This window comes from Amblyomma americanum, chromosome 11 (assembly GCF_052857255.1).
Source record: "Amblyomma americanum isolate KBUSLIRL-KWMA chromosome 11, ASM5285725v1, whole genome shotgun sequence".
In the NCBI taxonomy this organism is placed as follows: Eukaryota; Metazoa; Arthropoda; class Arachnida; order Ixodida; family Ixodidae; genus Amblyomma; species Amblyomma americanum.
Window position 1 is genome coordinate 55328003 of NC_135507.1, and position 71592 is coordinate 55399594.

Genomic DNA, 71592 nt, shown 5'->3' on the forward strand with positions numbered 1-71592 from the left:
TATTCTAATTATATTTCTATTCCAGTTCTGAGTCCATTGTCTCCCACTACCCAGTCTACTCCAGTTGTTTTCTATGCAAAATCTGAGATTGCGGCGAGTCCTCTTACCACTACCGGCGCAATGCGGGAGTGGTTATGCGATATCAGGCCTTTACAAAATGGTCCATAGATAGCCTATAAACTTGTTATAGTCTCTATTGCCTTCATATAGATATTTCTTTTTGTCTGTTCATAGTATATAATCTGTCTGAAGACAAAAGTCATCAAAAAGTGTATGGCCATAGAATTATAGAATGTGTATAGACTGCCCATAGGATTAGTATTGCCTACAGACTTTTCTCTAGCATTTGTCCATTAACAGTCTATAGACATTATAGACAAAAGTCTGAGGAGAGTCTATAGCATTTGTTCATAAACAGTCTATAGACATTATAGACAGAAGTAAATGGTCAGTCTATTGACTGTGTAAAGAAATTTTGGTAAGGGATAGCTCTGCATTGGAAGGTGGCCGTTTCAAACGCAGCCTTTGAGAACCATGTTGTTCTTCCTGAGCTGTGCGAGAAGGAATGGATCCAGGAAGCTTCAATTTCGCACACATCGTTCTTTGGGAGGCTATATATTCTGAGCGGGGGTCTGCTCCTCATCCTCATCCATCGACCCACGTCTTGCGCCTCTCCCCTGCAGGAGGACAGTTGACAGGTGGAGGGTGGAGAGAGGGAAGTCCCTTTAAGGTGGATGCTTCACGTAGACACTGCTGGCAAGTTTTTCGCCTTCATGGTTCATTTAATGCTACCACATTAAAAGAAATTGGAGAGGACACTTAAGCTTCGCATTAATGGTATCACGCGATAGCGGAGTGTGTTAGGCTTTCCATTCTCAGCACTTTGACACCTTTGAACGCATTTTTCTTTTTTTTTCAGTTGTTTCAGTTAAATAATTGATCAGTCACACACCCTAAATTGTATTAATTAGCATCGTCAAGCATTGGCTTATAATTCTGAGAATGTTGACATATTTGAACACCACTTCTTACATTTTATTCTTTTCTTTAATGTACCAGTTCTTCAATTAAACTCAGTTATTTCATGAACTCCTCATCGCCTATCCCACACCAGTTAATCGTCGATCACTAGAACCTCAAATCGGCATGATAGGATTTTTTACGCAGCACCGATTATAAAACGCCGGGTAGAATTCCTACCGCGAGCTAGGCTCGATCTTAGTACGTTTATGCTGCGCGAAACATTGTGCGGAAAACGCTTGGCATGGTAAGATTTGTTTTTCGCAGCCCCAATTATTTAGGGGCCGAATACGACGGCGGCTTTTCGACCGAACGAGATGTATACTCAATCCCCTAAAAACGTTTGGCACTGACCGTAACAAAGCTGCATGAGAGCTGCGAGATATGGTGCAGTAAAGGGCCCGGAGATAATTTAGACCACCGGTGGCTAATTAATATTTACAAGCTATTCTTTAACTTGCATTTACATTTCAGACTACGCGGGTATTTTCACATTTCGTGTCCACTGGAGATGATGCGGCCTCTGTGTTGGAAGAGTGATCAAGCAGGAAAGTGCTGTAGTGGACCACGCTTAACTTATTGCCGATGCGTTGCAGTGATTACAGAAAGCTTTTATTCCACAGTAAACTTAGATTTTTTTCAAGAACGGTAACTTTTTGTAGCAAGGCAGGCTGAATTTCGGACTAATAGAGTAGGTGTAGGAATCAAGACGTTGGGCTCTGAGCATATGCCATGTACGTGCGCAATGATTTGATTCCCGGGATTTCCGAGTAGCATGAGAAAAGTTGCAGATATTGGAAACTTTGCAGATGGCATCTGCGTGGGCGGCCAATTTTCCATGAGGATGTCATCATGGCTAGAAAGTATGTGACAGGCATCCACGTCTTGCTCGGGACCAGGCTCGCGGCAATACAGTGCGGTAATCGAAAGTTTTAGCATAATGTTTTTGTTGGTTTCCACATGAGATGACGGAGGCTGTCTGATGTGAAACATGTAAATTGGATGTTGGAAGCCCGAGCAAGTGGCGATAAGCAGATTAGACTTACGCGCGGGATTCCACCACGTTTCTTAAATCTACACATACATGGCTGCCACTGGGGCTTGGGTGAAAGCTCCTGGTGAAGCTCCTGGTTACTATATGCTGCTACCTGGAGCCCTGGGTAGCGCATGCGCAGTAGGCTCTGGCTCGGTTTTTTTTCATTAAAGGGTAAGAATTGCATGGCATTTTTCACGGCTTCGTGTCATTACGATCTTGTCATCGTGACAACGTTCAGCATCAAAAAATCTCGCAGAGGAAATAATGAGGTGCATGTGGGCTAATTTATTAGAGCCAAAAATGTCCCGAAAGTGGTCGCGGCCGGGGCAAAAGTGGCGCGAAATTCGAAAACACAGCAAGTGGACGGAGCTAATGCGTGCCGCCAAATCTGAAAAAACCGGAAGTGAAGACGGAGCGAAGCATGGCGCCAGATTTGGAAACGAAGCGTGGAACCAAGTTAATAAAATCAAAATGTGCAATGATAGAATCTAATTTAGGCAAAGAGTGGGAAAGAGGGGCGATGAGGCGTCAATGCTTATGAATTCCTCCAATGCGGGTGCTGCAGTGATCTCATAATCTTGTTTACCTGTTATAAATTGGTCTCAAAATTCTCCGTTTTCAGTTCTGCACTTTTAACCTTATTCCACCTATCTGGTTTTGAGCCACCAATCGTTCAGTCACTTTCTCGCAACTTGCAATGTCCTCTGCTGTCAGCAGAAATGCACTGGCAGGTGGTGCTGGTGGCGGCAGCGGGCGCGAATGAAGCGTGTCTCGGGTGTGCGCGGCGCAGGTGAAGGAGTGGGAGATCAATCAGATCGTGGCCTCGCTGCAAGCGCTCTTCCCGGGCGTGCAGCACAAGCTGGCTTTCGTGGTGGTGACGAAGCACATCTCCACGCGTTTCTTTCGCCGGGCCGTGAGCACGTGATGACCAACCCGCTGCCGGGCACCATGGTCGACAGCGAGGTGACGCACCCCGAGCGGTACGACTTCTTCCTGGTTTCGCAGAGCGTGCGCCAGGGCACCGTGGCCCCGACCCTCTACAATGTCATCTATGACACGACGGGCCTCAAGCCGGACCACATGCAGCGCCTGGCCTACAAGCTGACCCACCTGTATTTCAACTGGCCGGGCACCATCCGCGTGCCGGCCCCGTGCCAGTACGCCCACAAGCTGGCCTTCCTCGCCGGCCAATCGATGCACGCGGAGCACAACCCGCGCCTGTCCTCTACCCTGTATTACCTCTAAACTGCTGGCGTTCGGTGTTTGCCGACGTTCGCTGCTGTGAGGAAGGTGGGAAGGGAGGTTTGCGCCCTCTGCTTTCTTCTGCACTCCTGCGCACAGCATCTAAGGAGTACGGAAAGGGGCTAAGCAGGTGTGTGTGATGACCACCGCATGTCGCCATTGCTGTTCATGAACCAAGCGCCGGCAGAAGCAGGGAGGGCCTTTGTGCCTTTGTGCCTTTGTCCTTTAGTGCCTTTGTCCCGCCTCTGTTGCACTGTTCACCCACCATGAATTTTTGCCTGTAAATGCTGTCAGTTGCTTTACTTTCAAAAGTTCTTGAAGCAACTTTTTGTTTGTTGTGTGGTCATTCTGTATTGGTTTGCTTTGAATTTGTATTGAAAGTTTTTGTGTGTAAATGTTGTCAGTTGGTTGGTTTGCTTCCAAAAGTTGTGCAAGGAGCTTTTTTGTTTTTGTGTTGTCTTGACAAGTTGGTTTGCTTTGATTTTGTACTGAAACTTTTTGTACGTGAATGTTGTTCTATGGTCTGCTTTTAAAAGTTGTTGAAGCAATCTTTTTGGTTCTGTTGTGTTTACATGATGGTTTGCTTTAAATTTGTATTGAAACTTATAGTATGTAAATGTTGTCACAAAAACTTCAATGAAACTGATTTGGTCGGGGAAATTGTGCCGTTACCATTTGGTAAAAAAGCCCCCTGAATCCTGCGAGGTTCCTTCATGAGAAGTTGATGACCAACCCCATTCCTCTGCTTGCTGCTTTGCTTGGTCTCATAGTTGAAGGGACCATTTGGAACACTCATGCGCTCAAGAGGGGTTAACTTCTTGTGTGAGGGTAAACAGGCAGAGGGCAGGGGAAGCTAGGTCTTCAAAACGGAAGAATGGTGCTACACCAAGCAGTGTAAGGATCTGAAATTGAAGTTTTTTCCATGTAGCATCTGGGCATGGAATTATTATCCGGCATAGACTTATGTTGTCTTTAGATATTTTGATTTGAATTGCGACTGCAAACACTTTATGAAAAACAGTAGTACTGGTCTGGCTAGGATAGTCGCGTAATTTCTGTATAGTATGCTCAGGAAAGCCCCCCGAGTGCTTCCAGGTTTCTACATGTGGAATGTTATGACATTTCCCCGATCTTTTACCTTAACATCATAGTTTACGATATGGGTTTCAACGCTCATGCCTGAAAAGGGCTAAGTATGTCAGTAGGAGCAGGCAGATGGCAATGGAAGCTCTACTATGTAGCATAGGGATCTTTAAATTCTTGGCTTAGGGGCCTTTTCTGAGCATGAATTATCGGAATTAGAAACTAAGCAACCAACTTGAGTCGCACGCATTTTATGCGAACTAAAATTCTCAAATTATAAAGGGCATAAAAATGCTAATTGCTTCAGAAAGAAGGGTGTTAACTGGAATTGGGATATGCCAAAAGTGCAGTTATGTGATTTATACAAGGTGTGCATTATTTCATTGAACGATGTATAGCGTAACGTTTCATATTTCTCCGATGTTTCAACAAGCTTGGCAGTTAACCGAGTTTGTGTTATATCGGATGCGGTGTGTAGCTTGGGAGGTCAGGTGTGTAGCTTCCACTTTCTCAGTCAAAGCATTGAAGGTTGTTTAAATGGTATCGAGATGTTGGGCTTCATGTCTGTGAAGTGCTTCTTGCATAATGCTATTTTCTTATTTGGGATATCATACATATGTAGCAGTTGCCTAGCTTGAAATTACTTTTGTGCACTTCTGGTGATTTGGACAAACAGATTCTTTTGGATATAATTTGCAGTGTGTTCAATAAAATTCATACTAAGATTCCCGCTTGAACACTTGCGGTTCATTGACGTAGCATTTGTATGGACAAGTACTCAGGCTTCATGGCTGCTGTCTATGCAAACATTGCGTGGCTGGGTTCTTCGCTTCGTGTTGTGTAGTGTTACGGTATTGCATGATACTTGTAGCTCTGGTGGTTAATGAGATAGGAAAGTGAAGTGTTCAAAAGCTGCGTGAAACTTACGCACGCAGAAGTTTTCATTTGTTCGTACCAAAATTTGGAACACCAAGAAAGATGCATGACCGCTTGTGTTAGCTGCCCTGCGTGTTTTTCATGCCGGGTCGGTATTCTAGGTCAAAACTCCAAATCTTCAGGGAGGCGAAACGAGAAAGACTCCCATGCGTTAAATATACCCAGGTGGTCGAAATTATTCAGGAGGCCTTCACTAAGGCACCTCTACCTTTCTTCTGTCTCTTCCTCTTTTATCCCTTCCCTTAAAGCGCGGTTCAGGTGCCCACCGTGGTAGGTGCGACAGTTACGACGTCATTTGCTTTCCTCAAAAACAAATTTTCATTTTCGATACCTAAAGCCTGCTTCACATAGCGCGATTGTCAACGCAGCGCAGTGTATATGAGCCGTTTTGCGACACCAATTCGCGTAGCTGTCGTCGCAGACCCACTGCGACTGGCTTCCAAGAAGTTCGGCGCATTGCCGCACAGTCGGTGCGATCATTCTGAATACCCCAGTCGTCAGATTGGGTGCCTTGAGGCGCCCTACGGCCAACTTGGTTCCGACGGTGTGCCGCCTGGCAGGAAACGAAGCTGTGGAAGCCGGGTTTTTGGAAAATAAAAGTGCGTGATAGCTGAATTTAAACAATCCTGCAAATTTAGACAACAAATTACACGTAGTTTGGTGGTTTAGTATTGCTAAGTACGAAACATTGTGGGAAGCATTGGGAACATTAGCATACGGAACATTGGGAAAGCATGGTTCTTTGCAGGTGGGCCCCACCGTCACGTACCTGAAAGCACGTTTGAGGTTTCCACTGACCTATGGAGCCAGTTATGCGCGTCTTGAGCTTTTTCACCATCTTGCCAATTTACCATTTATAAAATACCGCGTTTACGCAGCAATGTCTACGCCAACCCGCATGGTCCATGTGCTGTGTTCCTGCTACAACACTGTCCACGCTATCGCATGCCGCGCACATATGTCACTATCGCAACATTAGCTTGACATTAGAATTGACGAAGATTATGATGTGAAATGCTCAGCCCGAGACTGTGCTGCAAGGCTCTCTCTCCCTCTGTCTCTGTTTGCGTGCGTGTGTGTGCGTGTGTGTGCGTGCACGCATCCGCGCGTGCGCGTGTGTGTGCGCGTGCGTGCGGACATGCGTGCGTGTGTGCGCTTGTGTGTGTGTTGATCACATGCGTGTGTTATCGCGCCTCAACTTTTTATTTAGGCGCGATCGGGTGCGGTGATAGTACGGTGCTTTCGTGCACTGCACCAGCTGCGCCGATCTTTTCGCGCCCTTGAGAGTTCGAATCGCAGTGGGGCAATGTTTATTTCATTTATTTATGGTTTGCCCAAGGTCAAGCTTTACACAATACCGGTCAGCCAGTTTGACGTCGTGAACTAGTGATTTCGCACTCAAATTCCGTTATCTGACGAGGGTCATCAAGAGCAAAATCTTCGTTGTCCTAAGGGCCGTAGGTCGCGAGGAGCTCTTTTCGATGACACAGCTTGCCGGCGCAGTTTTCATGCTTGTCGGTCTTTATTCGTAAAGACCTGCAGCAGGCGCTCACGCAACCCGAACTGCTTCAACCGAAATCGCCACAGGCCATGGTATATCCGCCGCGGCGACTGACTGGATAGGGCGCTCGTCTACAGAGCCGGAGAACACGAATTCGAACCACCGCGGCAGCTGCGTTCCGATGGAGGTGAAACGCGAAAGGCGCCCGTGTGCTGTGCGATGCTAATGCTCCTTAAAGATCCCCAGGTGGTCGAAATTATTCCGGAGCCTTCCATTACGGCACCTGTTTATTCCTTTCTTCTCTTTATCCCTCCTTTATCCCTTTCCTTAAGGCACGGCTGGTTGCCCACCAAAATATGACGTCGTTGCTGCGTCATTTCCATTCTTCAAAAGCAATTTTAAATTTTCAATGGCATACGCCGCAGCCGTTTGTCGTGTCGGCCCATTCAAAAGCGGTGTCTGGCACACTGCCGATCCTCGGCCTCTGTGCTGCCATTGCTGAGGGGCTGTTCACGAGTACCACAACTGCCTTTACCGACGAATGGCTCCGCTAGGGTATAGTCCCAACGCGCCACGAGCGCTGCGCGGTCAGCTGCCGCATCCGTTAGCATATAACTATTCCCGGTCGCCTTTCCCGCGTACTTTCTTATATACAGCGGTCTGAAGCGAAGATGGCCTAGACATCGTAGGGAAAACCAGAAGCGGCAACATTTTGGGAGTGGCTGTTCCACTGCAACCAGAAGAAATTAATGCCGATTAGCTGAGCTAATCCAGGATATACAAAGCGAAAGATGGCGTTCCCTCTGTTCATTGGCGTTGACAAGGCTCTAGACGGCGATGGCTCTGAGCAAACTAAGGGCGCATAACTGGCTCCCTGAATATACGGACGCCTCATTATTGCTTTGATACATGTGGCGGTGGTGAGAGAGAGATGTGTCCTGAATGCATTAACGCTCACAGCGTTGTGGCTGACATGCGGCACTGCAGCAATAGCTGGGCCGCAGCGTTCGTTTGGTGATCAATCTCTCGCGATCGACCATCAACTGCATGCACCTCCCAGGGTGGCAGGGACGGCGCGCTGCCTATCCAGTGTGCGGAAAGCAGTCAGAGCAGACTTTTGCAGTTGGACACCAACGCCAAGTACAAGAAAGCGAGATTGAGGTCTCCACTGAACCACGGAGCTGGTTGTGCGCCTTTCCTTTCGCGAAAATGAACGGCCTTTGCAAAGTTAATGCCAATAAACTCTATGAACGCCGTCAGCTCAGTTGTTTTTTGGTTTTTGAGGAAAGGAAATGGCACAGTAACCGTCTTACATATCTCGGTAAACACCTGAACCGCGAATTACAGGAAGGGATAAAGGAGGGAGAGCAAGAAGAAAGAAAAACTGAAATAGAAAGTCAGATTTTGACGAAAAGCGCGGCGCTGCGCAGCGGCCGTACACCTGTGGCTCGGTGCTACTAGTGGCGCATGAGCAGTAGTGTCTAGGTAGCGAGATAATTATAATTATTTTTGGGGGAAAGGAGATGGCGCAGTATGTCTCATATCGGCGGACACCTGAACCGCGCCGGAAGGGAAGGGATATAGGAGGGACTGAAAGAAGGAAGAAAGAGGTGCCGTAGTGGAGGGCTGTGGATTAATTTCGACCACCTGGGGTTCTGTAACGTGCACCGATATCGCACAGCACATGGGTGCCTTAGCGTTTTGCCTCCATAAAAACGCAGCCGCCGCGGTCGGATTCGATTGCCCCCCCAAATGACTTATATATATAATCTGGCGTTATCAACAGGTTGCTTTCCCAAATTAATGCAGATCTCCAGAGTGATTGTACTTTTCAAGAGTGGCGATAAAAACGATATGTCCAACTATCGACCGATTTCTATTCTGCCGATTTTTTCTAAGGGCCTAGAAAGAGTAATTCATAAAAGACTCATGAACTTTTGCAATAAACTTAACCTCATTAATCCGTCACAGCATGGTTTCCGCCCAAACAGGTCTACTGAAACAGCCTTACTAATGCAAAAAGAGATAATCCTGGAGGCACTTGAAAATAGGGAGATGTGCATAGGTGTTTTTGTGGATTTCTCGAAGGCTTTTGATCGTCTAAACCATCAAATACTACTCAACAAGCTAGAAAAATATGGAATCCGTGGTACTGCAGCTTGTCTACTAAAGTCCTACCTACAGCATCGATATCAATGTGTAACAATAGATCAGCATGTTTCAACTCTTCAACCTATAACCACTGGAGTTCCACAAGGAAGCATTTTAGGACCGCTACTGTTTATTGTATACATAAACGACATAACAAATATCAGTAACCTTCCAAAATATGTTCTGTATGCAGACGATACCAGTCTCTTATTTAGTGGCAATAATATTCCATTGCTCATTTCAAACACAAACAGTGTGTTAGAAAAGTTGAAATCGTGGAGCGCAGCAAATTCCTTGATAATAAATAGTAAAAAAACAAAAGCGGTACTTTTTCATTAGCGGCAGAGTGCCGTTACATCAGATCTTAGGCTAAAAATAGACAACTCTATTATAGAGGTGGTTGACACAGTAAAAACACTAGGAATTTTCTTTAACAAGAACATGAGCTGGGACCCTCACATTAGCTTCTCTTTAACCAATTTATCAAAGTGCGTCCGAATTCTCGCGAAATTTCGCTCCTATCTACCCGTATCGATTAAATTAATAATATACAACACATTATTCATGTCGTATGTTAACTACTGTTTCCTTGTCTGAGGCTCTACTACTCAATCTAACCTGCACAAGATATACATGCTGCAAAAGAAAGCAGTACGTTATATAGCAAATGTTGACTACCTCGCACATACCGAAGAACTGTTTAAGAGATTCAAAATCTTACCCGCTCATAAGCTATGCGAATTTTTCTTAGCCATAAGATATAAAAAATCCATTTCTCACGGTGACAATTTCTTGACAACATTGTCATCCCTCGAAACAAACTCAACGCCATACTCGTTTCGAAAACACGAACGTTGGACCATTCCCTTTTGCCGTACAGAACATGGTCGACAGATGATGCGTCATGCAGTTCCAAGGTTACTAAACAAATTCATCTTTGAACGTTTTTCTCTTGAAACATCTAGTACACAAACTCTAAGAAATCATTTTTTGTAAACCACTGTATTCCCTTTGTGTGAAAAGTGTGACACGAATGACTTTTGCATCTATGTTAACACCAATGTATTGCGTATTAATGAACATGTACCAAGAGTTTATATCGATTGTTCTGAAATTCCTGTATTATATTCTGTTAGGTAGCGTGTGTGGATTTTGTACTTTAAAAAAAAAAATTTTTTGCCCTTGCTGTACGCCATGTAGGGGGGCTCGGGCTCCCGCAAGCGAAAATCGTTCGCTTTTTGCCTGAGCCTGCCCACATCATAATGATGTAAATAAAACTGACTTGACTTGACTTGACTTGACCCGGGAACTAGGGAGCGAGAGAGAGAGTGAAATATCCGCGGCAAGGCGCGCGTTGTGACGTCACGTGCCTCCTCGGAGCACAGCCACAGTCGCATGTTCGCGGCAAGTAAATCTTTCGCTTGAAGATTTATTTGGGAGAAGGAAATGGCGCAGTATCGGTCACGTCTTGACGGACACCTGAATCGCGCCTTGAGGGGAGAGATAGAGGAACAGAGAGAATGAAGGAAGAAAGAGGTGCCGCAGTGGACAGCTCCGGATTAATTTCGAATAATGAACCGGCTTGGCAATCGCCAAGTAGCAGCCGTACGAGTAGCGCAATAGTCTCCCTCGCTATGTGGGTCTGCTCTGTCCGAGCAAGTCTGGCATGACCGTTGTAACGGCTGCAGACACCGGTGCCGAGTACTCTGTTCCAAGTAGGCCATTCGCTACAACTCGAAAATGGTAACGCCTTGTACGGGCCCTCAGATTTCGGCTGACGTTGGTCACTCGATCACTCCGACTTGCACAAGCAGGTCTAAGGTAACGGTTCGAGAAGAGACGTGCCAGGGAACACTCGCAGTACTCGACCAGTGTTCCCCCGACGTCAACCTTGGCATAGATTTCTTAACAGAAAATGTCGCAGTTATTGATTCTCAGTCCTTGTCAGTAACCTCCCCGCGAGACGAGGAAGGCGTCGTTCAGCCGTTCGCCTCATCAAGCCTGTCACTTTGTGGCCTTGCATCCTTTGTGGTATTTCTCCAGAACCATATAACAGTGACTATACGTCTCTTCGAAACTTGTCTTATAATGGTTTGCACAGGTAGAATATTCCGTAATATCACGCGAAATTTTGCCTCTGAGATGACAGCCGCTACAGTGGATCAGCGATATACGTTCCAGGTGACGAAAATATCATCGCTGACATGACATCTGCTTTTCCTGCTCCAAGTTATTCCGTATCGTTAGAATCCGGCACTTTGTTGTCAGGTAATAACCGAATTCTATTATCGAATACATTTATCGGTCTAAATCGTAGTCAATGATTTCTGCTCCCAGTTCCAAGTCATATTATATCAACTTAAAAGTAAAGTTACACAGCGCTAAAAAATACACGCGCAAATAGACAGTAGACAGGACGGCCGCTAAACTCCAATCGACGGAGATTAGATTAGTTGCTGAAAGACAGGAGTTACGTGTTATCGTCGCCGAATGATAGCACCAACTGTAGCATTTGCAACTAACGTGTTGAAATGGCCGCATTTTAACCAGTTGATCACTCGCAAGTGCCGGCGGATCTTATGAATCCGTCGACAGTCCCGCATTCGTTAAACGAAGCAGGAGAATTCAAGCACGTAGGCAGAAAAAAGCATGAGCGTTCGCAAACTCTGCTATAAGCCAGTCTGTTCGGAGGTTACTTTTCTCCGTGCTTGACGAAACCTATGAAACGCAGGGCCGCTGGTTCGTAGTTCACTACAGAGCCCTGGTCACATTGGCGACGGTCGGTGTAGCAAATAGCATTGGACTCCCACAGAGCCAGTTTGTATCGGTTTTTGAATACTCCTTTTCACGCGAAGATTATTGTCACTTAGATGTTAGCGAGAATGTACTCGAGGTATACATTTTACACGGTACGCTTTCAACTAAATATGGCCGATTGTTTCCACGTAACTTTTCTCAAAGCGAATCTAGACGGCACGTGTGCGGAAGAGTATGTTACTAAAGACTAAAATAACGTGCAGATGCCGTTCCTGCTCATATTGCGGACGATCCTGCGCTGGAACGCGACGAAGAATTCCGGCATGCTCCTGACAGCGACGTTGCAGGCCTGTCTGGAGCTGAAGCGTCCGTAGCTGCCCCCGTGTTGTCGGTGTCCCGACGGCGACTGTGAGCAGACCGTGAGGCAGGCCCTTCGGAAAAATGTCCGGAGCATGGAGGTCTTCTCCCCCGACTTTAGCGCCGATGTCGACCAAGTGCGGTACGCTTCAAGGGTGGCGCGGAGCCCCAAGGCGAAGCTCAAGGCGTCCACCACGTCCGACGCGTGCTTGGCGTCACCCGCCTGCTTGTGGCACTCGGTCGCCGTCTCCAATAGCGAGGTGACGGCGCGCTCTTCCTCTTCAGTCCTCGTCTTGGACGAGAGGAAGGCGTGCACTATTCTGGTGGCCATGAAGAAGCCCAGAGAGGCGTAGTTGAAGAACTTGTCCGCCTCCCCGTACACCATGGGCGGGAGCAGGAAGTAGGGGGACAGGCACATCTCTTGGCTCACGTCGGCGAGCAGCTTGCCATCCACGCAAGTGTAGAGCAGTTTTTCGGGCACCAGAAAGTGCGCATGCCACATGCTCTCCTGGTACAGATTAGGCGTGGCTGGAAACGCTTTGTAGGTGCTCTCCAGACGGCTCATGTTGAGGTACGGTCCCGAGAAGACGCTTTTGTAAGAGTACGAGCGCAGGCTCTGGCTGACCAGAATCCGCGCCGAGGCCTCGACACGCCGGTTGAGAGACACCCGCTTGACGAGCTGAAGCGTGACCAGGGTCATCATCTCCCTGATGGCGATCACGGTGCGCTGCGGAGCCAGCGTAGATATTTCGAAAGAGCGCCGAGCAGCGGACAGTTCCTTTGCGTTGAGCCGCAGCAGACACGTCTCACTCGCGACATCCGGCCGGCCGTCTACCTTCACGTTGAGGTCGTACACGGCTGAGACGGCATTCACGACGTGCGCGAACAGGTACACCGAGCGGGCCGTGTCGTCAGCGAGGGCGAACAGCTGCAGGCTTGTCTTCAGCAGCTTGGGAGCGTCCAAGGCCACCATCGAGTCATTGGTGACGTTCAAGCGAGCGTGTCTCTCCACGGCTTGCAGCCAGATCTCAGTGTCGCCGAGTCCGAGGTGGGGCAGGGCAGTCTTGGCGTCACCGAGGAGCCTGGACTCGTTGCGGTCGCGGCTGCTGTATGCTTCCAGGATCTTCCGGTGGAGTTCCTGCGTTCGGTTCGTGATTCCTTGTGGATCGCCTTCCAGAGAACGGTTCACCAGGACGACCACCGTCTCAAGCAGTGTGGACAACCTCGACGGACTGATCAGCTTGTCGTCTTCGAGCGGAGACACGACGAAGCTGTACATCAGCTCGTTCATGACCACCCTGATGACCACTGAGACGGCGAATCGTGCGCTCATGGCGACCAGCACGTCGACCAGTTCGTGGGGACTTCTCTTGGCGATGGGCGTATTCCAGCGGAGGCCGGTGGTCTCCGAGAAGCGCTCGACGAAATAGGCAATGTCATGGCGACTCTCCATGTCCTGCGAGCGAGAGAGTTTCAGAGTGAGGAGTTGCACTGCGAACGCGTTTGGTCTGCAACTGCCGTGAGAGCGGCATGAAACCAGTATGCTCGGAACAGCACGTATAGGGCGCAGTGCTGCCTTATAGATTGTAGAAATAGTAAGTTCTGTGTAGACCATAAGAATGCTCTGCATAGTATTAGTCAGAAAGCACTAAAACCCTCACATAAGCCAAGAATCTTGTCACCGTACGTACGTATAGGTGCCCGCAAAATTTTTTGGAACACGATAATTTCAATTAAGTATAATTACTGGGCAGCCTAAGAATATGCAGCCATGAATTTACGGGTGTGCATTGATGTTCCCAGCGTGATCTGCACAACGCATTCCTTATTTCCTGGCTGCGCTTCTAGTCAGCAAGGAAATTGACGTTATTCTTAATTTCGGCGTTCCGAAAACTTTTGTGGGCATATGCCCGTTCGTTTGATCTTGTGCCGTTGCCTAGAAAGAGGAGTTACTAGCCAAGCTTCGGTAAGTTCGGAGGAGCGTCACGCCAGCTGCGCGCGAGATGTTTTTCGGGAAGAGGAATATTGGTCGCACAATCACTAGGGTGGCTTTGCGCCGCCGCGGTGGCTGAGTGGTTATGGCGCTCGGCTGCTGGCCCGAAAGACGCGGGTTCGACCTCGGCCGCGGCGGTCCAATTTTAATGGAGGCGAAATTCTAGATGCCCGTGTACTGTGCGATGTCAGTGCACGTTAAAGAACCACAGGTGGACGAAATTTCCGGAGCCCTTCACTAGGGCGTCACTCACAACCTGAGCCGCCAAAGCACGTGAAACCCCCTAAACCGAACTATAGCTTACCATGTAGCAGGAGCGGTAGTAAGTGGCCAGCTTCTCAAACGTCGCGTAGGCCTTTGTGCACCCCCGTGGGTAGGAGGTGAGGGCGTCGCGCAGGGCACGGTGCCCCTCGGCCGTCAGCGCCGCTTAGAAGGACGGCGCGGCGCCCCATCGGCCGCACACGTGCTCGTAGAAGTCGTCGCACGGCGACAACCGTGGCTCGGACACCCTGTCCAGGAACGCCTTGGCCTCCTGCGCTTCGATGAGACGCCCCTTATGACTAAGAAATCGACGGAAGTGCAAAAGATTCACGGGGACACCTAAACAGAAAAGAGTAAAAAGCGGGCATGTTCTCCTTTAGCGCACTGCCGTTTACACACTCTGCAAAGAAAGAAGTAAAAGGGGAGAATGATGTCCTCTAGCACACTGCCTTTTTATAAAAGGGAGCTTACCCACATTTTACTCCCAAACCGGCATATTCTTGTTCAGAGTTCACAATATGTGTCGACAGTGTGATAGCGCTAGAGTTTGCTGATGCTTTCACCGAAGGTGACTTCATTTCCGACCTGGCGATGTCATGTCCGGTCAGATGAGGTTACCACGCACTCGGGGGAATGGAAATTATCCAATGTGGTCACGTCACGTCGTTCCAGCCAATCGGCGAATTCTCTGACCAACGACACATTTTTCCCCCAGTCAGGCTTCTAATAATCTCGAATTATTAGCCCAAGTACTGGCATGCGGAGGCAATCACCGTCTCAGCCGCGCCCACAGCAGGGCAAAGGACTCTAACCATGACCTCAAATTCCGCCTGATTACGGCCTCTGCAGGACAAAGGCATTTCCCGTATCTCTCCAAATAACCCTGTCCTGTTCGAGCTGCGGCCACCCTATCCCCGCAAACTTCTTAATATCAACCGCCCACCTAACTTTCTGCCACCCAAATTAACCAACACTAAACGAACGTACGATGGGGATAGACGCATAGTTTCACAGGAAAGGTAATCATAGAAGAGGCAAACCGCGCCCTGCAAGCTGTCTCATTTGCGTGTCTTAACAAATAAAGATAAAAGTAGAAACGTCGAACGTGGCATCAACCACAAGAATATGCATGTGTTATGCAAAACGGGCGCAGTGTCTCAGGCTTCCGTTTACTTGCCTTCTGGTTTATGTAGGCCACACGGTACCTTGTAATAACAAGGTCAACGAGAACATGAGAAGTCTTCGGAATCGAATTCCGAGAAACGTCGACCAGAACGCTGCGAATATTGTGATAGCGATTGCTTACCGCTTGTCGGGTTGACAAAGTTCGTCGGCTATGCAAAAGACCAAACGGCACGGGACATCCTTGAAGCCTCCAAGATATCCGAACACAGTCCGTACAAGTGTGTCAGCGGGATTTCGTTTCATGTATTCTATAAGGAGTTCAAATTTCTCGGTTGCACGAGATGATTGTGTTGGCGCTATGAACGGTGACGAGTATTTACTGCGCATGCGCACCGTTGGTCGCAAAAAGGTCTAAACACGAAGAGGGAAGGCACAAGTGCTTGTAGTGTCTTCTTGTGGTGTCTTCCCTCTTGTCTTTGTGTTTCGACCTTTTCACGCTTTTCTCCATCATGATCTTTCACCAACTAGCCCAAACGACAGTCTGAACATTTTAGCGCTGGCAGACGACAGACGAAGGGAAGACGAGACACACAGTGCTACCGCTCTTTGACGGTAGGATGACAGCACTGTTCCAGAAATCTCGTATCGACAGTCTACGCTCGTCCCACATACGTTTAGTGTCTACATCATCTCGCGTGCAGCTTTTGTTTCAAATAACGAATATTATCGTAGCCCTGAACGAGCCGTAATAGGGAAAGCTCACCTCGCAGGCTAGGCATTTGCGCGGAGGCGCACTGATGACGTCAGGCTCAGCGAATAGCCAGGCACCAAGAGAGGCGAGCGCTCTGATGAACACCAGGGCGACAGCCTGGTTGAGCGCCAGGCTCAGGGGTAGCACGTCGTTCGGCTGTCGGTGCTTGGGCTTCTGGTCCCCGCTGAGGATCTCTCCCGAGAAGCTTCAGTGCACAGCCGGTGGAAAGAAAATGTGTTCATGGAAGAACGCCTTCATGACCACGACGACGATTACATCACTGATGTAGCACGCTGCACTCAAACCGGCTCCCTGCCCTTACTTTCGCGTTTCGATGGAGGCGAAACGCTAAGGCGCCCGTGTGCTGTGCGTTGTCAGTGCACGTTAAAGATCACCAGGTGGTCGAAATTATTCCGGAGCCGTCCACTTCTTCTTCTTCTTCTTCACCCCAGGTATATGGCACATACCCACGCGGGGGGATTGGCCAAGGTGTAGTTGAATAAGCAAAGAAGTTTCCATGCAAGATGATGACAAAAATGTAGCACCAATCGTGAATTTTGAAAAATCAATGAATAAAAACAAGAGAACAATATTGACAGTTAAATAACAGACAGCATTTTGGTGAAAAAGAAGAGCTCGTAGAACTTTAAAAGAATTAGCACATCAAACTACTAGTTACGGCACCTCTTTCTTCCTTTTTCTTTCACTCCTTCCTTTATCCCTTTTCTTACAGCGTGGTTCAGGTGTCCGCCGAAATGTGAGACAGATACTGTGTAATTTCCTTTCCCCCAGAACCCATTTATTATTATTACAGTCCCCACATCATCATCATCTCCTGCCCAAATTCATCAACTAGGCCTTTCCTACATGCCCCGCCGCGGTGGCTCAGTGGTTAGGGCGCTCGACTACTGATCCGGAGTTCCCGGGTTCGAACCCGACCGCGGCGGCTGCGTTTTTATGGAGGAAAAACGCCAAGGCGCCCGTGTGCTGTGCGATGTCAGTGCACGTTAAAGATCCCTAGGTGGTCGAAATTATTCCGGAGCCCTCCACTACGGCACCTATTCTCCCATTCTTTCACTCCCTCCTTTATCGCTTCCCTTACAGCGCGGTTCAGGTGTCCAAAGATATATGAGACAGATACTGCGCCATTTCCTTTAAACAAAAACCAATTATTATTATTATTATTATTATTATTATTATTCCTACATTAGGCGTCTCCTACATATCTCCAATTAACATGTGCTGTGCCAGGTATCGCTGCTCTGGCTCCGTAAGCTTACTAGTCTCATCCGTCCAAATTATTCTTTACCACTATCACTTTGCTGCCCTTGTCTCACCTTGGAACGCACTCCATCCATTGTCCATCAGCGGCCATCGGTTCTCTGGCGTCTGGATTACAAGTCTATACTATGGCCATTTCTTGTTTTTTTTTAAATCTTAGCTGGATATCACAAAGTCTTGTATGTTCTCCTACCTATTCTGCGCTCTTCCTATCTCTTAACGTTATACCTACCATTCTTCTTCGCATAGCTCATTGCGCCGTCCTAAATTTAAATACAAGCTTTTATTTTCCCCTCGAAGTTTTTGCCTCTTACGAGTGGACTGGAAAAATACAACAGCTTTATGCTTATACTAGCAGACTGCTAGTCATGGCCTCTTGTTTAAATACACCCTTTTCAGTACCTATACAGCGCCTTAATTTGGAGATTGTTGTGAGCAGATATGGGTATAAACAAAAAAGTACACCATTCGAAAACCGCAAAAACACCATCAATTCATATGGTTTTAAGATTTACACAGCTGCAAAATACAGCGAGAAAACCAAAAATTGTAGATAACAGCTGTGTCAGCAACTAGGCCATCTAGAATTCAGACTAAACTTAGCACTACTATGACAAAAGTATCCCCGATAAAAAGGAATAACCTTGCAGGTGCTGCGGAAACAATATCAGCATGCAGGCAAGTTATTCCTCTCTTTTATGGCGCAGGGAAAATGCCTAAAGTTCACCTTCACAACACTGCTTTTGGAAAGGAGGTCAAAGCGCAGTTTCCACTGGAGACATAGCAAGACGTCGGCTGCACAACCTTACCACATATTGAGTCCCCCGAGTACGGCGCCATTCCCTCCTGTCGTATTTCCTACGCATCTTATAATCCTGACGCTAAAAAACAACTTGTCACTATCCACAGCAAATCATTTTCAACGATTCTTCACAATATGTTCTGCGAAGATTCTTTGTCACTCTCCTAGACCAAAGCTATTGCACACGCATCTTAAACTCTATCAGAAAGACGTGTTTTACCCCACCTTCTACCCGGAAAAATGCCCGAGCTGCCAACAGCGACACCGACCAACACTCTACCATTCGTTTTTGGCCTGCGCGACATCACTCATAACCCTCCCCATCGCTCCTCTTGGGAAGATGCCCTGTCCAGCACGGAGCTGACGCACCAGTGCCGGCTCATCGAGCACGCCGAGAAGATAGCGCAGGCCAGCGGGGCTATGGAGTGAGAGCCCTCCTTTTAATGACTGCTCTGACCAGCACGAACCCGCAAAACCAGAGACATCTGCTCTAGCGGGCCTGCGGGATCGCGCCCGCACATGGAGCCCTGGACCGATTGCTCAACTCAAGTTTTTCCTCATCTTCCTCCTAGACATAAGGAAATTAAATATTTTTTCTTTTGATAGGCTAACAACAACAACAAATATTGTTTTGCATGACACGCCATGGCAAACACGCATAGTGCGTAAGGGTAGAAAAGGGCTAACTGGCATAGAAAGGACACACGCAAACACACACGACGTTCCCTTACGATGAAATACCAACTAGCCCCCATAGTAGCTCTTGTGACGTATCCTACGCCCATGAAGTTTTCCCTTCGGGAACTCACGGGCTCAGTTCACCCTCCGACAGGACGTCCAAGTCTTGCTTCATACATTCCTGGTGTGTGCCGGATCCCTGGAGGTATCACCGTGGGGATTAGGCTTTCCACTGTTCAGCACAGGTAGCCCCGAAACAATGGCGACCGATGGCGTTCCATTGCGCTTTCAGCTGCGCAAACCATAAAAGGAAAGACGCTGAGTAATGATGATTGTGGCTTAGCGCGTGACACTTCTTTCTTCTTATGGTCCTTATGGCCACATGCGAGAACGATTCCCGTATCACAAGGCGAGATATGCGAAGGGAAAGAGAGAAAGTGAAAGCAGCTTATAAAAAAAAGATTGCACTCAGCGTGCTAAATCCGCTGCCATGTAACTCGGCGCTTTGCACGGGGTTTACAGACAGAAAAGCGGTTTTAGAGGAGCACCGGAAATAGCCTTAAAAGGTTTTTGTAAAACATGCTGTCAGATAATATTCATCAAACAATAGTTAAAGTAATGTACCAAATACTGAATGAGAAATAAAGATTAATCGGAACATGCACTTGCAGCCTCCGGTTGAACTCGGTGCCAGATTAAATCACGATCTCACAATACGTCCTTGCTTCGCACGCACTAGCATCTTTCGCTGTTGCTTTTTTCCTGATGTGATGCAGCTGTGGAATCAACTGCCTCTTTATGTTGTACGTAGGAGCCGATAGCAGCCTTTTAAGCAAGTTTTGACAAATATTTTAATCAACGCTACCCTGTTGTTGCCTGCGTGCCGTATTCTAATATATGTGTTCATTTCTTTCTGAGTTTTGCATAATTATTTCGAGCGTAACACCATTTGAATGTTGCACTTGGATTGCTTTAACTCGAAGTGCTCGTCGTTATTTCTAGTGTTTGAAGTTTTGATATGTATCAGTGTTTTGTTCGAATCATTTGTATTCCCTCAATCTCGTGGCGCTGAAATGAAGGTTAACAGCATGAATAAATAAATAAATAAATAATAGATTACAAAGTAGGATTCAAAATTAGAGATCTCCCCTGGTGGCCGAGATTATTCCGGAGCCCTCCACTACAGCACCTCTTTCTTCCATTCTTCTTTCACTCTCTCCTTTAACCCTTCCCTTACGGCGACTGACTGATGTTTCTGAGATGAAGAAGGAAAAGGAAAGAGCCCGGGCCTGCCTACTGGCTCAAGCCGAGCCACGCTCGCTGCCACGTGCTGAAAGTAGGATAGGAGCAAAGGATAGGTTAGGAAAGGAAGTAAAGGAAAGTATAGGAGAGCAAAGAGCGAAAGAAAAGACGCGCCGCGCTAATATGCCCGCGCTGATCCCGGAGGCAGTGGAATACCGGACCGACCCGTGCCAGAGTGCTTCAAGCCAAGCACACCGCCATTATCCAAAAATAAGTTCAATATCTTAGGTCCAAGGACCCGCTGCAGATATTAAATCAGGTACCAGGTGTGAAGTTTTGATACGTATTAGTGTTAGAAAAAATAATTGGTTTTTTGGGGAAAGGAAATGGCGCAGTATCTGTCTCATATATCGTTGGACACCTGAACCGCGCCGTAAGGGAAGGGACAAGGGAAGGAGTGAAAGAAGAAGGGAAGAAGGAGGTGCCGTAGTGGAGGGCTCCGGAATAATTTCGACCACCTGGGGATCTTTAACGTGCACTGACCTGGCACAGCACACGGGCGCCTTAGCGTTTTTCCCCCATAAAAACGCAGCCGTCGCGTTCGGGTTCGAACCCGGGAACTCCGGATCAGTAGTCGAGCGCCCTAACCACTGAGCCACCGCGGCGGGTTCGTACGTATTAGTGTTTTGTTAGAATAATTTGTATTCCCTCACTCTCGTGGCCCTGAAATGAGGATTAACACTACGAATAAATAAATAAATAATAGACGCATGATCAGTACCTTACGGCGCGGTTCAGGTGTCCAATGATATATGAGATAGATACTGCGCCCCCCCCCCCCCCCTAAAAAAACAGTTATAAATATGCAAGGCCCCGCAGACTCGGAAACGAAATGTCACTGCTGGAGAGTGTAGTACACTGCCTATTCTATTTACTCTGCAGATTTTATTTCTGGGAAAGGCAAAAAAAGAGCAGAATTCTTTGGTTAGCCGTGACTGGACTGCTCTGTTTAGAATGCCACTCAGCAGGAAAATGATACCGCATCGCGTTAACGACTACTTGGTCCGATTTCTAAAACATGCGCTGAAGTAACTACAACAGCGCCCCGCTTGGTGGCGGGCCGTGATTATTAATACTTGTACCTGGGAACCTGAACAGATGGCTCTACTATCCCACGCAATATGATGTTTGCTGTAACTTTGCCGGGAATGTGTTTAACGGTGCAGCCAACTTTCCTACCGTTGTCTAATGTGGTAAGTCACAAGGAAAAGCGAACTTGTTGGTGGTTTGAATGAGACTGAGAGAAGACAAACCACTCGCGAAATGCGTGGCCTCTTACGATGTACCAGGCTGCGTTTGACGTGGGGGCTTCGCCGTGAGTCAACACCGCACGCTGAATGTTGAGGTTGACCTCACGTCTCCAACTGTAAAGCGAAAGCGTTACTACTCCCGTCCGTAGCTTGTTCGGTGTCTGTTTCATATAGACTGAACCCAGGAGAAATAGCAGAAGCGATAAACGCCAATTTTCAATTTTTCGGGAGCGTCGAGAGCGAAGGAAAGGCGCATAACTAGCCCCCGGTACAGTGGACACCTCAGTTGTGCTTTAAGCTAAGTGGCGGTAGTGACAACTATGCGCTGCAAGCATTGGCATAGGCAACTCTACGGCAGAAACGCTGCTTTGAATGTATACGCCACCCGCCGCGGTGGTTTAGCTGTAAAGGCACCCGTCTGCTGTCCCGGTGGAGCCGGGTTTGAACCCGACCAGGGCGAGCATTGCGACGGAGGCGAAACACAAAAGGCGCCTGTATAAAGTGCACTGAAATATCACAATACAAGGCCGCCTTTGCGTTTCGCCCCCATCGAAATAATAATAATAATAATAATAATAATAATAATAATAATAATAATAATAATAATAATAATAATAATAATAATAATAATAATAATAATATTTGGACGGCGGCGGAAAAAAATTTGATATAATAATTGGTCTTTGGGGAAAGGAAATGGACTCGCCGCGTTGGCTCATTGGTTAGAGCGCTCGACTACTGATCCGGAGCACCCGGGTTCGAACCCGACCGCGGAGGCTGCGTTTCTATGGAGGCGAAACGCTAAGGCGCCCGTCTGCTGTGCGATGTGAGTGCTCGCTAAAGATCCCCAGGTGGTTGAAATTATACCGGAGCCCTCAACTACGGGACCTCTCTCTTCCTTTCTTCTTTCACTCCCTCCTTTATCCCTTCCCTTACGGCACGGTTCAGGTGTCCAACGATATATGAGACAGATACTGCGCCATTTCCTTCCCCCAAAACCAATTATTATTATTATTATTATTATTATTATTATTAGGAAATGACACAGTATGTGCCCCATAGGCAGATACTGTGCCATTTCCTTTCCCCAAAACCAATTATTATTATTATTAAAGGAAATGGCGCAGTGACTGTCCCTGATATCGTTGGACACCTCAACCGTGCCGTAAAGGCAGGTATAAAAGAGGGAGTGAAAGAAGAAAGGAAAAAAGAGGTGCCAGAATGAAGGATCCCGGAACAATTTCGCCCACCTGGGGATATTTACCGTGCACTGACATCGTACAGCACACGGGCGTCTTAGCTTTCTCCCTCCATAAAAACGCAGCCGCCGCGGTCGGGTTCGAACCTGGGAACTTCAGATGAGCAGCCGAGCGCGCTAACCACTGAGCCACGGGGCGGGTAAAAAAAGAGCCCCAGGTGGTCTAAATTTCCGGAGTCCACTGCGGCGTTCTGTGCGCGTTTTAATTCCTCCAACATGAACTAATCACGCGCACAATTTCGACACATTTCTTATTGTGTAAATAGTTTGTACATATGACTTCTCCCCCTATCCTCTCTTCCTGTCCCCTCACCTCTTTCACTTCATTTCTTCATTCTGCCTGCTATCCTTTATTTCCGCTGCCCCAGCTCAGGTGCTTCAGTATCGATGGCAGATGCCGGGGCTAGCAAAAATCTTTTCCTTCCTTTTTGCTATTATTTTAATAAAAACTACTAGCACCACCACCACCACTGCGGCGTCCCTCATAGCCCGAGTCACTTCGGGACGTTAAACCCCAGTAAGCTAACCAAACCTTAAAAGCATGCATGCGCTAACAGCGAGTCGATATCTTCTTTGTGAAGCTTTGGCCGTCGCTAGTTGGATGATGCTAAATTTAGGTATTTTGGGAAACCAGGTGGTTAATAAAAAACGGACGTTGCGGCGTACTAGGTTAAGTTTAAGAAATACAATATTTCTTCGGAGAAAATGATATAAACTCCTTAAAGCGCTCCGCTTAGCATATCGGGAAATTGCGGATTATATCGCCCCACAGAATAGGGGTGAGCTTGAAACGAAATAATGAAGGGCATAGCACATTCCTGGAATGCGCTTAGTTGACGCTGTTCGCGGGCTGTCAGAGCCTTTCAGCCAAGGCACATTTGCTTGCTGGATTTCGCTGCTTCGTTACAAAAATGGTCTATAGACAGTCTTCTATAGACTTCTTGTAGACTCTCTATATATACATCTTGTCTTCCTTAGATATTTTATGTCTATTCGAAGTCTTTAGACGGTCTATAGAAAAAAGTCTACTAAATGTGTATGGCCATAAATCTATAGATTGTATATAGGATTTGTATTGCCTAGGCAATGTTCTCCTGGGTTTGTCTGTAGAGAATTTATTGACTTTATAGACAGAAGTCTATAGACAACCTAAAAAAAAATTTTGCAAGGGCTGGACGTCCTGCCGGCACCTTGGTCCTATTTAGTTTGTTATTTCAGCTTGGCAGCTTCCTCGGTCTCCTTGGCTCCCGTAGGAACTGCAAAAGTCGGCTGGTCCGCCGGTTCTCTGTTAACTGGAGAATTATGTTCGCTGCCCTCGTCCCATCTGCGCTTTACGTGGGCGCGTTCTGGCTGCTTAATAACGGGATAGTGTTAAACGCCCGTTCCCCTGAAAATCCGGTGTAGGCGTTGTCGGAATCGGCGTTGTGAGCGAAAAATGGAGACGGCCATTCAGGCCTTAGCAAATCAATTCGCCAACCTCACTACCCGTCTAGACGAATTTGCTCGCCAAATTGACGACTGATTTTGGAGCAAGAGTCTCGCCACGCGACAGGCTGTGCTGCCGTGTGGCCTAAAAAGAAAGCCCGGCTCCGCACCGTCTCCAACTCCTACACTGCAAACGAAAGCTTCAGTGATGGCGAGACCACGCACTAGCCTAACCATCTGGCAGTGGAACTGTCGAGGCTTTGGTTCCAAGCGGGGGCTGCTTCACCAGTTCCTAGCTCGGGCAGACGGCCCCGACGTGCTCGCGCTGCAAGAGCCCTCCAATCCTCTCACCCTACCCAGCTACGTGCCCATCAACCCCTTTTCTCCTGCTCCCCCTAGGGTTGCATTTCTTGTACGCCGTGCGCTCACTACTATCTCCCACCTCTTAGACGTCCCCGAAATAGATCATCTCCTCATCGAACTCGTGCCGCAGGGAACTCGTGCCGTGCCCATAGATATTTTATGTCTATTCAGTCTTTAGACTGTCTATAGAAAAGTTTAGTAAATGTGCATGGCCATAAATCTATAGATTTTATATAGGATTTGTATTGCCTAGAAAATGTTCTGGGTTTGTCTGTAGAGAATTTATTGATTTTACAAACAGAAGTCTATAGAAAGTCTAAAAATTTTTTTATAAGGGCTGGACGTCTTGCCGGCATCTTGGCCGTATTTAGTTCCTGTTTTTCCAGCTTGTCAGCTTCCTCTGTCTCCTTGGCTCCCGTAGGAAGCTGGTTCTCTGCTAATTGGAGGATTCCATTTGCTGGCTTTTTTCTCATTTGCGCTATACGTGGGCGCGTTCTGCCGCTTAATAACGCGATAGGGTTAAAGGCCCGCTCCCCTAAAAATCCGGTGTTGGCGTTGCCCGCACCGGCGTTATGAGCGAAAAATGACGGGAATGGATAAGGCAAATGGTCTTCAGAGAGAAACCTAGGAGGCAGGTGGGCCACCTAGCTAACGTGACCTTGCGGCGTCATCGCAACCTGCCCACCGGCAAATGATCAAGCTGCCCACAGTGGCAGGTGGCAGTTAAATTTAATGATTGATCGCTCGGTAAGAGCAACCACGGACGCGCAAGGCCCACAGTTGGAAGCACCTGCCATCCCAGGGCAGTGGCATATCGCTGAAGCGCGCGGCCACGACCTCAACCGGTTGTTCCTGCTTATGCAACACATGGCACCGTCTTCCCTCAGCCGCCGGCCACCCCTACACTGCCACTGACTACACTGCCACCCCTACACTGCCACTGCCGAATAAATACCAGGGCCCCCATGGCGTAGTTCAGCAGACATCTCCAGTTAATTATCTCGTCGAGCCCCTCACGCCATCGCCTGATCATCGCCGCCGCGGCCGTGATAATTGTCCACTTCGGCCTCCTGGCCAGTGCCAGTGCCAGTGCCGACCAGTGCCAGTGCCTGGCCAGTGCCGACGAAAGAGACAAAGCAGACGGAAGACGAAACTGACAGAGTACAGTTTGGCGCTCACGAACGCTAGACTACTGAGCTGCGATGTGCTAACAAAGATTGTTGCCGTCCACATTTCTTGTTTTATTTGCATCTTTACACTATATAGATACCCATATTATATACTGCATATATTAAAACTGTACATCTGGAGCGTTAACCAACTTTTGTCTCGTGTTTCCGTCTCCGCTGGAATGTTGTGTACTATATTCGATATTGCCAAATCATGCCGAGTTACGATTCGTCCTTTTTTCGATGCATTGCAACAGCGAACGTTGTTTCATACATTTAAAGCAGGCTTACGCAAAAGTACCTTTGGATTAATTCATGGTTGTGTCCAACCAGTCGGTAAGATATTCCATAACCATTTCGTCACTTCGCAGTTCACTTCTGCAGATAGCCACTTCAAGCAACCTTCAAACATTCCGCCACATTTCCAAAAATATATCTAATAGGGACCCATAACAGATATTCTACGGGGTGAGATTCCTCAAACTTTTCAACGATTACCTTAATAAAAACCTTGCATGATCATGGTATGTTTGCTGATGCAAGCTGTACTACTCCGGTATCGAGAAATTCTTTTGTTAGCTTGTCGCGTTATCTGTGGTATAAGAAATCATCATGAAGTCCTTTATTCGATGTAGGGTATATTCAGCGCTCGGCGCTAGTTCCCGCTCCTTAATGAACGTGACGAGTTGCAGTGAATTTTTCAACAAAAATAAATACTGATGATGGTGACTGTCAGCGCCAAAACCCTGAGCATCATTACGGACGGAATGGTGTTCGTACCATCATGCTAGTCGGTATTGTTTTACAGTCCGCCTTTTTCATGTTCCTGTGCTGCCACCTCGCGTACAGCGCTGGAAGCTCATTGGAAGGGTACTGTGCGCCCAACCCGGCCGGAGTGAGTGCCGCTGCAAAGTACGTTTTGTAGGAATCTGTCAGCGATGGCGTGTCCTGGGCAGCACCTTTTGCCTGGTGGATTTCTAGGATTGACTGGTGGCGGTGTGTGAAGTCCGAGGCAGGCTGCTGAGCCCACCGAAGAGCAAATTCCTCAGCATCTCCGATCATGCGGCATGCGATGCGATCGCCAGCTGAGCAAGGGCCGCCGCTTCAGAGATGTAGGCTACATTCGGAACATAATGTTCAATGAAATATCCCCGATCAGTGAGAATGGCATTTTCCACTGTATATGCCTGCCATCCATAAAAGGTGGACACTACATCGTGCACGCCGTAGCACAGAAAACGACTGGGGACAACAGTCTTCACAATCCCGCCGCGGTGGCTGATTGGTTATGGCGCTCGGCTGCTGGCCCGAAAGACGCGGGTTCGATCCCGGCCGCGGCGGCAGAATTTCGATGGAGGCAAAATTCTTGAGGCCCGTGTACTGTGCGATGTCAGTGCACGTTAAAGAACCCCAGTTGGTCGAAATTTCCAGAGCCCTTCATTACGGCGTCCCTCTTAGCCTGAGTCGCTTTGGGACGTTAAACCCCACTAAACCAAACCAAACCAAGTTTTCACAAGCAATGGTTGTGCTCAAGCGCTTCCGAATAGCTACACGAGCGATAAAAGCACAAGCGTACTCGCAACATGGCAGCTCTGCTGGCATTTTACTTTATTTTCCCACAGCACACCGCTGCATAGGTTAAACAAGCATGCGCGTCCTTAAAGACGTACGCGAGAAGCACACATTGAGCCATTCCGACGAAACCACGCAGACCTTTTCATCATGGATATGATGCGAACACACGCATAACACACCTTCCGCTTCTTCTGCCTCTTAATACATGGCACGTACCCACATGGGGATATTGGCCAAGATGTAGTGGCATAAACAAGGAAATTTCCTTAGGAGATTACGACAAAATTGTAGCACCATGCGTGAATGCTCTCGTAGCTTCTTTTTCGTTGTCCGCTCCACCGCGCGTTGAAAGCGGCTCACAGCACTTACCCATTTGAGCTTCTTGCTTGGGAAAGCAAAAAGCGTCGGCACGAAGTCTGGGAGCCGCGGTGACATTCGAGGCCTTCCTGCCCATCAATAAAACATTTCGTGATGGACTGCACACGCATTTAACCGCAGTACCTAGCCCGCACCTGTCACAAAGTGATTCCCGCACAGTCTTGACGGTGCCCAATAGCGGCCACGATCGTCGAGCCGGCGAACGGCTTTTATCCACGCTTCGCATCGAAGGCGGTCCCGGGAAGCGTTCGGAAAGCGAAAAAATCCGAGTTCGCTTCCCTTTACATATTTGGCAATGCAGCTGTATGCAACACATGTCGTAGGCATTGCCAAATGCGTCGCACTGAACGCCTGACGGCTGCAGCCACGCACCCCACGTAGGAAGCCGGATTGTCTACACTTCCATGGCCGGTCTCGAGTGGCGCGTGACCCTTCCAATATGTTTCGCGACACCGTCGCCAGGGGATGGGCGCATGCGCAGTCGCGTCGTGAAAAAAAGGCGGATTCGGCATGGTTTAATCCTTCAGGTGAGTAGAACCACAACCCGGTTAAAAATAATTCGATTCACATGTGAAATAATTTAAACATTCTCCCATACTTAAACGCTCCGCTACTGATCGCACACTTTTGGCAGCTCCTCGAAACCTGTCCGCGCCACTCACGCTTGACGTCCGTGAGAAGTTATCGCTCGGAAAGTTCACGAAAATTTCATTTCGTGTGCATCTTTATTTCCTTTGTGTGCCTTTTGTTCAGTGCTTTTGGCAATCTAAAAGTGCTGAAACCGAAACGCATATTCTCTTATCGCATTAATATCGTGGCAAGATCAGTCTGATTTCTGAGTGAAAGAGGTGTGTTGTCTTCACTGCAATTTCTAGAATCGCCTAACTGCCAGCCTCACCGGAGCAACACTCCTAAAAGCTGAATACAGTCTCTCAACCAGTGAATTTTGCCATGCAACTCGCGTCTTGTGCTCGGCAGCAAAATTTTCCATTAAATAAACTTTCTTTTCATTCGTGGTGAACCACCTAGCTTCACTACATGCATTGTAGGCGCTCAGGTTCATCGATTTGAAAGAATGCAGGTTTCAGATAATGAATGCAACCTTCGCATGATAAGCTAAGGATTATTTCACTCACTTATCGGTTGAGGATTTCCGCTATAAGTATATTGCTCCTTAATTCAAATGGTATTAAACAGCAATTCCACATGTCTAAACAACTGAAAGTTATTGTGAGGATGTCAAAGGCAGACACAATGTTTTACACTGTCAATATGAGGCCAGGGTGACGAAGAATTTTGCAGTCAAATCTACGAAGCTTCGGCCTCTCATTGATAAGGGCACTCGAGTGCTGCGTCAGAGTACGCGGGATCAATCCAGTCGGCTGAGGCAGCGTTTCGATGGAGCCGAATCTCGACAGGCACTCGTGTGCCGTGCGGTGTCAGTGCACGGTAAAGACCCACAGGTGGGCTAAACTCTTCCGGAGCTCTCCACTATAGCAACACAGTATTTCTTGTTTCACAACCATTATTCTCCTTTCCCATACGGTGCATTGGGCTGTCCACCGAGATGAGGTTATTACTACACCATTTCCTTTCCTCAAACAGCCTATTTTTCAAAGGCCAATTTTCATTGTACAGCTCACGGTTGTTTTTTTGTTGTTCGTCGACAGGATAAAGTGAAATGAAGAGTAAAAATATTGTCTCCGCTTCGCCTAAATCTGAAATTCTAGTTTGACATTGATTAAAACTTCGATGCAACGCCACCAGTACACCATCAGCTTTGAAAGCAAGCAAAGGTTCCACTTTTAGACGTTGAATTTGTTGAGGAGAGGCCTCTACTGGACTACTGATTTTTTGTGCGCTGAATGGATTAGCTAGCGGTATTAATCAAGTAAGCACCGGCTCTTTTTGCGGTCTCTTGACTGCGCATCAGATTCGGCTATTGTTTTTGCATAATCACGAGCTTATTATCTCGTATTGATGTCCGCAACCAGCTGGATTTGGAACTAGATGTCTCAGCCAGATGTATTATGTGCTCTATGTACCTTTTGTTTGTACACATTGATTGCTGGTCTGGCGGTTAAAGCTCCCTTTTAAAGCGAAAGCTTTACTGGCTGCGAACTTCCGATTTCGCCGCGGCGGTGCTCCGAGGAGGCAGGTGACTACACAACGCCTGCTTCGCCGCGGATATTTCTCTCTCTCTCTCGCTCCCCCTTCTCTACTGCGCATGCGCCACTAGTAGCACCGAGCCACAGGTGTTCCGCCGCTGCGCAGCGCCGCGCCTTTCCTCAAAATCCAACTTTAAATTTTCAGTTCTATCTTTCTTCTTTCCCTCCCTCTTTATCCCTTCGTTTACGGCGCGGTTCAGGTGTCCACCTAGATATGTGAGACGGTTACTGTGCCATTTCCTTTCCTCAAAAACAAAACCAAACAAAACAAGTAAGCCGACGGCGTTCATAGAGTTCACTGGCGTTGACAACTTTGCAAAGGCCGTTCATTTTCGCGAAAAGAAAGGCGCACAACCGACCCCTGGGTCAGTGGAGACCTCAATCTCGTTTTTATGTAGGTGGCGTTGGTCCAACTGCAAAAGTGTGCTTTGACTGCGTTCTGCACTCTGGATAGGCAGCGCGCCCTCCCTGCCACCCAAGGAGGTGGCATGCAGTCAAAGGTTGATCGCGAGGGATTGATCACCAAATCAACGCTGCGGCCAAGCTATTGCTGCCGTGCCGCATATCAGCGACAACGCTGTCAGCACTAATGCATTCAGGCCACATCTCGCTCTCACCACGGCCGCATGTAACAAAGCACGAATGAGGCGTCCGCATATCCTGGGAGCCTGCTATGCGTCCTTTCTTTGCTCAAAGCCATCGTCATCTACAACATTGTTAACGTGAACGCCAATGAACACTGTGAACGCCGTCGTCTTCCACATTGTGTATCCGCTAATCCACATTTCATTTTTTTTTGTATTCCTTAAGCGTATGTATATATCGCTAACAAGCCTATTTCCATAAAATTCTTTATTTTTGTGAAGTCTTCCGAAACTTGGAATCACTTATGTTCACTTTGCAAATATGGCGCGTTAGTGTTGAAGTGCCCGTGCGGTCGGTTGAGGATTCCTTGGCGCACCATAAGCAGATATTGGCACGCTTTTCACGTGAAACCACATCCTGCTGTATTACACGTTATCGCACAGAATAGCCCGCCGCGTTAGCTCAGTGGGTAAAGTGCTCGGCTACTGATCCTCAAAAACAAATTATTATTATTATTATCCTCCTGAACGAACATACTGATTTGTGAAGAAGTAGATTGTACAGCTCCCGACTGAAGGGACTCCGGTTCACTTCCGCTTCACAACACTTTGAATCAAACGGTTCACTTTTTAGGCGACGCTGATTTCGCTGCGTCTGCACGAATGACCTTGAAGAGGAAGAGCGGGGCTGCGCAAGTAACCACGTGACGCACCACGTGACTCGCCGCAGCTGCAGTCGCGCGCTCCGCCGTCGTCGCGGCGGCTGCGCGCTGCCTATCCAGTGTCTCGCTATGGACGAAGCAGGTCAGCCGGAGCCGGCGTCCTCGAGAGTGCGTACTCGCAGACGTCTGGCCGAGTCTGATCAGCCGGTCGACATAGCCAACCGCGCGAGGCATTTAGCAATGGATTGCGAGCATAAATGCGCTAAACGGCCAGCAGAAAGCAAGGGAGAGTGGAAGCTTCGCCTGGCTCGACGCCGACCGAAAGATGCCGGATGTAGAAATCGACGAGCCTTGTTAGCAGTCGAGGCGGAGACTGGCACGCCGCTGGAATTGAGTTTTCGCAGCGCGGAATGCACGACAACCCACGTGGTCCGTCGTTCTGTCAGACTGTGCTTCGGCCACGAAAATCTCTGGAAGGGACTTCACGTGTAATCTTTGCTTTCGCTTGCATAACTAGGGTTAGCTGAGCTAAGCCGCAGCCATTTTTTTGTTTGTTTGCAGCAAACCTGCTTTTATACGTCACGGCGCCTATTCCACAAATTTGGATTTCCCAGTCGCGCGGATGCGGGGTTTTCCTCCGAACCGCTATTGCTTTAAGAGGTGGTGGTGAAAAACTTTATTTACCGGAGGCCAAAAATGAAAAGATTTATGATGCTGCCGCTCCGTGGGTGGCCCCTGGCGGCCGCTCGTGCCTCCATATCATGCTTGGCGGCGACGTCCGCTGCCCACGTCGTAAGCTGGAGTTGAATATACGGCTCCGAGCTGGCCAAAGATGCCTCCCACAGCCACGGACTGTTTAGGTGCCAGGAGGCGGGGGCCGAAAGTGCCGGACATAAATAAAGAATGTGAGCATAATCTGCTCGGGGTGGATGCAGAGCGCGCATTCCGGTGAGAAGGCACCGGGGTGAATAAGGGCGAGGCGGGCAGGAGAGAGGAAAATGTGGCCGCCTGTAAATGGTGCCACCTGCTCTGCTGAAGCTTAGAGAGGGACTTGTGAGGGGGAGTGAATTATAGGCGGGAGAAGCGGCGTTGAAGGATGATGTCATGGAATGTGAGGAATAGGTTAGCGCCTTGATGTCTTCTCAAATCAAGTATTGACAAAGGTCATATTCCATGGCAGTTGACAGGCGTAAATGTATTTAATTAGTTTTCGTTTTGCTGCTTTATTACTAGTAGTAACAAGCTGCTCCGTTTACAGCCCACTCTTGTGAGGTAACTTATGCTGACTCTATAAAACACAATTAGACGGCTGTACCTCTCACTTGCCGTACACATTGCAATTGCACCCTGACGGGGGTACAATGAAAAAGAACTGCATGTAAGTACACTCCATCTACGCTGACACCGAAGACAGACCATCGGATGCGATCTTGCTCTATTTTGCCTCCGCCTACAAACCAGAACCATAGTTATGGAGGCGACCCTGTGAAACCCTGTCACCTAGTACACAGTATGGAGGCCATGATGACAACGCTCGACGCAGTGTTGCAGGACGTCACCGACGGGGACAACCTCGACGGCGTCGCCTAGCTGCGGCCGTATTCCGAGTTTGCGTCATAATAAAAAGCATCATACTCTGCCGCAGCGGCCGCACCTGTTTGGTTGAAACGCCGGAAGCGGATGTCGGTTCGGTTTTGACTTTGAGCAGCGGCAGGATGTCACTGCATTTCGGTTGCCGCAGCGAAACGTCTAGCGAAGCTATTGCTCTTCACCGAAAAATGGAACGAGACTAATGCGAGAGAAGAAACATTCACCAACAAGTTTAGTCGCCCATCGGATTGCCACTTCAAAGGGGTAATATCAATAGTGCTTTATTTGTCCATTGGGCTTCAACAAGTCGAAGTAATAGTTCAGATACTCTTTTAGTACTGTAAAGGCCGGAGGTGTACTTAAGGAGAGCGAGAGAGGGGGGTTTATTGATAAGAAAGGCAGAGAGGTTGGCCTGAAAAATAAATATCTGGCCTGCTACTCTGCTCTGGGGGACGGGAAGAGGAGATAAAAGAAGGTCACGATGGGGGACGATGATGATGGGAGGAGGCAGATGAAAAACTACTTAAAAAAAAACAATGCACACTTTGTAACATCACAAACGCGAGACGAGGTCCGTGTAAGGAAGAAAATATTGTACTCAATACGCATGGCTTTTCAGTGACAGCGCCCGCTGCAGCCGTCGATCGCCGATGGTAAATAAAAGGCAGCTAGCTTGGTCGCATAACACTGTGTTTTACATTTATCGTGAGGGTAAAAGCGAACGGAGAGCAAAATTTGTGTGCACTGACTCGCTGCACAAAGCGCGCTCCGTGCCGTGCTGAACGAAGACGCCGTGACGAACTGCCGTCTGCAACACCGCTGAACGCAAGTTGGCGCTGTTATTGGACAGTTGTGCAGACGGTAATTTATTTTTCTCATTCCTTTTATGCAGGCACTGCAAGAACCCCGAAGTGCCGGTGATAGGTTTTTAATTGATCTGCCGCCAAAAAATAAAACGTATCAGTTAAAAAAATCGTCTTTGCTGTGTTTCTCTCTATAGATGCGTTGGGAGACTTCGCAGACAACGTTTTCATAAGTTCGCCATGGTACGAAGCACAGGCATGCCCACACTGACGCCTAGAAACTAACATGCAATCTAACTCGCGAGGTCAAAGCAGAGCCACACCACCGCGGTTATCGAGAACCGCAAAGGACGCCGAAAAACCACCTTTGACATGTCAAACGCATCGGTGTAGCAGCGCGTCGCTTGCGACTGACCATCCGTGCTCGCGACTGGTTTCACGCTGCCAGACATTACACACGATCATGGACGCAGGACCCTTCAACAGCTAATAGAGAGCTCTGGAATAGGAAATGCGCACTTGCGTGCAGTAAACGCCTGTAATTTGCGGGTCATCACGCTTTATGTTACATCATCCAACATACGCAGACGAGATAGCACCGGTGATGGTGGCGCCATCCGGTTTGAATGAAGAGAACAATTTCTACAACAAACCGGGGCTCGTTAGACATTGCAGTTACCGAATCGACCAAAGAAATAAAATCAGCCCAAAACTATCGTCGATCCAATCTGTTGCAATTAAGATAAGGGGAAGCGAAAGACCAGTACCCTGTTAATAGCCAGTTCACGTGCCGAAAAACGCAGTAACAACGATGAGTTCACTTTGAAGCGAATGGCTCCTTTTCAAAACGCGCCGCCATGTTGGCTCTCCTTGGGTATCTGCTGCTGGAGGAGCGTACGCTATGTGTCTGACGTCACCATCCGATTTGTTCGACCTTTTTCTCTGCATTAGAACCACCACATCCGCAACGGCGTTTCGACCAATAAGGTGTTGCCGCTGCGGTAGATTGTGACGCTTTTTATTATGTCACAAACGCGGAATACGGGCACTGCACTCCACTCTAAACACGAATACGCCAATATGGAAGTAAAAAGGGAGTGAGCTGCCCTCTTGGTCACTCTCATTTATAAAGGAAGTGTGATTGAGGACAGCTTACTACATTTTTTTCCGCCTTTCTGTTTAGAGTGAGCAGCGCGCAGAAGAATCTCGACGTCATGCCCGGCTGCGCATTCAAGACGAGTAGCGCACCGACGATCGACACCACAATCGACGTCGACGCCACACAGAATACAAGAGAGCGGCACCAAGTCTATGTTTGGACACCAATACGCCACTGTGGACTGAGTGAAAAAGTTTTCGCCGCTACTTCGGGTCATACAAGATCATTCGCGCCTACTACGTTGACAGGACTCTGAAGTTGTCCATGATGGAGTGACAAGATACGAGCGTGTCGACCCCGAAGAGATGTGGTGCATGTCTTGGGTAGAAATCCATTTTATGAGCGTTAATATAGCCATGTGTTTCTATTCATGCACTTAATTTCAAGGCGAAAGCTTTATATGTCCCATTACTTCAAATCATGTAGTGTGCACTGCGGCACTAAAATTCGAAAAGCCATGAAGATGGCAAGGAGTGGAGAAAGGAGAGAGTGAGGGACAACTTAAGTTTCCACATGTGTCGGGAATTAGGGAAGGGGGTGCTGTGAGGCCCCCAGGAGGAGGCGACGTCCTGGGCCTACGAAATGACTGTAATTTGAGTTGCCTTGTCTGGCTGGATGAGGAGGTGGTTCTTTTTTTCCTCAGAGGATGTTGGCAGGAGGGCCCGTGGGGGGGGGGGGGGGGGCAGGATATTTTCCCATCCGCGAAAGATGTGCGTCTTAGCGGCGGGCTACCTGGTTCACTTTGGACATGTGGGCTTATATTCCCCATCTGCGGCTAGTGATAGCCTTGAGAGTCTAAGAATTAAGTGCGTCTACAAGCTGCGGCGCAGGGTGGTCTGTGCTCGGTCGAGACGGGAAACGGCGCCTCGTCTCTTTATAAAAATTGTTGATGCCGCAAGAAGTTGAGGGGCTCCAGTGAGGGCGCCTGGATCCGTGGGGCTAGCTGCACGGATTGTTGATCCCTGGGCATGTCGTTCGGCCCCTTCGTTTCCATAGTTTTCCGTGTGGGCGGGTACATGGATTGGGTTAATTTTGCGGTCGGGAGTGCAGCCGCTCAGGATGCGTTCGACAGGAATGCAGATGCAGCCTGCCGAGTAATTTAGGATTGCTCGTATTGAGTCACTGAGAGGTTTGCGCGTAAGGCGCTCAGCGATGGCCAGCGCTATCGCTGTCTTTTCCGCTGCTGTGGGGGAGAAGACATCCACCATGCCGGAGGAGATAAGGGCAGATTGCGGCGTGGTTGCGCGGACCAAGCACGTTGTTGCATTTTGCCTTGCGGCTTCCGCGCGTATTGCGTGTTCGTCGGCACGATAGAAATCATCCATTGCACGGGCTTTGTGTCGAGTGCGCGCGTCGTGTCGGCCTCGGAGCGCGAACGTTCTTGGGCAGCGGTTTGACAAATAGGCGGCTATGTAGTACACCTGGCCAAAAGTGCAGAGGGAAGAGACTCGAGCAGCTTCGAAGAGAGGAAGCATTACAGGAGAGGGCGTCGCCGTCGAAAGGGCTCATAGCACCACTGGGAAATTAGACTGCAGGTCGCGTCGGAAGAGAATTACTTAGCGCGCAGCATGCGTCGAGTGGAAAAGTAGTTGAAGTGGGCGGTGCGTCGGAGGCAGCAGATGCCAGAATCAAACTACATGCTGCATGTCTTAGTCCCGCCAGCTCTCCCGCGATAGGAGTCATAAGTGTCATTGCGAAGGGTTTCGTGGCTGCGCGGGCGTCACTGTCTCTTCGGACTCCCGCGTTGATGGTGTGTGTGTGTGTGTGATGCAGTGTGATGGTACGGCGACGACGTCAACTTCTGTGCCCTGCGAGGCGACCGTGTCTACGGCAACAGGAAGACTACGGCGCCCACGAAGCTATGTTACCGGCTCCAAGGCACGGTAGCCGAGAAATGCTGCGCGGCTGCTGCAGAGGCGGGCTGCACCACAGACGATCCCCGCCACGGTACGAGCGCGGAAAGCTAGGTTCGAACGGTTGAGGCGCTGAACTGCGTAAGCCAGAAGCGGACATGAAGCAAAAGAAGCCTGCGGCCAACGTCGAGTTGCGGGAACAGCGAAGCGGAGGCAATCCGGCAACATCGTGAGAATGATCCGCTGTTGCTATAGTGTGAAGCGGTAGCAATTTTGCAGAGGAATGAACAGGAAGCCCAGGTAAGGCATTTAATCCGCGGGTCAATATTGTTTTCAAAATCATACACGTAAGAAGAATTAGGTGGCTCTGGCGAAATTTTTTGCCCACCTCTCTTTCGTTCACAAGCATGTTATGCATTCTTGAATAGGACGCAATACCGCAACGGTTCTTACTGTTTGCTCTTTCTTGCTCAAAGCCGCCGCAAAGCGGTTTTTGGTATCTTCTGACGCGAGAGGTGCTAGTTTATTTAGAACTACCGCAGCCACGTTCAAAGGATTCTACCTTGCTTGAGATTGCACGTTATACCTTCCAGGCTCAATCGGAGTTTCTTTGCCAACTTTAAACTTCCCGCGGCCGAGAGACTCGGGAATCCTTTCTTTCGTACTCGGCGTCTCCGGAGCGGGCCAAGCGACAGTCAAACTCGCAAACTATAGGACACCTGTAGCATACCGTGTTGGTGTTCACGAGCCCGCCAATCACCAGTGTGGCCACGCTGATTGGTCCCGTTGCGGCGGAAGGCGCGCACGCGGCTGCCAGGTACGTGGCGCCATCTGGCGCCCCCGAAGCGCTCTTCGCATGCGCCCTGACGACTCACGGACATCTGAACCGCGCCGTAAGGGAAGGTATAAAGGAGGAAGTGAAAGAAGAAAGAGGTGCCTAGAGGAGGGCTCCGGAATAATTTTAGCCACCTGGGGATATTTAACGTTCACTGACATCGCACAGCCCACGGGCGCCTTAGCATTTTTCCTCCACAAAAACGCAGCCGGATCAATACTCTGGATCAGTAGTCCAGCGCCCTAACCACTGAGCCACCGTGGCGGGTGCACAAGTACTCCAATTTTCAGTTTTCTGTAGTGCTCTAGCCCCCCCCCCCCCCCCCCTTTTTGTTGCAAAAGCAACACTACTCCAGCCAGCTCGGCTCGTCGCGTGGTAGCACATCAGCCGTATGCCGTGGCCGATGAACGACCTTGAGCCGCCGTTGCCTAGCAACGCTACAGCCGCGTTCCAACAGATGGCGCCGCTGTCAACGCCGTTGCGTCACCGGCTCGCACCACCAGGGGCCGGATTACGCAATTGACAATTATGAAAATTGTCAAAAAGGTGTCAAAAAGCCTGCCTCCTATTGGTCATTCGTGGCCGGCGGCCATTTTGCTTTTTAGCGTCATTGGCAGCTGCAGATTACGTCACGGATGTAGCAGAAGCGGTGACGTTGCACACCTAATTATGGAGGCGGAAATTGAGACAGTTTTTTGTGACAGTCTCGAGGTGGTCAATTTGACCGTTGCGTTTTTCACAGAAAATGGAGGCGATGTACGCGGCCATACGACTGAGGCGGCCGTGCTTTCGCGAGCAACGGCGAACAAGGGCGCACAAAGACGCGGTTGACTTGCCGGACGAGCTGTTTGGCGCCGTTTTCGACTGGAGAAGCAGGCTGTGGAGTTGCTGTGCGACGAAGTCGCCAATGAACTGGGAGGGAATTTGCTTGCGAGCGCGCTGTCGGTGCGGCGGCAGGTGCTTTTTGCACTGCGGTTCTTTGCTACCGGCGTCTTTCAACCTGCCGTTGGTAACGAGGCGCACGTCGGCATCGCACAACCGGTGGTAAGGAAATGCGTGCAGCAGGTGTTGGAGGCAATCTGCAAAGTTAGCGCGCAGAAGGGGTAGGTTCCCGTGGTCACCTCTGCGCCACATAAATAAACCACGCTTATGCTGGTAAACCACTTTATTTTTCCCAGCAAATCGCACTTCGTGGTCGTCTTCTGTTTCCCAAAGGAAAATAAACAGACAACCACACATCACATACTGCACCATCTCAGCTTTTCGTATTTTTGTCATCGTCGATTTCGTACCAAGTTCTTGAAAGTTCGCTCGGTAGGTACGTAGCCTTCACTGCATACGTTCAAGTTTCTCACCACACTAAGGCCAACCGCACAGTTGATTCTTTTCAGACGCCGCGTAAAAATAGCACGGCGTGGAATCGGCTGCTTTCGTGCAAAGCGGCTTGACCTTTTACCGCCGTCAGCGCGTCCCCGCAGCAGCAAAAGTCACCCACCAGCAAATTTCAAAATGTTTCTTCGAACGTTTTTGTTTTGCTTAATATTTTCGAACATTTTGGCAAAATAAAATATTAGTTATTTTCATCGCTGCGTATTTCTTAAGTCCTTTTACAAAAATTTAGCAGACGGGCTCTCGCCGTGCAAATAAACGCTCTCGGCGCGCCGCCCTGCTGTAATTAGCTGATACCTGGCTGCGTCAAGCGGTGATGTCTCATCGTTTCGTCATTTTGACGTCACTGTCAATAACTTTTGAAAGAATTCGTTATAGTTCGTTACAATGGCGTAATACGGCCCCAGATGTCCTCCGCTGGGGTAGAGGGAGAGGGGGGTGCTGCCCCGCGGCGGGTGTATATATATATATATATATATATATATATATATATATATATATATATTTATGAAGGGGGCCAACAGTCACCGAAACCAAGGTGCATAGGGGAACGTTAATTTTTTTTTTTAATGTGTTATGCTTATGAGTGGGATAATATTACTTAGATTAATAAATTGCTTAAAGAAAATTACTTATAAAGCAGCAGAAAAAACAACCATGCCGCCGGTGGGATCCGAACCCACGACCTCCGAATATCGCGTCCGGTGCTCTTACCAACCGAGCTACGGCGACGGCTGTCCAATCTGCTGCTCTCGTGGGTATTTATGTTTACTAGGTGTAAGCGAGCCTTGAGAGTGTTCACCAGCGCCACCCTCGACCATAGCGGCGGACGTAGCACGTCCTGTAATACCGCGAGCGTGACGTAGAACGTCAACTAACGGTGAGGGCGGAAACTGCGAGAGCCCTCTTATGCTACCTATGGCACCAAGACTGCCGGAACCGAGACCCTCGTTAAGCTATTAGCAGACAAGTTAAAGGAAATGAGGGGCCCGTTTGACAAATTTATGAAGGGGGCCAACAGTCACCGAAACCAAGGTGCATAGGGGAACGTTAATTTTTTTTTTTTTAATGTGTTATGCTTATGAGTGGGATAATATTACTTAGATTAATAAATTGCTTAAAGAAAATTACTTATAAAGCAGCAGAAAAGACAACCATGCCGCCGGTGGGATCCGAACCCACGACCTCCGAATATCGCGTCCGGTGCTCTTACCAACTGAGCTACGGCGACGGCTGTCCAATCTGCTGCTCTCGTGGGTATTTATGTTTACTAGGTGTAAGCGAGCCTTGAGAGTGTTCACCAGCGCCACCCTCGACCATAGCGGCGGACGTAGCACGTCCTGTAATACCGCGAGCGTGACGTAGAACGTCAACTCAGTTGGTAAGAGCACCGGACGCGATATTCGGAGGTCGTGGGTTCGGATCCCACCGGCGGCATGGTTGTTTTTTCTGCTGCTTTATAAGTAATTTTCTTTAAGCAATTTATTAATCTAAGTAATATTATCCCACTCATAAGCATAACACATTAAAAAAAAAAAAATTAACGTTCCCCTATGCACCTTGGTTTCGGTGACTGTTGGCCCCCTTCATAAATTTGTCAAACTGGCCCCTCATTTCCTTTAACTTGTCTGCTAATAGCTTAACGAGGGTCTCGGTTCTGGCAGTCTTGATGCCATAGGTAGCATAAGAGGGCTCTCGCAGTTTCCGCCCTCCCCGTTAGTTGACGTTCTACGTCACGCTCGCGGTATTACAGGACGTGCTACGTCCGCCGCTATGGTCGAGGGTGGCGCTGGTGAACACTCTCAAGGCTCGCTTACACCTAGTAAACATAAATACCTACGAGAGCAGCAGATTGGACAGCCGTCGCCGTAGCTCAGTTGGTAAGAGCACCGGACGCGATATTCGGAGGTCGTGGGTTCGGATCCCACCGGCGGCATGGTTGTTTTTTCTGCTGCTTTATAAGTAATTTTCTTTAAGCAATTTATTAATCTAAGTAATATTATCCCACTCATAAGCATAACACATTAAAAAAAAAATTAACGTTCCCCTATGCACCTTGTTTCGGTGACTGTTGGCCCCCTTCATAAATTTGTCAAACGGGCCCCTCATTTCCTTTAACTTGTCTGCTAATAGCTTAACGAGGGTCTCGGTTCTGGCAGTCTTGATGCCATAGGTAGCATAAGAGGGCTCTCGCAGTTTCCGCCCTCACCGTTAGTTGACGTTCTACGTCACGCTCGCGGTATTACAGGACGTGCTACGTCCGCCGCTATGGTCGAGGGTGGCGCTGGTGAACACTCTCAAGGCTCGCTTACACCTAGTAAACATAAATACCCACGAGAGCAGCAGATTGGACAGCCGTCGCCGTAGCTCAGTTGGTAAGAGCACCGGACGCGATATTCGGAGGTCGTGGGTTCGGATCCCACCGGCGGCATGGTTGTTTTTTCTGCTGCTTTATAAGTAATTTTCTTTAAGCAATTTATTAATCTAAGTAATATTATCCCACTCATAAGCATAACACATTAAAAAAAAAATTAACGTTCCCCTATGCACCTTGGTTTCGGTGACTGTTGGCCCCCTTCATAAATTTGTCAAACGGGCCCCTCATTTCCTTTAACTTGTCTGCTAATAGCTTAACGAGGGTCTCGGTTCTGGCAGTCTTGATGCCATAGGTAGCATAAGAGGGCTCTCGCAGTTTCCGCCCTCACCGTTAGTTGACGTTCTACGTCACGCTCGCGGTATTACAGGACGTGCTACGTCCGCCGCTAGGGTCGAGGGTGGCGCTGGTGAACACTCTCAAGGCTCGCTTACACCTAGTAAACATAAATACCCACGAGAGCAGCAGATTGGACAGCCGTCGCCGTAGCTCAGTTGGTAAGAGCACCGGACGCGATATTCGGAGGTCGTGGGTTCGGATCCCACCGGCGGCATGGTTGTTTTTTCTGCTGCTTTATAAGTAATTTTCTTTAAGCAATTTATTAATCTAAGTAATATTATCCCACTCATAAGCATAACACATTAAAATAAAAAAAAAATAACGTTCCCCTATGCACCTTGGTTTCGGTGACTGTTGGCCCCCTTCATAAATTTGTCAAACGGGCCCCTCATTTCCTTTAACTTGTCTGCTATATATATATATATATATATATATATATATATATATATATATATATATATATATATATATATATATATATATCAGCAGACAAGTTAAAGGAAATGAGGGGCCCGTTTGACAAATTTATGAAGGGAGCCAACAGTCACCGAAACCAAGGTGCATAGGGGAACGTTAATTTTTTTTTTAAATGTATTATGCTTATCAGTAGGATAATAATTCTTAGAATAATAAATCGCTTAAAGAAAATTACTTATAAAGCAGCAGAAAAAACAACCATGCCGCCGGTGGGATCCGAACCCACGACCTCCGCATATCGCGTCCGGTGCTCTTACCAACTGAGCTACGGCGACGGCTGTCCAATCTGCTGCTCTCGTGGGTATTTATGTTTACTGGGTGTAAGCGAGCCTTGAGAGTGTTCACCAGCGCCACCCTCGACCATAGCGGCGGACGTAGGACGTCCTGTAATACCGCGAGCGTGACGTAGAACGTCATCTAACGGCGAGGGCGGAAACTGTGCGAGAGCCCTCTTATACTACCTTTGGCATTAAGACTGCCAGAACCGAGACCCTCGTTAAGCTATCAGCAGACAAGTTAAAGGAAATGAGGGGCCCGTTTGACAAATTTATGAAGGGAGCCAACAGTCACCGAAACCAAGGTGCATAGGGGAACGTTAATTTTTTTTTTAAATGTATTATGCTTATCAGTAGGATAATAATTCTTAGATTAATAAATCGCTTAAAGAAAATTACTTATAAAGCAGCAGAAAAAACAACCATGCCGCCGGTGGGATCCGAACCCACGACCTCCGAATATCGCGTCCGGTGCTCTTACCAACTGAGCTACGGCGACGGCTGTCCAATCTGCTGCTCTCGTGGGTATTTATGTTTACTGGGTGTAAGCGAGCCTTGAGAGTGTTCACCAGCGCCACCCTCGACCATAGCGGCGGACGTAGGACGTCCTGTAATACCGCGAGCGTGACGTAGAACGTCATCTAACGGCGAGGGCGGAAACTGTGCGAGAGCCCTCTTATACTACCTTTGGCATTAAGACTGCCAGAACCGAGACCCTCGTTAAGCTATCAGCAGACAAGTTAAAGGAAATGAGGGGCCCGTTTGACAAATTTATGAAGGGAGCCAACAGTCACCGAAACCAAGGTGCATAGGGGAACGTTAATTTTTTTTTTAAATGTATTATGCTTTTCAGTAGGATAATAATTCTTAGATTAATAAATCGCTTAAAGAAAATTACTTATAAAGCACTCTCAAGGCTCGCTTACACCCAGTAAACATAAATACCCTCGAGAGCAGCAGATTGGACAGCCGTCGCCGTAGCTCAGTTGGTAAGAGCACCGGACGCGATATTCGGAGGTCGTGGGTTCGGATCCCACCGGCGGCATGGTTGTTTTTTCTGCTGCTTTATAAGTAATTTTCTTTAAGCGATTTATTAATCTAAGAATTATTATCCTACTGATAAGCATAATACATTAAAAAAAAAAAAATTAACGTTCCCCTATGCACCTTGGTTTCGGTGACTGTTGGCTCCCTTCATAAATTTGTCAAACGGGCCCCTCATTTCCTTTAACTTGTCTGCTGATAGCTTAACGAGGGTCTCGGTTCTGGCAGTCTTAATGCCAAAGGTAGTATAAGAGGGCTCTCGCACAGTTTCCGCCCTCGCCGTTAGATGATGTTCTACGTCACGCTCGCGGTATTACAGGACGTCCTACGTCCGCCGCTATGGTCGAGGGTGGCGCTGGTGAACACTCTCAAGGCTCGCTTACACCCAGTAAACATAAATACCCACGAGAGCAGCAGATTGGACAGCCGTCGCCGTAGCTCAGTTGGTAAGAGCACCGGACGCGATATTCGGAGGTCGTGGGTTCGGATCCCACCGGCGGCATGGTTGTTTTTTCTGCTGCTTTATAAGTAATTTTCTTTAAGCGATTTATTAATCTAAGAATTATTATCCAACTGATAAGCATAATACATTTAAAAAAAAAATTAACGTTCCCCTATGCACCTTGGTTTCGGTGACTGTTGGCTCCCTTCATAAATTTGTCAAACGGGCCCCTCATTTCCTTTAACTTGTCTGCTGATAGCTTAACGAGGGTCTCGGTTCTGGCAGTCTTAATGCCAAAGGTAGTATAAGAGGGCTCTCGCACAGTTTCCGCCCTCGCCTTTAGATGACGTTCTACGTCACGCTCGCGGTATTACAGGACGTCCTACGTCCGCCGCTATGGTCGAGGGTGGCGCTGGTGAACACTCTCAAGGCTCGCTTACACCCAGTAAACATAAATACCCACGAGAGCAGCAGATTGGACAGCCGTCGCCGTAGCTCAGTTGGCAAGAGCACCGGACGCGATATTCGGAGGTCGTGGGTTCGGATCCCACCGGCGGCATGGTTGTTTTTTCTGCTGCTTTATAAGTAATTTTCTTTAAGCGATTTATTAATCTAAGAATTATTATCCTACTGATAAGCATAATACATTTAAAAAAAAAAATTAACGTTCCTCTATGCACCTTGGTTTCGGTGACTGTTGGCTCCCTTCATAAATTTGTCAAACGGGCCCCTCATTTCCTTTAACTTGTCTGCTGATAGCTTAACGAGGGTCTCGGTTCTGGCAGTCTTAATGCCAAAGGTAGTATAAGAGGGCTCTCGCACAGTTTCCGCCCTCGCCGTTAGATGACGTTCTACGTCACGCTCGCGGTATTACAGGACGTCCTACGTCCGCCGCTATGGTCGAGGGTGGCGCTGGTGAACACTCTCAAGGCTCGCTTACACCCAGTAAACATAAATACCCACGAGAGCAGCAGATTGGACAGCCGTCGCCGTAGCTCAGTTGGTAAGAGCACCGGACGCGATATTCGGAGGTCGTGGGTTCGGATCCCACCGGCGGCATGGTTGTTTTTTCTGCTGCTTTATAAGTAATTTTCTTTAAGCGATTTATTAATCTAAGAATTATTATCCTACTGATAAGCATATTACATTTAAAAAAAAATTTACGTTCCCCTATGCACCTTGGTTTCGGTGACTGTTGGCTCCCTTCATAAATTTGTCAAACGGGCCCCTCATTTCCTTTAACTTGTCTGCTGATAGCTTAACGAGGGTCTCGGTTCTGGCAGTCTTAATGCCAAAGGTAGTATAAGAGGGCTCTCGCACAGTTTCCGCCCTCGCCGTTAGATGACGTTCTACGTCACGCTCGCGGTATTACAGGACGTCCTACGTCCGCCGCTATGGTCGAGGGTGGCGCTGGTGAACACTCTCAAGGCTCGCTTACACCCAGTAAACATAAATACCCACGAGAGCAGCAGATTGGACAGCCGTCGCCGTAGCTCAGTTGGTAAGAGCACCGGACGCGATATTCGGAGGTCGTGGGTTCGGATCCCACCGGCGGCATGGTTGTTTTTTCTGCTGCTTTATAAGTAATTTTCTTTAAGCGATTTATTAATCTAAGAATTATTATCCTACTGATAAGCATAATACATTTAAAAAAAAAATTAACGTTCCCCTATGCACCTTGGTTTCGGTGACTGTTGGCTCCCTTCATAAATTTGTCAAACGGGCCCCTCATTTCCTTTAACTTGTCTGCTGATAGCTTAACGAGGGTCTCGGTTCTGGCAGTCTTAATGCCAAAGGTAGTATAAGAGGGCTCTCGCACAGTTTCCGCCCTCGCCGTTAGATGACGTTCTACGTCACGCTCGCGGTATTACAGGACGTCCTACGTCCGCCGCTATGGTCGAGGGTGGCGCTGGTGAACACTCTCAAGGCTCGCTTACACCCAGTAAACATAAATACCCACGAGAGCAGCAGATTGGACAGCCGTCGCCGTAGCTCAGTTGGTAAGAGCACCGGACGCGATATTCGGAGGTCGTGGGTTCGGATCCCACCGGCGGCATGGTTGTTTTTTCTGCTGCTTTATAAGTAATTTTCTTTAAGCGATTTATTAATCTAAGAATTATTATCCTACTGATAAGCATAATACATTTAAAAAAAAAAATTAACGTTCCCCTATGCACCTTGGTTTCGGTGACTGTTGGCTCCCTTCATAAATTTGTCAAACGGGCCCCTCATTTCCTTTAACTTGTCTGCTGATAGCTTAACGAGGGTCTCGGTTCTGGCAGTCTTAATGCCAAAGGTAGTATAAGAGGGCTCTCGCACAGTTTCCGCCCTCGCCGTTAGATGACGTTCTACGTCACGCTCGCGGTATTACAGGACGTCCTACGTCCGCCGCTATGGTCGAGGGTGGCGCTGGTGAACACTCTCAAGGCTCGCTTACACCCAGTAAACATAAATACCCACGAGAGCAGCAGATTGGACAGCCGTCGCCGTAGCTCAGTTGGTAAGAGCACCGGACGCGATATTCGGAGGTCGTGGGTTCGGATCCCACCGGCGGCATGGTTGTTTTTTCTGCTGCTTTATAAGTAATTTTCTTTAAGCGATTTATTAATCTAAGAATTATTATCCTACTGATAAGCATAATACATTAAAAAAAAATTAACGTTCCCCTATGCACCTTGGTTTCGGTGACTGTTGGCTCCCTTCATAAATTTGTCAAACGGGCCCCTCATTTCCTTTAACTTGTCTGCTGATAGCTTAACGAGGGTCTCGGTTCTGGCAGTCTTAATGCCAAAGGTAGTATAAGAGGGCTCTCGCATAGTTTCCGCCCTCGCCGTTAGATGACGTTCTACGTCACGCTCGCGGTATTACAGGACGTCCTACGTCCGCCGCTATGGTCGAGGGTGGCGCTGGTGAACACTCTCAAGGCTCGCTTACACCCAGTAAACATAAATACCCACGAGAGCAGCAGATTGGACAGCCGTCGCCGTAGCTCAGTTGGTAAGAGCACCGGACGCGATATTCGGAGGTCGTGGGTTCGGATCCCACCGGCGGCATGGTTGTTTTTTCTGCTGCTTTATAAGTAATTTTCTTTAAGCGATTTATTAATCTAAGAATTATTATCCTACTGATAAGCATAATACATTTAAAAAAAAAATTAACGTTCCCCTATGCACCTTGGTTTCGGTGACTGTTGGCTCCCTTCATAAATTTGTCAAACGGGCCCCTCATTTCCTTTAACTTGTCTGCTGATAGCTTAACGAGGGTCTCGGTTCTGGCAGTCTTAATGCCAAAGGTAGTATAAGAGGGCTCTCGCACAGTTTCCGCCCTCGCCGTTAGATGACGTTCTACGTCACGCTCGCGGTATTACAGGACGTCCTACGCCCGCCGCTATGGTCGAGGGTGGCGCTGGTGAACACTCTCAAGGCTCGCTTACACCCAGTAAACATAAATACCCACGAGAGCAGCAGATTGGACAGCCGTCGCCGTAGCTCAGTTGGTAAGAGCACCGGACGCGATATTCGGAGGTCGTGGGTTCGGATCCCACCGGCGGCATGGTTGTTTTTTCTGCTGCTTTATAAGTAATTTTCTTTAAGCGATTTATTATTCTAAGAATTATTATCCTACTGATAAGCATAATACATTTAAAAAAAAATTAACGTTCCCCTATGCACCTTGGTTTCGGTGACTGTTGGCTCCCTTCATAAATATATATATATATATATATATATATATATATATATATATATATATATATATATATATATATATATATATATATATATATATATGCATTTCGCCTCAGTGTATTCTACGGTAGCTACCACCGTTATATTATATACATGATTTAATATCTGTATCTGTATTATTCAGGGCAGCTAAGAGCTCGAACTCCGCTCTTAAATGGGATAAGTACTTAAGCAGTCTGCATAATTGTACCAGGTTCCTCAGGAGCACCAAACAAATTTGACAACAAGGACCTACTTGACATCCTTCGAAATAATCCAAAAAATTTCTGGTCTTTGTTAACTCCCAACCATAGCGGGTCACATAACATCACTTTATTAGATCCCGACGGCTCTCACGTTCTAAAGGAGCTCCGTTCAGACGTAATGGATGAGTACTTCTCGTCGGTTTTCACACAGGAACCGGTTACAAATATTCCTTTAGAGCCCAGCTTAAATTTTCCTCAAATGGCGCCAATTGATATCTCTGTTGATGGAATAAGTAAATTTATAGATAACTTAAAGGTATCAAGTGCCCCTGGGCCCGACAACATATCTGCCAAAATTCTTAAAGGTACTAAACTAATATCCAGCCGTATCCTACAAATAATTTTCACGCAGTCTATTTCCAGTGGCCAAATCTCGTCCGAGTGGAAGTTAAGCAGAGTCGTACCCACCTTTAAGGCAGGAAACCGCTCCGATCCGTCCAATTATCGGCCTATCTCGCTAACGTGCATTGCATGCAAGCTCATCGAACATATAATTTACTCTCACATTGCAACGCACCTAGATAATAATTCCTTTTTCTTCTCTAAACAACACGGATTTCGTTCTGGTTATTCATGTGAAAAACAGCTTTTCGAATTCACGACTGACCTCCACACAAACCTAGACTCATCCCTTCAAACAGACATAATTTACCTCGAATTTTCTAAGGCTTTTGACCGCGTTTCCCACCAGCGCCTCATGACTAAACTTTCCTGCCTGTCTCTGGACCCACTATTATTATCATGCATTCACTGCTTTTTAACTAATCGTTCGCAATACACCGTCATTGATAGTCGTCCTTCCGCCGCTACAAATGTTACCTCTGGAGTCCCTCAGGGATCAGTTCTTGGCCCGCTTCTGTTTTTGATCTTTATTAATGACCTTCCCGCTGGAATTTCGTCATCCGTTCGTCTGTTCGCAGATGATTGTGTTCTCTACCGTAGTATTTGTTCTAATAGTGATCAGTCTCTGCTGCAGGATGACTTAAACTTAATCCAAAACTGGTGCTCTACCTGGCTCATGAAGTTGAATGTGGCTAAATGTAAGTTTATGCACGTTTCCCGGAAACGATCTAACTTGCTCTACTCATATTCGCTAAACTCGACCGGGCTATTGCAAGTTGAATCTTACAGGTATCTTGGCATCGAAATAACAAGTAATCTCAACTGGTCAAAGCACATCAAGTCACTTGCTGCACGCGTTTACAAATCACTAGGCTTCATTAGACGATCTCTCACATCTTCTCCGCCCACGGTCAGACTAATCGCATATGAAACATTTATCCGTACCAAACTTGAATATGCATCGACTATTTGGAACCCCCATCAAGAATACCTAATCCAGGCGTTAGAAGCAGTCCAAAGCCGAGCTGCTCGTTTCATAACATCCAAATATGATTCTCGGCTGAGCGTTACTAATATCAAATCTTCCATTGGTCTAACCCCCCTGTCGTCACGATGTAAGATAGCAAGACTTTGCCTATTTCACAAACTTTATTATAATTTCCCGCAATTACGTGAGAGCCTTATTGTGCCCCCCTTGAGATCCTCCCGACGTTTGTTTAATTGCAACAGTGTTCAGCGTATTCATGGTACCACTAAAGCTTTCAATAATTCATTTTTGCCAACTGTTATATCCGAGTGGAATGTACTCCCTGACGATATAGTCAATGAAACCAACTCAGTAAAATTTAAACACTTATTGACTGCTTATTTATCTCCTCAATTCCTGTGGAAGGTATTTCATTTACCTATTTATTGTATTGGTAATTTCAATGCGTTTACTGTGTTTATTTGTGCTTGCCATTTATATTTGAGTTCTATCTTTGTGGCCCGTTATTACCATTTGTTCCCCCCCCCTTATGTAATGCCCCATTGGGGCATTTAAGGGTAAATAAATGATGATGATGATGATGGGTACTTGGACCCAAGATATTAAGATTATTTTTGGAATATGGCGGAGTGCTTGCCTTGAAGCACTCTGGCACGGGTCGGCCCAGTATTGCACTGCCTCCGGGATCGGCCCGGGGCATATTAGCCCGCGCCTTTTCTTTCTGTCTTTGCTATCCTATGCTTCACTCTCCTGCTTTCAGCATGCGGCAGCGGGCGTGGCTCGGCTTGAGCCAGTAGGCAGGCCCGTGCACTTTCCTTTCTTTCTATTAGCAACAGAAGTAGTAGCAGTGTATTGTAGTCGTTAATAAGAGCGCGAAAGAGACGCAACAACGACAGAACGAAGCGAGGAAGAGACAACGCGCTCAAGAGATTTTAGAAGAACGCGCCGCAAGACTCGAGAAGCGTCGTAACGAAGATGCGGCTAGAAGTCGTGCCACGTCCCGAGTGACTCCAACTGCGGAAGAGACCGGTTTGAGTTCTCGAGAGCGTCGGAATGAGGCGCTGCGTAGACGACGTGCCAAGGAACCGAAGCTTTCGTAATTGAACTAGGGTTAACCAGAGCTGAAGCATAGGCAATTTTTTAGCGCGTTCTCTAGGTGTGAGCGCAGGCAGCGCAACTGCGCATGACCGAACTGTTGCTCGCCACATGTGGCTGTCGCGGTGATGGCTTGATGCGGGCAGCGAAGCTCCGCGCGTTGGGATTCCTGCGGGAAAGTCGTTAAAGCGTGGCCACAGATTCGGCAGTCAGCACGAGACAGCAAGATGTACACGGACGTCGGGGAGGTGGTGGAGATGGAAACATTTCATTGAATCGAAAGAGAGCTTAGAGGCATAAAATGGCCCTTTGTATAGGTGGAGTCCTCAGTCCGTGACCCCAGTGCACGAGACCACTACTCGCGCCCGTCGGACTAGAGCTCTTTGAGACTACAGCCCCGACCAGTTGAGCAGGGCTTCCTCCCATGCATCTCGGGAAGGGGAAGGGTTTAGGGGAAACCGTACCCGGACGAAGAATTTACAGCCAACCTCGTAGCGTCCGCGGATGCGAGGCGCGTCTGCTCTTATAATCTTTCCTCACACATATTTCAACTTTTTTGTCTGCACGTAAGATTGAAAATTGGTTTTTGAAGAAAATCCGAATTGGAAGAAAAACGGTAAGGCGCCCGTGTGCTGTGCGATGTCAGTGCATGCTAAAGATCCCCAGGTGGTCGAAATTAATCCGGAGCCCTCCACTACGGCACCTCTCTCTTCCTTTCTTCTTTCACTCCCGCCTTTATCCCTTCCCTTATGGCGCGGTTCAGGTGTCCAGCGATATATGAGACAGATACTGCGCCATTTCCTTTCCCCACAAAACCAATAATTATTATTATTATTATTAAGAAAATCCGAAGCAGTGGCTCAGTGGCTAGAGCGCTCGGCTACTGATCCGAAGTACCAGTGTTCGAACTCGACCGTGGCGGCCGCATTTCGGCGGAGGTGAAACGTGAATTTGTCTGGAGACCTCCACTACGGCACCTCATTTTTTTCTTCCTTAACCCCTTCCTTTATTCCTTCCTTTACGGCGTTGTTCGGGTGCCAGCCGAGATATGCGAGACAGTTACTGCCCCGCCTCCTTTCCTCAAAAGCATGCTTCATGTTTTCTTCAAACACGAGAGGAAATGTGCATGCACTGACATCGCATAGAGTGAGTGAGTGAAAACTTTTATTGATCCAGTCAAGAGATTCCCGGATTCGAAAGCTCCGTCGTCTTCGTTCTTGGCGCTGGCGATCGGAGTCTTCTTTTCAGCATGGGTGGGCCCCTATTCCAGGGCTCCACTGAGCCGTGCTGCATCGCCCGCCTGCCTCACTAAGGCCCGTTGGGCCGTGAGCTCGCTGGTGGTGAGACGGCTCTCCCATCGCTCCGCACGCGGGTGTTCGTGTTTGTGGAATGCTGTGTTGCGTTCGCACTCCCAAGTAATGTGATAAAGTGTGGGTGTGGCGCCGCACCACGGGCAGGTGGCCCTGTATTGTGATGGGAACATTTTGTTGAGTATGTGTAGGTTGAAGAAGGTGTTTGTCTGTAGTCTACGCCAGATGGTGGCCTCCTCCTTTGTCAGAGCCTTGTGTGGTGGTGGATATTTGATTCTGATCCCCTTGTGTAAGTTTAAAGGTTCTGCGTATCCCCCCTCGCAGGCTTGCAGATGGAACTCCGGGGCGTTAGACTGTTCTGCTCGGATTGCTTCGCCTTGAGCTTGGCTGTCTGCCCTTTTGTTTCCCTCTACCCCCGCGTGGCCTGGGATCCAAATCAGATTGTGTCTGGGTTTGTTTAACTCGGTAGGGGCTACCCCGCTGAGTATCCTGAGGGCCGGTCTGCTAATTCTGCCCTCCGTGTAGTTTTTGCACGTTTCTTTCGAATCTGTTAGAATATTTAGGGGGCGGCCGGTCCTATAGCCTTCTGCTGCCGCCAGCGCGACGGCAATTTCCTCGGCCTTCGCTGCGCCAGCGACTCTCGCCGTGGCGCTCGTCACTAGCCATGTACCCCGATTCAACAAACGTGGTGGCGGTCGTCTTAGACACCAATTTCAAGGAAATCGCCAGTGCCTTCCTACGAAACTGCTCTCCCACAGTAGCAGAAACTGCTGCAATTGCCCTCGCAATCCAGCACGGCGATGCTACGGGAAATGAGTTAAAAATTATTACCGACTCCCAGTCCGCGTGTCGCCTCTTCCTCTCTGGCAGACTTCCACACTCCGTCGCTCCCATTCTGACTACCCCACAAGTTCAAAATTCCACATGCAAGCACCAAATCACTTGGACTCCTGGGCACGAGGGGCTCGAAAGAAACGAGGCCGCGGACAGTCTAGCTCGAGGATATACTAACCGAGCGCCTAACCTCCCCGACCTCACTTCTCTCCCCTCTACGTACGGCGAGCGCCTCCTCCTTCTCCGAGCACAAAGACAAGTCTATCCCCCACCACACCGTAAGCTAACGGCGGCAGAGGCGAGGGAATGGCGACAACTACAGACGAACACCTTTCCTAACCAACACAAGTACCACATAATCTTACCCGACAGATATGACAGCATCTGCCCCTGGTGTGCCGGAATTCCAACAACATATCATGTAACATGGGGCTGCTCCGGTCCCAAGCCCCCCGAACTAGACAAACATCACTCCGAGGAACAGTGCAAGTCTGCCCTGCTAAGCTCTGACATGGTGACGCAGCGAAAGCTGATATCCCAAGCAAGAGCAACTGCTGTGGACATTGGGGTCCTGAACTAAGGACTCCACACAAAATCAGTATTTTCGCCTCTCTATCCTACCTTTTTGAAATCAATGTTTTCTACTACTACTAATACTACTAGGTTTCCTTCGTTGTCTACTACCACCATTGCGGCTGCATGTTCTGCTCCGCATGGATAGACGGCAGCGTCTGTGTAGACAGTGTTGTCTTTTGGGGCTAGCGTTCGTTCGACGTATTCTGCCCTAGCCATGGGTCGGTTTGCGTGGAGATTAGGGTCCATGTTCTTTGGCATAGGCCCTATGTTAAAGTATTTTCTGAGGTGGTCCGGAACCTCCGCGTATCTATCGACTAGTCCGCGCGTGTCCCGACCCAGCCTTTTCAGGAGCGCCCGTCTTGCGGGGGTGCCTCCGAGTCTGATGGTCTGTGCACCCAGCAGCGCTTCCGCGAGTTCGCTGAAGGTGTTGCTGACGCCCAACTGCAGGAGTTTCTCATTGGGCGTGTTTCTGGGTAGGTGGAGGGCTGTCTTGTAAGCCTTTCTGAGGATGGTGTCGGCTTGCTCTCTTTCCGCCTTGGTGGTTGCGTGGTACGGCAGGGAGTACGTGACTCGGCTGACGATTTTTTAATTTAATTTTAATTTAATTGGTTTTTTGGGGAAAGAAATGGCGCGGTATCTGTCTCATATATCGTTAGACACCTGAACCGCGCCGTAAGGGAAGGGATAAAGGAGGGAATGAAAGAAGAAAGGAAGAAGAGGTGCCGTAGTGGAGGGCTCCGGAATAATTTCGACCACCTGTGGGTCTTTAACGTGCACTGACATCGCACAGCACACGGGCGCCTTAGCGTTTTTCGATGAGGCTGTTGACGAGTTTGAGGGTGTCTTCCTCTCTCATTCAGTGTCTTTTCTGGGAGACTCGGTTGATCATGCGGCCCACCTGTCCCGCTGCCTTGCTTAGCAGGCTGATGGTGTGGCTGCACTTGCGGCTGCTTTGCAGCCACATTCCCAAAATTCTAATCATGTTCTTCTCGGGGATGTGTTGTCCCTAGAGGCTGACTTCTAGTGTTGCCTGGGTGGGATGTTTGCCAAATCTGAGGAGTTCCGATTTTTCCGTCGAGCATCATAGGCCCCGTTCTTTGGTGTAGTTTTCCACGTAGGTGGCAGCCTCTTGCAGCCTCTCTTGCTTTTCACCGAGTGATCCCTGAGTGGTCCAGATTGTGACGTCGTCGGCGTACATCGCGTGCTGGATACCTTGGATCTTCTTTAGTCTGTTTGCTAAGCCGATCATTGCCACGTGAAGAGGACGGGCGATATGACGGATCCTTGGGGAGTACCTTGGCAGGGGGTGTGAAAGACGTCGCTTCTCAGCTAGCCCAGGCCCACTGTTGCTGTTCTGTTGCTTAGGAAGTCCCTGATGTAGTCGTGGGTTCTGTTCCCGCAGTTGGTATTGTTTATGCCCTCCATGATGGCCGCGAGGCTCACGTTGTCAAATGCCCCTTTTATGTCGAGGGCCATGACCACGTTTTTGCCCGCTTTTGGCATCGTCTCGAGCACTTCCTCCTTGAGGTGGAGTAACACGTCTTGTGTAGAGAGGTTGGCCCTGAATCTTAACATACTGTCCGGGTACAGTTGCTCTTTCTCCAGGTAATATTGATATCGTCTGGTGATTACTTTCTCGTAGAGTTTTCCCAGGGACGACGTGAGGGATATCGGCCTGAGGTTCTCTATTTGTAGCTTCTTGCCTGGCTTCGGAATCATTACGACGACGGCATGTTTCCATTCCGCCGGAACTCTTCCTTCTTGCCAGAGTGTGTTGAGGAATTTGGTTAGTTGGTCGATTGCATCGTCGCTGAGATTTCGGATCAGGGAGTTCCGGATCTTGTCCGCTCCTGCTGCCGTGTTTTTCGTTGCCGATCGACCATCACATCCTAAGAATCAGCCTCACGGCGGAAAACGTCCCGAGGAAGATTGGCATGGCCCGGTAGACAGATTGGGACGCCTACAGAGCGCACTGCAGACAGCTCGAGGGAAACACCATCAGCTCAGCAGAAGACTGGAGCCAACAACTAAGGCAAATCCAGGACCTTTACACTAAAGAAGTCGACAGAACAGAGCAAACACCCGAGGTGGACAAGCGGCTCCTCAAGCTATGGGAGGCAAGACACGGACTCACCAAGCGGTGGAAGAGACAGAAACTCAACAGAAAACTCAAAAAGAAAATTGCGGACATCTCTAGGCAGACGGAGGAGTACGCGAACCAGCTGGCCAGACAGGGATGGCAGGAATTCAGCAATTCGCTGAGCGGCACCCTCAGCACAGCTAGGACGTGGCAGATCCTCAAAGCTCTCCTGGATCCGAGCAAAAACAAGTCAGAAGGCAGCAAGGCTATACAGCGGCTAGCCCACCAGTGCCAAGGGAGGGACGAACAACTATTAGAAGTCAAGATCAAATGCTACGGCAAAGATCAGGTCGAAAACTACAAAGAAGAATACCGCGGGGAAGACAACCCCATTAATGACAGACCCATCACGAGGGAAGAAGTAGTAGAAGCGACATTGCATAGAAAAAACGTTTTGCGCCGCTTCCCCGCACGCGCTTTGGCTGCGTGTGGCCCGGGGAACGACGGGTGCGTCACGGAATCGCGACGAGTGATGTTTGTGACGGATGAGGTGCAGTGGAAACACTGACACACCTGCTCCTTCACTGTACCGCGTTCGCCGATGCTCGTCGCTATATGCTCGCGGCCTATAGGGCGCAGGGCATACTATCAGACTCCATCAAGACGCTTTTGTGGCCGCAGGGCAGTGCGCGCACTCGGGAGCGAACTTTGGTGAGCCTCTGTGCATTCCTCGAACACACGGGCTTGACGTCCCGTCTGTTCTTCGTCAGGTAATTACACGCAGTGACCGAACGCTCCGCGATTTCTACCTTGAACGATTAATAACTGGACGCCCCACCCCAGTTGTAACCAACCCTGTGCTGTGCGCGTGTGATTTAATTCCTCTAAAATGAACTAATCGCGCGCACAACCTGGACACATTTCTTATTGTGTAAATAGTTTGTACATAATACTTCTTCCCCTATCCTCTCTTCCTGTCCCCTCACCTATATCATTTCATTTCTCCACTCTGCCTGCTACCTTTATTTCCGCTGACCCAGCTCAGGTGCTTCAGTGTCGATGGCAGATTCCAGGGATAGCAAAAATCTTTTCCTTCCTTTTTGCTATTATTTTTAATAAAACCACTACCACCACCACCACCGCTGCCCTGCGATGGCAGGTGGCGCCAGCGGTGGGCCTGGTGCGCCCCAGCTTACTCTTCCCGAGCGAGCAATGATAAATTTTTAGTGCCACCAGCCAAAAGCACTGTGCTTTTATAGAAAGTGTGCGTATGGCCACGGAGCGCGCATTGTGCAGCGAGAGAGCGGACACAAATGTTCCTCTCTGTTCGCTTTTACCCTCCCGATAAATGCAAAACGCAGTGTTTTTCGAGCAAGCTAGCTTACCTTTATTGGAAACGTAGACCGGGTGATCAGACTCGGCCCGACACCAGGGAGTACGCACTCTCGATGACGTCGGCTCCGGCTCACTTGCTTCGTCCATAGCGAGACACTGGATAGGCAGCGCGCAGCCGCCGCGACTGCAGCTGCTGCGAGTCACGTGATGCGTAACGTGTTTACTTACGCACCTCCGCTCCTCCTGTTCAAGGTCATTCGCGCAGACGCAGCGAAACGGGCGCCGCGAGGCTAGTATAGCCTTTGCTTCGAAAGGTTGTCAAGCGGAAGTGAACCGGAGTCCCTACGGTCGGAGCCGGGCACTCTACTACGTCACCATTGAGGATGTTCGTTTAGGGGGATAAACAGAGCATTTGTACCAGAACGTCGCACAGCAGTGAGCGCAAATGACATTAACGGAAAACTTAGCTTCAAGGGCCACTAATTAGCGTCAAGGATTATTATGTGCCTTGACGGGTAATACAGCACGATGTTATGTCACGTGAAAAGCGCGACGTAATGGTGCGCCAAGGAATCCCCAACCGACCGCACGGACACAGTAGAACTATCGCGACATACTTGCAATGTGAACATAAGTGATGCCAAGTTTCGGAAGAGTTCATAAAAATAAAGATGTTTTTGAAGACACTCTGGCTAGCCACAGCTACATCCGCTTATTAAATACAAAAAGGGAAGTTTATTTCACCTCCAGGCCAGCAATCAATGTGTGCAGAAATGGGTACATGAGAGCACGTAAAATATCTGGCCGATGCAATTAGTTACATAACGAACTGGTGGCGAACATTGCGCAGCTATATCGATCTCACCGCTATTGGAGGCGATGCTTATTTGATTAAGTAACGCTAGCTAATGCTTTCAGCGCACAAAAAAATACTGGTCCAGTTTGAGACTTCTGCTCAAGAAATTCAACGTCTAAGTAGAACCCTTGCTTTCTTTCAACGGTGACTGTGTACTGGCGGCGTTGCATCGAAGTTTTAATCAATGTCAGATTAGAATCTTAGATTTTGGCGAAGCGGAGAAAATATTTTTACTCTTCAGATTGCGTTACGCTGTGGGCGACGAACCGCAAAAAAAATGGCGGACGCTTAAGCTTCGCCTCTAAGAGTCAGACGCGACAGCGTGTTGAGGAGTTCCAAGGTGTGCACGGAATGCCATCTGTCCGGCGCGACGCGTGGCCCAATGGAATATTTAAGGAAAGGACGCCTGTCTTACAATTCTCGGTGGACACCCGTACCGTGCCGTAAGGGAAGGAAAATGAAATGAAAATTGGTTTTAAGGAAAGGAGAGGACGCCTGTCTTACAATTCTCGGTGGACACCCGTACCGTGCCTTAAGGGAAGGAAACGGAGGAGGCGGATGAGTGCGAGGAGGAGGATTTTTCGCTGACGGCCAACGCCGCCGACACGACACCTGCTTTTCTGCGACACGAGCTCTTTGACGCTATCGCGTTAGAAACAGCCGTATGGTGTACAATTAAAATTTGTCTTTTGTCTTTAAAAAATAGGCGCCCCGCCGCGGTGGCTCAGTGGTTAGGGCGCTCGACTACTGATCCGGAGTTCCCGGGTTCGAACCCGATCGCGGCGGCTGCGTTTTTATGGAGGCAAAACGCTAAGGCGCCCTTGTGCTGTGCGATTTCAGTGCACGTTAAAGATTATTCCTGAGCCCTCCACTACGGCAGCTCTTCTTCCTTTGTTCTTTCACTCCCTCCTTTATCCCTTCCCTTACGACGTGGTTCAGGTGTCCAACGATATATGAGACAGATACTGCGCAATTTCCTTTCCCCCAAAACCAATTATTAATATTAATATTATTAAATAGGCTGTTTGAGGAAAGGAAGCAGTGCAGTAATTGTCTCATCTCAGTGGACACCCCAACCTCATCGTATGAGAAAGGAGGAAAGTGGTATTGAAAGAAGAAATAAAGTGTTGCCGTAGTGATGAGCTCCGGAATAATTTAGGCTACCTGTGGACCTTTAACATCCAATGACATCACAGCACACAAGCGCCCTTCGAATTTCGGTTCCATCGAAGCGCTTCCTCAGCCGACTAGATTGATCCCGGTTACTCTGGCGCAGCAGTCGAGTGCCCTTATCACTGAGAGGCCAAAGGTTCGCGGACATGATGGACTGAAAAATTCATCATAACCCTCGCCTCATATTCACAATGCAAAACATTGCGTCTCCCTCTGACATCCTCGCGTTAACTTTCAGTTCTTTAGACATGTGGATTGCTGCTTAATACCTTTTGAATAAAGGGGCAATATACTTTTAGCGAAAATTCTCGAGCGCTGCGTGAGTGAAATAATCCTGAACTTATCGTGCGAAAGTTGCATTCATTCATTAAAACATGGATTCTTGCAAATCGTTGAACCTAAAATCTTTGTACAATGCAAGTAGCTATGCTGGGTGGTTGACCACAAATGAAAAGAAAATTTCTCTTATGGCAAATTCTGCTACCGAGCACAAGACGCGAGATGCGTGGAAAATTCACTCCTTGAGTGACTGTATTCAGCTGTTTGGAGTATTACTCCGCTGAGGCTGGCAGTTAGGTGATTCTAGAAATTAGAGTGAAGACAACGCACCTCTTTCACTTCGAAATCAGTGTGATCTAGACACGATAGAAATGCGATGAGAAAAAAACGCGTTTCGGTTGCCGGACTTTTAGCCGAACAAAACCACTGAACAAAGGGCAGAAAAAGGAAATAAAGATGCACACGGCACACGAAATGAAATTTTCGTGAACATTTCGAGCGATAACTTCTCATGGACGTTAGGCGTGAATGGCGCGGGCAGCTTTCGAGAAGGTGCCGAAAGTGTCTCTTCGTTAGCCGAGCGTTGCAGTATGGACAAATGTTCAAATTATTCCACATTTTAATTGAATTCTTCCTTAGCCATAGTCGCGGTTCTCCTCAATTGAAGGATTAAACCATGCCGAATCAGAAAAAATTCCTACTACCACGAGATTGCGAATACCATTCCGCCCGTTATAATGCTCTGGGTTTTGGCGCTGGCAGTCATCATGATCAATTTTTATTTGTTCAAAAATTCACTGCGACGCCTCCCGTGCATTAAAGAGCGCGAAATTAGCGCATCGGGCTGAAAATACACTACAGGTAATAAAAGATTTCATGATCGATTTCCTATACCACATATAGAGGGATAAGCTGAACAAAAGAATTTCTCGATACAAGAGTAGCACAGCTTGCATCAGAAAACTTGCCATGATCATGCAAGGTATTCACTAAGGTAATCGTTGAAAAGTTTCAGGAATCTTACACTTTCGTCGACCAAAGAAGGAGGCTGGCCTTCCTAATAGCGAAGCTTTTGAAATTCATGAAAACTCCAGAACTTCGAACGACGTCGTCAACAAAATGGCGTCGGCAACACTTCGACGCTCTTCTCAAGAAATCCCTCTCCAGCGAACGACAAGTGGCCATCAGCATATGTGAACTCCGAAGTGACGAAACAGTTGTGGAATATCTTGCCGATTGGTTTGACTCAACCATGAATTAAACTTTAAGGGACACTAGCGTAAGCCTGCGATAATATAGGTGGTAGTGGTTTTATTAAAAAAATAATAGTAAAATGGAAGGAAAAGACCTTTGCTAGCCCCGGCATCTGCCATCGATACTGAAGCACCTGAGCTGGGGCAGCGGAAATAAAGGACAGCAGGCAGAATGGAGAAATGAAATGAAAGAGGTGAGGGGACAGGAATAGAGGACAGGGGGAGAAGTAATATGTACAAACTATTTACACAATAAAAAATGCGTCCAGCTTGTGCGCGTGATTAGTTCATTTTAGAGGAATTAAATCACACACGCGCACACCACTGTGTTGGTTACAACTGGAGTGGGTATATATAGGGAATTCATTTCTCATCCAAGTGCACAAAAAATCGCAAACGCAGTTTTTTCTAGAGTATGTATGTAGCGGTTTAATGTTTGTGGTTATTGAAGCTTTAACGTCACAAAGCGAATCAGGCTGTGAGGGACGCCGTAGTGAAGTGCTCCGGAAATTTTTACTGCCTAGAGTTGATTACCGTGAACTGACATCGCACAGTAAACGGGCTCCTAGAACTTAGCCTCCATCGAAATCCGACCGCCACGGCCGGAATCGAACGCGCGTCTTTCGGGTCAGCAGCCGAGCGCCATAACCACTGAGCCACCGTGGCGGCGAGGTTGAAGGTGGTCGTTCAAAGTATTTCCAAGTATGAAGTTTATTGAATAGCCTCGGAAGGGCTGAGTATTTATGCATCTTTAGGCCAGATCGTCGCTCATTATGACCACAGGATCAAAATAACAGGAGAAAAAACGCGACTTACAGGCACACTCTGGTCATGAATAGGACATTCCCAATACCCTTCGATACGAAAGCATTAAACACTTTTGTCTTGCCCGCACTTACTCTGAAGCGGAAACCATGCCTGTGGTTACGCAAAGTCTTCGAATTAGGTTGCAGACAGCACAGCGGATAATAGAAATAACATGATAGAGGCAACGTTAAGACACAGGAAGGGAGGAGAATTGGCCAGGGAACGAACTGGGCTAAATGACAGCGTATTTGATATTAAGGACAAACGTAATAAAAAGTAGATGTGATGTGAAGGCGGATAACCGTTGGTCATAAGTTGTATCAATGGATCGTAGGAGCAAGTGAACAAAACAGGTGGCAGAAAATCAGATGGGCAGATGAGATTAAGTAGTTTCCGGAGATAAGGTGGCCGAACCCGTCAAACGACACGATTAGTTTGAGGGATATGGGAGAAGCCGTTGCCCTTAACTGGGATTAGTCAGGCTGGTTTAAGAGAGGGTGATGATTAGAGATATAATATAGAGCACGCGGCCTCATATGGGACACCAAGAGAAGCTTGTGCCATTTAGAAAAAACTGCAGAGTTTAGGCCTGTGGGAATACATTCTGTGCTACAACGTGAAATAATGGTGATGTTTTAAAGAGACAAAAGCTTTAAAAAAAAGTCGGCAACACTTCCACACACATCTCAACAAATCCCTCTTTAGTGATTGAAGAGTGGCCATCTGGATATGTCAATTTCGAAGTGACTAAATTGTTTTCTAATATCTTGCCGGCTGGTTTGACAAAACCATGAATTAATCCAAAGGGACGTTAGCGTAAGCCTGCGATAACTGTACGAAGCAACGATCACTGTTGCAATGCATCGAAAAAACCACGAATCATAAATCGGCATGTTTGGGCAATATCGAATATAGAACACATCATGCGGAGACGGAAACACGAGGCAAAAGTTGGTTAATGCTCCAGATGTGCAGTTTTAATATATGCGGTATATAATATAAGTATCTATATAGCGTAAAGACGCAAATGTAACAAGAAATTTGGACGGACACATTCTTTGTCAGCAGAGCACAGCTCAGTAGTTTAGCGTTCATGTGCGCCAAAACTGACCTTCGTCAGCTTCGTTTTCCGTCTGCTTTGTCTCCTTTGTCGGCACTGGCCACAGGTGTATCAAAGCCCAGTTGTGTCTTACAATACCACATGGGGTTAAAAGGCGCCACCCTGGTGGCCTAAGGGCACGAGATGATAGTGGGGTCGAAGTAGGGCTTCAGGCGGCCAAAGTGGACAATTATCACGGCCGCGGCGGCGAAGATCAGGTGAAGGCGTGAGGGGCTCGGCGAATTAACTGGAGATGTCTGCTGAACTACGTGAATGGGGCCCTGGTATTTATTGAGCAATTTTGTAGACTGGCCCGGGCTGGAGGAAGGCACAAAACCCGAATCAAGGATTCAGGAAGGTAAGCCGGCGGCAGACAGAACTGGCACAGGTACTTTTCTGATGGTGCTGACGGTGCTGGCGAGGTGGTGCTGGCGGTTTGGCGAAGTGTGGCGAAGCTGACGAAGTTCATTTTTGCGCTCACGAACGCTTAAGTAATGAGCTGCGCCGTGCTAACAAAGACTGTGGCCGTCCGCATTTCTTGTTAGCACAGCGCAGCTCAGTAGTCTAGCGTTCGTGAGCGCCCAACTGAACTTCGTCAGCTTCGTCTTCCGTCTGCTTTGTCTCCTTTGCCGGCACTTGCCGCTGGGGCATCAAAGCCCAATTGGTGGCGGTAGTGGCTTTTTTATTAATATTATGGTGAGAAGGATGGGAAAATATTTTGCTAGCCTCGGCATATGCCATCGATACAGAAGCACCTGAGCTGGGGCAGCTGAAATAAAGGATAGCAGGCAGAATGGAGGAATTAAATGAAAGAGGTGAGGGGACAGGAAGAAAGGATAGAGGGAGAAGTAACATATACAAACTATTTACACAATATGAAATCTCTCCAGGTTGTGCGCGTGATTAGTTCATTTTAGAGGAATTAAAACACACGCGCACAGCACTGTGTTGGCTTCAACTGGTGTGGAAAGTCCTATATTAATCGTTCAAGGTAGAATTCGCGGAGCGTTCGGTCACTGCGTGTAACTACCTGACGGAGAACAGACGGGACGTCAAGCCCGTGTGTTTGAAGAATGCAAAGAGGCTCACCAAAGTTCGCCCACGAGTGCGCGCACTGCCCTGCGGCCACAATAGCGTCTTGATGGAATCTGGTAGTACGCCTTATGCCCTATAGGCCGCGAGCATATCGCGACGAGCATCGGCGAACGCGGCACAGTGAAGGAGCAGGTGTTCTAGTGTTTCCACGGCATCGCATCCGTCACACACATCACTCGTCACGATTCCGTGACGCACCCGTCGTTCCCCGGCCAGACGCAGCCAATGCGCGCGCGGAGGACCATTGCAAGTTGTGACCGTGTAAGTGCGCGACAGCCGGTGACACTGTCGATGCGCTCACTTCCCGCGATGCGTGGGTAGGAGTGCAGTTTTCGGAGATGGTCGTGGATGGCCGCACGCACGTCCTCCAGCTCACGGGGCAGACCGCTCTAAGGTAGTTGGTGTGCAGCGGTCGCGAGGTCGTCAGCTTCTTCGTTGCCTGCGATGCCGCAGTGACCGGGCACCCACTGTGCACGCACGGCACATCTCTGCGCGAGGCGCTCGATGCGCGAGCGAATTTCTCGCACTACTGGGGTACCGCGGCCGTTAGATTGCAGACGGCTGAGGGCGGCGCGGGAGTCGCACAGCAGAGCACTCCTGGGCGGCAGAGGGCCGAGGGTGAGCAGCAAGCCCAGCCCGAGCCGGATCCCCATCAACTCCGCCGTGGTGGAGGAGCCCAGGAAGGTTGCGTGTTTTTGGCTGTGCAGTCGCAGGGTGGGGATGGTAGCCGCCGCTGCAAGGGAGCAGCTGTCGTGGTCCACTGAGCCGTCGGTGTACACGAGGAGATGGTCCCGGAGCTCCTCGTGTATGACGGCTCTGGCCAGCTGCTACACAGCACAGAGGGGTGTGCTCCGCTTTCCCGCAATGCCGACGATCTCTCGCTGTACCTCCGAGGCAGCAGGCCAGGACGCACAGGAGCCGTAGCGGGGTGGGCCTTGTGTCAATTGCTCATACTCGAGCAGCGCGGCGCCCATTCGTGAGCGCGGGTGCGAGCGCATACACTGCAGCAGCGAGCCGCCGTCCGTTGCGCGGTGAAGCCGGTCGATGTGATTCAGTGCCCTGCGCGCTGCTTGGAGCTCAAGTGGCCACGCTCCTGCCTCGGCCAACGTTGCGGCGCACTGCGAGTTTTTGGGTACGCCTAGGCACGCGCGCAGGGACTTGCGGTGCTGGAGCTCGAGTTTCTTCCAGCACGGATTGCGCACCGTGACGAGCAGCAGCGCATAGAGCATCGCCCCCAAAGCTGCGGCATTGTGTAGCCGCAGCGCGGCTTGCTGGGTGATGCGCTGGCCTCGAGCGCTGAGCTTGGGCACGGAGGCGGTGATCCTCTTCATCTGCAGACAGGCCTTGGTCGCCGCGGGGCGGAAGGAAAGACGCCAGTCGATGTCCAGGGCAAGGCTCCGCACCGATTTACGCCAAGGAATCGGAGTCCCCTCCAGTGAGAGTGGCGCAAGGTGCGCGCGCGAGCGCGAAACGCAGGCCATGGGCACCGATTTGTCCGCGCTCAGCGACAGACCAAGGCCGCGCAAGCTGGCATCGATTGCGGTCAGGGCTCCCTGAAGGCACCCCCGCACACGGAACGCCTCGCCCGGTGGTCCCCGGCACCACCGTGCTATGTCGTCTGCATATATGGACATGTACACATGGTGTCGGCCGCTCGTGGGGAGGGAGGCCGGCACCACCGACATAGCCACATGGCTCTGCCAACTCTACGAAGCTGAGCCCGCTGGAGATTGCGAGGGCGGCCAGCGGTTGACGGTTTGCCTGTGGTTCTGTGATGCGCCGCAGGGTGTCAAACAGCCTCCGCGAGCTGACATCTTCCTCCATCCTTTGGCATAGTGAAGCCCACTGCCGGCGGTATAGCTTGTTGGCGTGGCGGCGCGCTGCCGCGTCCAAGCGGTTGTAGACAGTCCAGTTGACGGCTCTGTCAGTCCGTCGCGCCCGTCGCTCTTTGCGATCTCTCTTCTCGCGCAGATTGATCAGCTTCATATCAGGTGTGGGCTGCCCTGCCCTTACCTCTGCTCGTTGGGTGGCTGCGAGAGCGCTTCGGACTAGACTTGAAAAGAAATCTGCGCCAGTGGCCGCCGCCTCCTCGACCGCCCGCCTGAACACACTCCAGTTGGTAATGGTGTAGGCACGTTTGGGGCGCGCCTCCAACGCAGTGGGTTCGAGTAGGATGGATTAATGATCCGGGCCCTAGAGAGATGGTGATCGGCGCCATGTCGCCTCCATTCCTTTGCATGCGAATTCAACGTCGATGTAGGAGCCGGTTGTTCCGCGTCGTCGAAAGGTGGGCTCGCCGGTGTTCAAGGAGGTGAGTCCCAGCTGCGTTGCTGCGTCGAGCAGGTCGTCTCCACGCGCAGAGTGGCGCGCACTGCCCCAGGCACTATGGTGGGCGCTAAAATCACCGTACAGGACACGGCAGTTTCTTTTTTTTGCGGTTCGTTGGCAACACGGGAAAGAAACATGAACAGTAAAAATAAAATCTCATCTTCGCATAAATCTCAGATTCTACTCTGCCATTGATTAAAACTTCGATGCGACCCCGCCAGTACACGGTCAACATTGAAAGCAAGCAAGCGTTGCACTTATACGTTGAATTTGCTGAGCAGAAGCCTCTTACTGGACCATTGATTTTTTGTGCGCTGAATGCATTGGCTAGCGGTACCTAATCGAATAAGCGTAACTCCTTTTGCGTTATCTTCATCTCAGCAGTCACTGTTTGTTTGTGCATAAACACGAGCTTAAATTCTTGTGCTGATGTTCGCCACCAGTTGTTTTTGTAACTAATAGCCACGGCCATATATGTTATGTGCTCGCGTACCTTTTTTTTTACACAGTGTTTGCTGGCCTAGCGGTCAAATATACGACACTTTTTGTATTTAATATGCGTATGTAGCTATGGCTAGAGAGCCTGTCTTCATAAACTTCCTATTTTATGAACTATTCTGAAACTTGTAATCACTTAAGTTCACCTTGCAAATATGTCGCGATAGTTTTAAAGTGTCCGTACGGTCGGTTTGGGATTCCTTGTCGCATTATTACGCTTATATCGGCACGCTTTTCACGTGAAATCACATCCTGCTGTATTACACTTCATCGCACATAATAATCCGTCACGCAGATTTGTGGCCCATAAAACTGTTTTCCTTTAATGCCTTTTGCGCACAGTGCTGTGCGACCTGCTTGTAAAAACCCTCTGTTTATCCTCCTGAACGAACATCCTCATTTGTGAAATAGAGGCCCGGCTCCCGACAAAATGGACTCCGGTTCACTTCCGCCTGACAACTTTTTGAAGCAAAAGCTTTACTATCCTAGCGGCGGCCATTTCGCTGCGTCTGCACGAATGACCTTGAACAGGAGGAGAGGAGCTGCGTAAGTAACCCCGTGACGCACCACGTGACTCGCAGCAGCTGCAGTCGCGGCGGCTGCGCGCTGCCTATCCAGTGCCTCGCTATGGGCGACGCGAGTCAGCCGGAGCCGACGTCCTCGAGAGTGCGTATTCGCAGACGTTGGGCCGAGTCTGATCACCCGGTCGACACTACCAGCCGTCCGTGCGATGGAATTAGCAACCGAATGTATGCGAATTGCGATAAACGGCCAGCAGAAAGCAAGGGAGGGCGGGAGCTTCGCCTGGCTCGACGGTGAGCGAAAGATGCCGGATGAAGACAGCAGCGACGAGCCTTGTTAGCAGCCGAGGCCGAGACGGGCGAGCCGCTGGAAGTGAGTTCTCCCAGTGCGGAATGCCAACGACCCACGTGGTTCGTCGTTCTGTCAGACTGTGCTTCGGCCACGAAAACATTACGAAGAGACTTCGCGTGTAATCCTTGCTTTCCCTTGCATAACTAGGGTTAGCTGAGCTAAGCCGCAGCCATTTTTTTTTCTTTGCAGCGAACCTGCTTTTCTACATCTCTACACCCATTCTACGAGTGTGCATTTTCCACTCGCGCCGATGCGGGGTTTTCCTCCGAACGGGATCATTAGCGCTTTTGCTTTACTAGGTGTTGGTGCAGGTGAAAAACTTTATTTAGCGAAGCGAAAAAAGAACAGAAATACTGCTGCCGCTCCGTGGGTGGCCCTTCGGCTGCCGGTCGTGGCCTCCATGTCATGCTTCGTGGAGAATTCCGCTGCCCAGGCCGTAAGTCGTAGTTGAATATATGGCTCCGAGCTGGCCAAAGCTGCCTCCCACAGCTGCGGACTGTTCAGGTACCAGGAGCCGGCGGCCGAAAGTGCTGGACATGAATAAAGAATGTCAGTATAGTCTGCTCGGGGGTGTTCCTGCAGTGCGTGCATTCCGGTGAGAAGGCACCGGGGTGAATAAGGGCAAGGTGGGCAGTAGAGAGGAAAGTGTGGCCGCCTGTAAATGGCGCCACGTGCTCTGTTGGAGCTTAGAGAGGGACTTGTGAGAGAGAGTGAGTTATAGGCGGCAGAAGCGGTGATAAATGTTGATGTCATGGAATGTGAGGAATAGGCTAACATGTGAGCGCCTTGATGTCTTCTCAAATCAAAGATTGAAATCGGTCATATTTCATGCCAGTCGACAGGCGTGAGTGTATTTCTTTTATTTTCTTGTTTCTGCTTACTAGTAGTAACAAGTAGCTCTGTTTACAATCCACTCTTGTGAGATAACGTACGCTGACTCTATAAAACCCAAGCAGAAGGTTGTACCTCTGACATGCCGTAGACATCGCAATGGCACCCTGACGGGGGAAAATGGAAGAACTGCGTGTAAGTACACTCCATCTACGTTGACACCGAACACGGACCATCGGACGCAATCTTGCCCTACTCTGCCTTCGCCAATAATCCGCAGTTAAGGAGGCAACCCTGTGAAACCCTATCGCCTCGTACACAGCATAGAGGCCATGATGACAACGCTCGACGCAATAATGTTGCAGGACGTCACCGACGGGGATAACCTCGACGTCATCGCATACCTGGGGCCGTATTCCGAGCTTGTGTCATAATAAAAAGCGTCATAATCTGCCGCAGCGGCCGCACCTGATTGGTCAAAACGCCGGAAGCGGAAGTCGGTTGGCGGCGACTGTGAGCGGCGGCATTGATGTCACTGCGTGGCGGTTGCCGCAGCGAAGCGTCAAGCGTCCCAGTTGCTCTTTACCGACAAATGGAACGAGACCAATGCCAGAGAAGAAAAATTCACCCGCAAGTTTAGTTGCCCATTCGATTCCACTGTAAAGGGGCAATATCAATTGCGCTTTATATGCCCATTGCACTTCAGCAAATTGAAACAATAGTTCAGATGCTCTCTTCTGTACTGTAAAGGCCGAGGTGTACTTAAAGAAGAAAATATTGTACGCAATACGCATGGCTTTTCAGTGACAGAAAGTGCCCGCTACAGCCGTTGATCGCCCATGGTAAATAAAAGGTAGCTAGCTTGCTCGCATAACGCTGCGTTTTACATTTATCGTGGCCCACCGCGGTGGCTCAGTGGCTAGGGCGCTCGGCTACTGATCCGGAGTTCCCGGGTTCGGAACCAACCGCGGCGGCTGTGTGCTGTGTATTGCCAGTGCACGTTAAAGATCCCCAGGTGGTCGAAAATATTCCGGAGCCCCCCCAATACGGCACCCCTTTCATCCTTTCTTCTTTCACTCCCTCCTTTATCCCTTCCCTTACGGCACGGTACAGGTTTCGAGCGATATACGAGAGAGATACTGCGCCATTTCCTTTCCACAAAAAACAACCAATTATATACTGTTATCGGACAGTTGTGCAGACGGCAATTTATTTTTGTCACTCCATTTATGCAGGCACTGCAAGAACCACGAGATGCCGCTGATAGGTTTTTAATTTATCCGCCGCCAAAACTGAAGCCTATGAGCTAAAAAAATCGTCTTGCTGTGTTTGTCTTTATAGATGAGTTGGGAGACTTCGGAAACGAAGTTTTCATAAGTTCGCCATAGTACGAAGCGCAGGCATGCCCACACTGACACCTGGAAACTAACCTGCAAGATAACTCGCGAGCTCAATGCAGAGCCACACCACCGCGGCTATCGAGAACCGCAAAGGACGCCGAAAAACCACGGACGGGTACAGTGCTTTGCGCGCTCGCCGCGCCATCTGCCGTGAGGTCACACCGCGCGGCTCGTCGCCATCGCCGTTTGTTACGACGTCACACCGCGTTCTTCGTCGTTGCGCTCGCCTCCGCTTGCTTCGCCAGCTGCGTCGCATGCCTGATAACGTGTCGGAGGATGGAAGTGGAGAGCTCGCGTGCGCCTCAACCAAAGATGTGTCGTCTTTAATGCAACAACATAGCTAGACAACCAGACTAACCTGGACTTGCAATCAAGATTAACCAAGGATATCAATGCTATGCCTTAGCTCTCGCTACGTATATCCTGGCATAGCCGAGATAAGCCACCGCCAATTTTCTCTCTCTCTCGCTCCTAATCACTACTGCTCATACGCCACTAGTAGCAGCGAACCTTTCCTCAAAATCCAACTTTAAATTTTCAGTTTTCTCTTTCCTCTCTTCCTCCCTCCTTTATCCCTTCCTTAGCGGCGCGGTCTGGGTGTCCACCAAGATATGTGAGACGGTTACTGTGCCATTTTATTTCCTAAAAAAACAACAAAACAAGTGAGTCGACAGCGTTCGTAGAGTTAATTGGCGTCGAGAACATTGCAATGACCATTCCATTTCACGAAAGAAAAAGCGCACAACCGGCTCCGTTAGTCAGTGGTTGTTGGTTGTGAAACTTTATTTCCAGCGGATATAGAGGAGCGACACGAAGTCGCCCCCCGCTTAAACGGCGGCCGCTATCCCTTGGGCAGCGGCGGCGTCTTCAGCCAGCTGGAGGAGCTTGATCTGTATCCCCGGGTCGGGGCTGAGCAATAGAGCCTCCCAATGAGCAGAGTCGGTAATAAAGTGACTCGCGGGTAGGGACTGCGGGCAGTTCCAGATCATATGATTTAGATCGGCTTTCGCATCACAATTTTTGCATTTGTTTGAGTAGAGTCCTTCCGAATAGAAGCTACACAATTGGGGATTTGGATAGGTGTTAGTTTGAGGTTTACGCCAGGCTTTGGCCTGTTGCTTGGAGAGCGTTTTATCTGCTGGGGGGAATCTGAGTCTTGCAAGCCTGTAGTGCTGCAGGATTTCTCTGTAAGAAAACAACCTGTCCTTGCCAGAGTATAGGGCGGGTGGGCTGCACGACCCAGCTCGACGGGACCGTTCTCGAGCTAGGTTATGAGCCGCCTCATTACCAGCAAGGGAAGCATGAGCAGGCGTCCAGATTAGGCGAATGCGCTGCGTGGGCTGACACTTTAGCAGAATCCGTGCTGCTTGTGGGGAGATTCTTCCAAACGTGTAGTTACGTATAGCCAATTTTGAGTCGCTGACAATGGTTTCTGCCGAGGATCCCACAATGGCTAGAGCGATGGCTGTTTCTTCTCCAACATGTGTGTACTGAGTGCGTATAGTGCCCCCAGTTATGAGTGTACCACGTTCCGTGGTGACCACAGCTACCATCTTGTCAGCCGAAGAATCTGCCGCATCTACATATACCACAGAGGTATCATTAATAAAGCGTTTGCCTAATGATTTGGCTCTCTCTGTACGACGATCAGCGTGGAAATCTGGGTGCATGTTCCGAGGTAGTGGCGGAATGACCAGAAGCTGGCGTATATGTTTGGGAAGGTCAGTTGTGGGTCCGCCTTGTCGTTCGTATGTTATGCCTAGTGTGGACAGAATGTGTCTGCCAGTTGGTGTGGCCGATAGTCGTTCGTACTGCGAGACGGTTACCGCTTCACTAATCTCGCTTAGGGTGTTATGAAGACCGAGACCTAACACTTTCTCAGTCGCTGTGTGCATGGGTAGCCCAACTGCCTGTTTGACGCATTTTCTGATTATGGCCTCCACTTTTTCTTTTTCAGTTGACCTGAGATGTAGGTAAGGGCATACGTAAGCTATGAGGCTTATCACAAAGGCTTGTACTAAACGGAGAGTATTGCTTTCCTACAAGCCCGAGTGGCGGTTACTAATGCGGCGAATGAGTCGCATAATTTGCTGCGAGGTTCCCTGAAGCTTCCGAATTACGTCACCATTGAAGCCATGTTCTTGTAGAGTTAGGCCCAAGATTTTAATTTTGGGCACTCGAGGATTGGGGACTCCGCGAATACTGAGTTCGATGGCCGGTGGGGTTTGCGCAAGGGATCTGATGTTGCGGAATATGAGGAATTCAGATTTGGCTGGAGAGCACCGCAGCCCCCTAGGGTCTACATAGTTCCCCACGATATCTATTGCATGCTGTAGTCTCTCCTCGATTTCGGCATCATTGCCCTCGGCGGTCCACAAGGTGATATCGTCAGCATAGTGGCTGTGGTGGAGTTGCGGAACCTGCGCTAATTGGTGTGGAAGTTTCAACATTGCAACGTTGAAGAGAAATGGTGATAGGACCGATCCCTGCGGGGTGCCCGTGTTGCCGAGGGGGAAGTCATGCGAGTGGAGACCTCCTACTTGAAAATGCGCCTTTCTACCTGAGAGAAAGTCGCGGATATAGTTGAAGGTTTGGGCTCCCACCCCGAGTTCATGCAGGTTCTCCAAGATCGCATCATGTCTGACATTGTCAAAGGCCTTTTCCAGGTCAAGTCCAAGCATTATTCTGGTGTCCCGCGTTTTTGCCTCAATAATCTGATGTTTGAGCTGAAGCATTACATCCTGCGTAGAAAGTTTTGGTCGAAATCCAATCATGGTTGGAGGGTACAGCTCGTTCTCCTCCATAAACCGGTTGAGGCAGGTATGAACTACGTGCTCCATGAGCTTACCTACACAAGACGT

General features: G+C 48.9%; 2 protein-coding genes and 1 pseudogene across 3 annotated transcripts in view; 1 reads left to right on the forward strand and 2 right to left on the reverse strand.

The window, feature by feature from the left end:
* LOC144109636 (piwi-like protein 1) overlaps window positions 1–4084 on the forward strand; it is a 16596-nt pseudogene extending 12512 nt beyond the window's left edge. Inside the window, exon 6 of the transcript XR_013309622.1 lies at window positions 2847–4084. The product of XR_013309622.1 is annotated as a piwi-like protein 1 (transcript). The remainder of the gene's footprint in view (window positions 1–2846) is intronic.
* Window positions 4085–11194: 7110 nt separating this feature from the next.
* Window positions 11195–14583, reverse strand: LOC144110187 (uncharacterized). The gene is made up of 2 exons (XM_077643022.1): window positions 14381–14583; window positions 11195–13539 (listed from the first exon to the last, which is right to left on the reverse strand). Exons 1-2 carry the CDS (start codon window positions 14381–14383, stop codon window positions 11974–11976), a joined length of 1569 nt encoding a protein of 522 aa, XP_077499148.1. The 5' UTR covers window positions 14384–14583; the 3' UTR covers window positions 11195–11973.
* LOC144109637 (uncharacterized) lies at window positions 14504–56363 on the reverse strand. The gene is made up of 4 exons (XM_077642454.1): window positions 56290–56363; window positions 19106–19266; window positions 16226–16418; window positions 14504–14608 (listed from the first exon to the last, which is right to left on the reverse strand). The coding sequence occupies exons 2-4, from the start codon at window positions 19147–19149 to the stop codon at window positions 14504–14506; spliced, it is 342 nt and encodes a 113-aa protein (XP_077498580.1). The 5' UTR covers window positions 19150–19266; window positions 56290–56363.
* Between the last annotated feature and the right edge of the window lie 15229 nt (window positions 56364–71592).

Coding starts and splice junctions, on each gene's coding strand:
- LOC144109637 (XM_077642454.1), bottom strand. CDS start 19,149: ATGAAGCAAGACTTGGACGTCCTGTCGGAGGGTGAACTGAGCCC. Junction 16,419..19,105: donor TCGGAGGGTGAACTGAGCCC/GTGAGTTCCCGA, acceptor TGTGCACTGAAG/CTTCTCGGGAGAGATCCTCA. Junction 14,609..16,225: donor GCAAATGCCTAGCCTGCGAG/GTGAGCTTTCCC, acceptor ATCGAAGCGCAG/GAGGCCAAGGCGTTCCTGGA.